The sequence below is a fragment of the Phoca vitulina genome, unplaced genomic scaffold (assembly GCF_004348235.1).
Source record: "Phoca vitulina isolate PV1807 unplaced genomic scaffold, GSC_HSeal_1.0 scaffold43, whole genome shotgun sequence".
NCBI classification, from domain to species: Eukaryota; Metazoa; Chordata; class Mammalia; order Carnivora; family Phocidae; genus Phoca; species Phoca vitulina.
In genome coordinates, this window is record NW_022589746.1 from 10,247,503 (window position 1) to 10,307,506 (window position 60,004).

The window sequence follows — 60,004 nt, forward strand, 5'->3', positions numbered from 1 at the left end:
TAAGTTTATTCCTAGGTATTTTATTCTTTTTGGTGCAATTATAGATGGTGTTTGTTTTTTTTGTTATTTCCCTTTCTGCTACTTTGTTCTTTGTGTATAGAAACGCCACCCATTTCTATATTAATTTGGTATCCTGCCACTTTACTGAATTTGTTTATTACTTCTAGTAGTTTTTTGGTGGAGTCTTTAGGATTTCCTACGTATAGTATCATGTCATCTGCAAATAGTGACAGTTTAACTTCTTCTTACCAACATGGATGCTTCTTATTTCTTTTACTTGTCTGATTGCTGTGGCTAGGACTTTCAGTATCATGTTGAGTAAAAGTGGTGAGAGTGGACATCCTTGTCTTGTTCCTGACCTTAGAGGAAAAGCTCTCAGTTCTTCACCATTAAGTATGATGTAAGCAAGCTGTGGGTTTTTCATATATGGCCTTTACTATGTTAAGGTATATTCCTTCTAAACACACTTTATTGAGAGTTTTTATCATGCATGGATGTTGAATCTTGCAAATGCTTTTTCTGCATCTGTTGAGATGGTCAGATGATTTCCATCCTTCATTTTATTGATGCGGTGTATAGTGTTAATTGATTTCTGAGTACTGAGCCATTCCTGCATCCCTGGAATAACTTCCACCAGATCGTGGTGAGTGATCTTTTTAATGTATTGTTGTAGGCAGTTTGCTAATATTTTGTTGAGGATTCTTGCTTCTATGTTCATAAGGGATATTGGCCTATAGTTTTCTGTTTTTGTGGTGTCTTTGGTTGTGGTGTCAGGGTAATGCTGGCCTCATAGAATATATTTGGAAGCATTGCTTCCTCTTCTATTTTTGGGAATAGCTTGAGGGGAATAAGTATTAACTCTTCGTTAAATGTCTGGTAGAATTCCCCTGTGAGTCCATCTGGTCCTAGACCTTTATTTTTTGGTAGTTTTCTGATTACCAATTCAATTTTGTTAGTTGTAATTGATCTGTTCAGATTTTCTATTTCTTCCTGGTTCAGTTTTGGAAGATTGTATGTTTCTAGGAATTTATCCATTTCTTCTCGGTTGTCCAGTTTGTTAGCATATAATTTTTCATAGTGTTCTCTTATATTACTTTGTATTTCTGTGGTGTCAGTTGTTACTTCTCTCTCATTTCTGATTTTATTTATTTGGGTCCTTTCTCTTTTTTTTCTTGATAGGTCTGGCTGAGGGTTTGTCAATTTTGTTACCTTCTCAAAGAACCAGCTCTTCATTTTATTGATTTTCTCTATTGTTTTAGTCTTTGTGTCATTTATTTCTGCTCTGATTTTTATTATTTCCTTTCTTCTACTCACTTTGGCCTTTCTTCTTTTTCTGGTTCCTTTAGGTGTAAGGTTAGATTCTTTATTTGAGTTTTTTCTTGTTTCTTGAGGTAGGCCTGTATCTCTATATACTTCCCTCTTAGAACCACTTTTACTGTCCCCCAAAGATTTTGGACCATTGTGTTTTCATTTTCATTTGTCTCCATGTACTTTTTAAATTTCTTCTCTGATTTCTTTGTTGACCCATTCGTTGTTTAGTGTCATATTGTTTAGTCTCCATGTGTTTGTGGTTTTTCCAGTTTTTTTCTTGTGATTGATTTCTAGTCTCATACCACTGTGGTTGGAAAAGATGCGTGGTATGATTTCAGTCTTCTTAAATTGATTGAGGCTTGTTTAATGGCCTTATATGTGATTTATTCTGGAGAATGTTCCGTGTACACTTGAAAAGAATGTGTGTTCTGTTGTTTTTGGATGGAATGTTCTGTATATACCTGTTATGCCCATGTGATCCAATGTGTCATTCAAAGACATTGTTTCCTTATTGATTTTCTGTCTGGATGATCTATACTTTGATGTAAGCGGGTGTATCACCATCAATTTCTCTCTTTATGTCCATTCATATTTGTTTTATGTATTTAGGTGCTCCAGTGTTGGGTGTGTAGATATTTACAATTGTTATATCCTTCTGTTGAATTGATCCTTTTATCATTATGTAATGCCCTTCTTTGTCTTGTTACAATCTGTGTTTTTTTTGTTGTTGTTGTTGTTTGTTTCTTTGGGGTTTTTTTTTTAGTCTTTATTTTAAAGTTTGTTTTGTCTGATATAAGTATTGCTACCTTGGCTTTTTCCTCCTTCCATTTTCATGGTGAATGTTTTTCCATCCCTTCCTTTTCAGTCTGTATGTGTTTTTAGGTCTGAGGTGAGTCTCTTATAGGTAGCATAGGTGAGTCTTGTTTTTTATCTATTCTACCATCCTATGTCTTTTGATTGGCGCATTTACTTTTAAGTAATTTCTACACCCAACATAGGGCTTAAACTGATGACCCTGAGGTTAAGAGTCACATGCTGTACTGACTGAGCCAGCCAGGTGCCCCTAAGCTATTTACATTTAAGTAATTATTGACAGGTCTGTACTTATTGCCATTTTAAAATTTGTTTTCTGGGTGTTTTGTAGATTTTCTTTGTTCCTTCTTCTCTTGCTCTTTCTTTGTGGATGATGAGTTTCTATAGTGTTATGTTTGGCTGTCTTTCCTTTATTTTTTGTGTATCTATCACAGTTTTTGGGTTTGTGGTTACCATGAAGTTCATATATAACCCATCCTAAGTAAATAGCAGTCTATATTAATTTGATGGTCATTTAAGTTCAAACACATTCTAAAAAAAAAACAAAAAACAAAAGAAAAAAGAAAAAAACACTTTTTTTCTTTTTCTTTATCACCTTTTCTTCCCCTTTTCTTCCCTTTTCTACATTTTATGTATATGTTGTCATGTTTTACATCTTTTAATCATAATTTTCTTATGTCTAATCATGGCCATTTCTTTTCCACTCAAAGAAGTCTCTTTAACATTTCCTGTTATGCTGGTTTAGTGGTGATAAATTCCTTTATCTTTTTGTCTGGGAAACTCTTTATCTCACTTTCAAATCTGTATGATAACCTTGCCGGGTAGAGTATTCTTGGTTGTAGGTTTTTCCTTTGAGCACTTTGAATATATCATGCCACTCCTTTCTGGCCTGCAAAACTTCTGCTGAAAAATCAGCTGATAGCCTTATAGGTTATCCCTTGTAGGTAACTTTTTGTTTCTGTCCAGCTGCTTTTAAGATTCTCTTTTTATCTTTAACTTTTGACATTTTAATTATTATATAAGGTGGTGTGGACCTTCTTGGGTTCATCTTGTTTGGAACTCTCTGTGCTTCTTGGACTTGGATGTCTATTTCCTTCTCTAGGTTAGGGAAGTTTTCTGTTATTATTTCTTCAAGTAAGTTTTCACACCTTTCTCTCTCAATTCTTCTGGGACTGCTATAATGTGAAAATTTGTTTACTTGATATTGTCCAAGAGATCTCTTCATTTATCCTCATTTTTCAAAATTTGTTTTGCTGTGCAGCTTGTGTGTTCTCCATTACTCTGTGTTCCAGATGGCTGATACACTCTTCTGCATACACTCTCATCTACTGCTGATTCTCTCTGGTGTGTTTTATATTTCAGTTCTTGTATTCTTCAGCTCTGACTGGTTCTTTTTAATATTTTCTATCTTTTTATTGAAGATCTCACTGAGTTCTTCCACTCCTTTCTCCAGCCCAGTGAGCGTCTACACAATAATTACTTTAAATTCTTTATCAGGTGGGATACTAGCTGGCTCAGTCAGTAGAGCATGTGACCCTCAATATCAGGGTCATGAGTTCAAGCCCCATGTTGGAGCTACTTAAAAGAATTAAAAAAAATTCTTTATCAGGTGTGTTTCTTATCCCTGTTTCACCTAGTTCTTTTTCTGAGATTTTTTTCCCTTGTTCTTTTTTTTTTTTTTTTTTTTCTTTTTTGGAGCATATCCCTCAGTCTCCCCATTTTGCTTGACCTTCTGTGTTTATTTCTGTGGATTAGGTGGAATGGCTACTTCTCCTAAACTTGAAGGAGTGGTCCTGTGAATGGTGTCCCCTCTGTAGATAGTGTTCTTGGTGTCTTTGGCTGGCTGGCTGGAGCTGTGGCTGTATATGCTAGTCATTGTTTTAAACAGTGCCTTTTTAGAAATGTCAGTCAGAGAAAGGCAAATACCGTATGATTTCAGTCATATGTGGAATTTAAGATGAATATAGGGGAAGGGAAAGAAAAATAAAATAAGATAAAAACAGAGAGGGAGGCAAACCATAAGAGACTCCTAACTATGGAGAACAAACAGGGTTGCTGGAGGGGAGGAGGATGGGGGAATGCGCTAAAAGGGTGTTGGGCATTAAGTAGGGCATGTGTTGGGATGAGCACTGGGTGTTGTATGTAAGTGATGAATCACTAAATTCCACTCCTGAAGCCAATACTACACTGTATGTCAATGAATTTAACATTGAATTTAAATAAAATCTTGGAAGGAAAAAAATAAACAGTGGTTTTCTACAGAGAGAAGAAAATAATGATACTACTACTAATAATAATGATAGAAAAAGAAAAGAAGAAAAGGAGAAAAAAGCAGAAAAGAAAAAAATGAATGAGAATAAAATAAAACCAAAAAGAACACAAATTAAAACAAGACAAGACAAATTTAAAAAAATTAAAAAGTAAGATAAAATAAAAATTAAGAAAAAAGTTGTAATTAAAACCAAAACAAAACAAAAAAAGAAAAAATACCCATGGCTTATTTTCTGTCTCCCAGCACCACAGAGGTTATTGTGGGCTTGTGGACACCAGGCTTGCTGAGTTGAAAGCTCTCTGTGGTTCCTGAACCCACCACTTATGGCATCCAGACCCTGTTCCAGTCCGGGCTTTTAAGGTGGAGGGGGACAGTTCTTTGGCTTTTAAAACTCTGGCTTTTTTTCTGTGTCTCAGTGAGACCAGGGCTGGTGTGGGCTTGTGGACCCAGGGCTTGTTGAGGTTGCAAACTCCGTGACAGCTGGACCTGCCTATGATGGTGTCCAGTCTCTGCTCCGATCTAGGCTTCAAGGTAGAGTGGGAACGTAACAGTCCCTCTGTCCCAGAGAGGGTTCCCATAGCTCCTCTGCTCCTGGGCTGAGTTCTCCCCTTGTCTCTTTCATATGTTAGTTGCTCTTTTAAACCGCATCGTTTTTTCTGTGCGCCAGGACAGAGGGATGCATTCTCCATTCTCCGTCCCTCAGTGTCTCCCTCCCCACTGCCATTGACAGCGTGGGTGCCCTCCCCTGCAGTGTCTCTTGCTGTTCTCTTGCCATTCTCCCTGCCTTTGGTTATTCAGTAGCTCTTCAATCAGCCCTCAGTACTTCAGGGAAATTGTTCTATCAATAGGCGTAATTTGTGTTCTGGTGGAGGAATGGAGTTCAGGGTCTTCCTACATTGCCATCTTGGACCCGACTCCTGAGAACTCCTGGAAACTGCATTTTTTTTTTTTTTAAAGATTTATTTATTTATTTATTTATTTATTTATTTATTTGAGAGAGAGAGAATGAGAGAGAGCATATGAGAGGGGGGAGGGTCAGAGGGAGAAGCAGACTCCCTGCCGAGCAGGGAGCCCGATGTGGGACTCGATCCAGGGACTCCAGGACCATGACCTGAGCCGAAGGCAGCCGCTTAACCAACTGAGCCACCCAGGCGCCCTGGAAACTGCATTTTTAATACAGCCTGCAGGAGATTCTGATACAGGGGTTTCTGGGACCACACAATGTGAAAGACTATCCAGAAATATTTTGTAAAAAGTAGTTTCTTGCAGTAAATTTACTTGTGGGGGACAATTTGCAACAGGAGACCTGGATGAATTTTGCGTGGTCAGTTTACTAGCTGTGGGATGATCCATGAGTCAAATCACTGAGTCTGAATTTCCTTTTTTTGCCCCACACCGAATACAGGACGCCAAGCACCAGAGTGCAGTTTAGATCTGTGAGGCCTAAGGCCATCCTTTAGTTTTCCCAGCTGTAAAATGGGAATAGTAACCCATGTAATATTGTTTAATGGCTATCTCATAAATTCATGTATTTATGCTTCAAGCTCTGAAGGACTGATAGTATCCTGAGATTTTTTTTAATTTTTATAAAACTTCTAGCCATGATGTATATAATCATAAAAACCTAGGGAGTATGGTTTTCATGGTTGATTTGATGAAAGAGTGGTCAGGTAGATAGGGGAAAGGCTCCCTCCATTCTTGAAACTACAGAAAGCAGAGACTCTTGTGTAACAAAACTGACATATGGTTTTCCCAACAACAGGAGTATCATGAGCTATTTTGAGTCCTGAGATGATTGTTGTATCTAGTGAGAGGAACCTGCAACTTGGAAAAGTCTGTAATTCTGATTGGTTCTCTTACTTCACAATTTGTTATCCTGGTCGTCATAAAGTGACATACCTTTATAAATGGTACAAATACTTGTGGTACTATAAGTGGTATAAATACTACTCTTAGACTGAGGTAAGAGGGGCCCCTGGCTTTGGCCCTGTGCTTTAGAGGGTCCCGCATTTCATAGACACACACAAAAATGTAAATTTTTAAAAGAAGACGTGGTGTCTCCGCTGCTCAGAATCTGGTGCTTAACCCTAGAGCAGAGCAGGACTTGCACAACCTAAACATCCAGCCCAGGGGAAATGTGTCTCTGTGTCTTACCTTCTTTGCTCAATGAGGAAGGAAGTTGTATTGTGCAAATGTCTCGTGTTGGGAGGGTGCTGATTTGAGAGACACACACAGGTTTGGATTGCAGGGAGGAGCTGAGCAACAGAAGTGGTTAGATTAGGGAAAAGGCAAATTTATCCACCTGGTCAAAGCCTTCCTTTCAGCCCAAATGAAGAATTATTTTCCAGTATACTAGTACAGGTCGCCCCTCTTCGTGCTTCTCTTCTTATTCTAATTCCTGGCTCAAGAAGCACTCATGAATCAGTACAGTATTTGCAACAATTGCATATGGTGGTCAAATAATATTCTGCAAATTAAGAAATTCACAGTCCTCTTAAACCTGTAAGCATGTAGATTTAGATTTCTACATGGAGTCAAATTTCCTTCTGCATTTGGACTCTTCTTTGGAGCCAGTTTGCCCATGAATGGTTGTTCGGTACCAGTGTTTAAAGATAAAATGATATAGGACCTGATTTTCATACCCATACTCTACTCAGACAATAGGATACGGGAGGTCTCCAACCTATCTGCTGAGTACAAAAGCAGTAACAATATTTTAAATGCTAGTAATAAGAAGGGTACAATACAATGAAAACAAACCTAGAGGTTAAAAATAGAAGGCAACAGAAGAGCTGGCTTTCTTTATATTCATTTGGAACAAGAGTCAATTCATCAGTTGATTAATCTACTTTTTGGCTATTATGAGTTTTTTAATAGTTACATCGACATGTAATCTATATACCGTGCAGTTTACACACTTAAAGGGTCCAATTCAATAGCTTTCAGCATTTCACAGAGCTGTGCAACCATCACCACAGTTAATTTTAGAAGATTCTCATTACTCCCAAAAGAAAATTCCATGCCCCTTTGTTGTCACCTATGGTTCTGCCACTCACCCCAGCCCTAGGCAACCACTATCTACTGTCTATCTCTATAGATTTGCCTTTTCTGAGCATTTCATATTAATAGAACTTTTGTGATTGGCTCCTATCATTTAGCATAATGTTTTCAAGGTTTATGTATATTGTAGTGTGTATCAGTGCTACATTTCTTTGGAATAAATATAATAAGTACTACACTTGTTTATACTGCTGAGTAATATTCCACTGTGTGACTATCCCTTATTTAATAGGTCAATTCATCAGTTGAAGAATCTACTTTTTTTTCTTTTTTTAATATTTTATTTTTTTATTTGAGAGAGAGAGAGTGAGAGCGAGCACAAGCAGGGGGAGGGGCAGAGAGAGAGGGAGAAGCAGACTCGAGCCTGGTGCGGGGCTCAATCCCAGGACCCTGAGATCACAACCTGAGTGGAAGTCAGATACTTAACCAACTGAGCCACCCAGGCGCCCCTTAGTGAGTCTACTTTTTGCCTATTATAAATAATGCTGCTATGAACGTTCACATATAAGTTGATAGGAACATGTTTTCCTTTCTCTTGGGTATATACCTAGGAGTGGCATTGCCGGGCCATACAGTAACACTATGTTTAACCATTTGAGGTGCTTCCGAACTGTTTGTGAGTCCCTGCGCCGTGTTATACGAAGAATTTTAGTTGGTTTCCCTCTTGCAGCCTCCCAGGAAGGTACAGATCACCAGCAAGAAGCAGTTGTACTGTAAACCAGAAGGAAAGTTTCTTACTTATTAGTCAAACCAAATGACTCCCTTCCCAAAACTAGGTGCTGGGGGAAATGGTGGAGGAAGGGTGGGGAGACAGGAACACATGGTCTCTGGAGAACCCACATTTCCCAGGTTGGCATCCGAGGTTGATTGTGCACATGTTGCACTGGGTGCAGATTGTGAAAGTCAGTTGACAGGAAGTAGGAAGAAAGATAAACATGGACCATCACTCGAGGTCTGCTGCCCCTGGGGACTGTGTCTAAGCTCTGTGGTAAAAGGGGCTACGGGCAGAAACTGATGAATCTTTCACTGAGGACTCTGAGGCTGGTACTCAGTACTACTTGGCACCCAGCCAGATGAGAGAAATTCTCCTTACTCCTTCACAGTCACTAATGTATTTGAGAACATCTTTGCCAGGGTATCAGGACTCTCAAGGTGGCAATCGGATGTAGAGAATGATGAGACATATTGAAGCAGTTTTGTGGGCAGAGGACATTAGTGCGTATGGGTGCCTGAGGAAACACGTAACAGATGCGATCGGGTCATTCTGACAGACTTGTTCATCAACACCCAGGACATGCCTACCAGGGGCTTGTTATTTTCCTGGGTGGGTATCTGAGGGGAGTCAAATGTCATGCACTGAGAAATGATGCTAAGAGCCAGGGAATGACAAGTCATCCCAGGTAACGTGGCTCCATTCATTGTCCCTGGATAGTGAGATTTCAGGAAACGAGCTATAAACATAGTTTTGTTTATTGTTTTCTAATCATTTCCATGGGCTTTACATCCTCAAATAAAAATTGAGTGTACTATGTCATCTGTCTCCTCCCTATTCTTTCCACCTTTTTCCTTTCAGGAACCTGTTCTAGCAAGGGTTTTGCTGCATGGGCAAGATTGTGTACACCTGGTGGGCCTTCTTCAGCACTCTGCAGGGGCTAGTGGTCCTCTCACAAGGTCAGTGTTCCTGCCTCTCTACCTTCCATTCAGAACACCCCTGGTTTTCCTCCCCAGGCACCAGATCCAATAAAAAGGAAGCTAAACCTTTCCCTAAGATGTACGCTAGTCCAATTCAGTCCGATGGAATGAGTTTACCTTTTCAGCTGGTGTAAATCTTATTTTCCGTCGAGACCTCTCAGAAAACAAGAGAGACTTCGGGGCTGTTTGTCTCTTTCTATTCTTTAATTAATAGGAAAAAACTCTCCAACATGCGTTTGGATCGCCTCCAGAGTGGGACATATAACAGAATGGGCGACACTTCCTCATTCTCATAATGGAGGTCAGAAGAGGAGATAGAATGCAGATGGAAACACATGGTGTTAACAAGATGTAACAGAGAGGAGAAACAGTCCACCCACTGTCCGAGTGTGGGGGCGGGGGGTTTGTGTGCACAGCGGTGCACCGTGGTGGGTGTCGGGGTGTAAGCTAGAGTCCTGGATTCTTAAGGCTTAGAGAAAAAAAAAAGTCTGTTCCATTCAGTGGTTATAATGTTAGACCAGTCTGGGTTATATGGAGCCAGTTTGCTACCAATAAAACATTTCATTAATCAGTAGCCGGATCTAGAAGACTTATGGTGCAGCAAAATTTCAAAAAAAACCCCAGAACACTCCTTTGTGTTCCATCACCTCTAAGTTATTTATTTATTAAATCTGTGGCTTTTTTCAGGAATCCATACTATGCATACTGCTGATCTCAAGTGCACACAACACAATTTTTAATACAGAAAATAACGTGAAAACCATTATAGTAGCTGGAATTTTTAACTTAAAAAAAATCTTGAAGTTTATATAATGTTTTCATTGCTTAATAAAAATGTTAATATATACTTAAAGTTATTGAAATACATTTCACATATAATACTGTACAAATTTAAGGTTGATTTGATACATTTATATATTGTAATATGATTGTAGCAAAAGTTACTGTAGTGATAGTTATCACCTTTATCATGTCATATAATTATCATTTCTTTTCTGTGGTGTGAATAATCAAGATCTAGCCTTTTAGCAAGTTTGATGATTACAATACAATGTTGTTGTCTATATTCAAGATACTATACTATACCTTAGATCTCCAGGACTTATTTACTAGTTACCTTCAAACAACATCTCTCCCACTTCCCCAACCCCCAGCCCCTGGTAACCACTATTTAAATTTAAATTAATCCGAACAGGCAAATATTTTGCAACCCAGAGGATGACTGAGGGTCTGTTTCATGCTGGGTCACCTGAGTCTGTTTTGGTTCACACTAATCCTGATATCATGGGCCATTCAGTATTTACCTAGAAAACCCCAATCACCCCAAGCAAACCATGAATTTTATGGTTCCCTTGAGGGTTTTCAGGGTGAGAAGTTTTATTTCACCTAACGTACAACATGTTTAATTGGGGAAAAAAACTCGCTGTTATTGATGTCATTTCACAAGACCTTTCGCTAGGTCCTTGGTGTCCAAATGAGCCTTCTGTTCTGCTGTTTTTCTATTACCTTGGGCCTGGGCTCATCCAAGCATTTCTGAACAAAGCAAGTCTTCATTGTACAAGGAAATTTTCCTAACAGTGGCCAAGAAAATGAGATTTTTCTCCATATGATTACAGTCTACAATGACAACATTCTTCTCTCTTTCTCTTTTGTCTACTCAATCCCTGTCCCTACTGGCGTGACATTTATTTTTCCAGACACTTTAAAGAAATGAATTATTTTGCTTTCTAGCGTATTCTACAGAATCTCCCTTTTTATTCTTCATACGCTGTAATACAGGGAGGGCAGAATGGAGGTGAAATCTCCCCATGTGCCTCCTGAAACTCTTGGACCCTGATGGCCTGACCCCATTGCTTGTCTTGGATGTGTTCCTTCTAAACTCAACCTGTTCTCTGTTCTCTTTTTTTCAAACTATGTTCCCACCTCAGTCAATGGGACAACTGAACTCAGGTTGTATAGGACAGTCTAGATTGAGGACTGTCTGGGGAGGAGGCGGAAGTGAGGGAGAGGAGATACCCAGTCCTATGGAGGCTTTGGTCCCCTGGCCTTTGAATGGACACAGCACATTAGCGTCTATGCAGGGCCAAACTGTGTAAGATCTAAAATGACTCCAAGGGTGGAAAAACATTGTAAAAACGGACCACACTGTTACAGATGTGAGGGATCCGGCTGCTTTATATAAACCTAGAGACAAACCCAAGGCATCACTGCACGGAGGATGACTAAGGGAATGTCACAATGCAAACTGCTCCCAAGAGGTCAATTGGGAAGTAGCCCCCTAACCAAGCCCTGGGACCCTCTCGGCTCCAGTCTAGTCCCTGTCTCAGAATTCCATGAGCAATTCATGTTTTAACACTCAGCCCAGCAGGTTCTTCCACAAACCTGGTCCAGACCCATGGCCAGCAGCCCAGTCCATGCCTATGCCACCGTACCAGTTGTCCAATATCGTGAATACCCACTTGGTGGAGGGTTTTCTGCTCCCTTCCCTCCATCGTCCCACTCACACCATATCCTGATTCCTCATTCCTCAGCAAAAGATGCTGAACAGAGGAAACTTCCAGAGTCCAAACGCCTCTCAGGGTTTTCCTCTGCTGGCCTCATGTCTCCACTCAGCTCCTGAAGAAACGCCAAGAGGTGCAAAGCTATGGAATCGGCTTCATTTTTAGAAAGCCTGATACAGGCAATTTTTTGCAGCTTATTTTTCATCTTTTCTTTCTCCTTTGATTCCAGGTCGATTTTCACACCCTGTATGAAATGATGGATGGCCTTGTCTTCACTCTTCATTTGATACAGCTGGAAGTTGCCATAGCGCAGATGGAGCACCTGTCTGGCCCCAGGAGAAAGCGCTTTGCTGAATTCTTTTTGGAAGTAATGCTCCGCGTGGTCATACTGGCTTGCCTGTGCATAGAGGCAGGCCAGGTAGGAGCAGACACAGGGGAAGTCTGCATTGGCCTCATCCACTCTCTTTAAATGATGCACAGCTTGTCCTATGGCTTCCTGTAACTTCTCCCTGTTCCCGCACATCTCATTCTTTCCTGTGCCCTGGAGCATCTCGAGGACTTTTGTCCTGCAGAGGCAGCCGATACGCCAGTGCAGGGAGGCATTGTTCGGCATGCCTTCTAGAGCCTTTCTCAGCAGCTCTATAGCTTTGTCCAGCGCCCCTTTTCTCTGATACAGTTTTGCTGCTCCGCAGAGCACATCTGTTGCGCGCGGGGCTCCCTTCAGCGCCTCCTCCACGAGCCTGTCTCCTTCCCCCTCTTCGTTCATCTTCTGAAGTTTCAGAGCCAAGAGGACTTTGGCATACTGGTTGTTGGGATTCAGCCGAATGGCCCGCCGCAGAAGGTCAATGGGATTCTGAGGCTGCGGCCAGGTATCCAGACGGTAGCTCGTGATGGCCAGTCCGGAGGCGAACTCCGGGTTCTTGGGCTCCTTTTCCAGAGCTTTCTCAAAGCACACCTTGGCCCTCTCGTGGTGCCTCCCTCCACACTGTAAGCGGGCCCACCCCTCCTCGAAGTCCAGCGCAGGACTCTCCATTCTGTAGGGGCTGCGAGACTTCTCACAGACCCGTCTCACCTTGTCGACGTACATCTGAGCATCTGCGTGTCTGCCCAGGTGATAGTAGACCCAGGCGTAGTTACCCCAGGTGACCAGACTTCGGGTTTCCGCTTGATCCGGGTGCTCCCGCTGGATCAGCTCCTCCGCCTGGCGCAGGCGCTCCAGCGCCGCCTCGCTGTGGCCGCGCTGCTGCTCTATGTAGGCCAGTAGGTTGAACACCGTGGTTCTGAATTCATTGTCCTGAAACTCCGGGGCGTTACACACCTCGTCTTCGAAATCATCCAGGGACTTTCCTGGCTCCACCAAGTTCCAGGTGAAATGGCATTTCAGTTGCCGTAGGCAATTCTCCAAGGCGGTCCTGGTGCTCTCACTGGAGGGCAAAACAGAAAGAGGCACGCTTTCAGACACAGCGCAGATTCTCCAGGCAAGAAGCGGGGAGCATGGCAAGTATGAATCTCTTACTCCTCCTCCTCCTCCTCCTCCTCCCCGACGGTGTTCACCCCAACCAGAAAAGAACACTATTTCCTTTTCGTTTCTTTCTATATTTTGGCGTATGCGTGAAGTGCACGGGACACAGGGTTGGTGACTGTGGGCGTCAGAAGCATTAGGGAGAGGGCTGGAGTGGGGCTGGGGTTCCCTGAATAGGGCGGTTTATGTCAGGTTGGGCTGGCCCTCTGCTGTCTGCCCTGAGGGCCTGTGCAGGGGCAGACACATCTGGGGGAACGGATTTCAAAGGATTGACTTCATACAGCTTTTTGTTTTTAAAGATTTTATGAAAGAGACAGAGAGAGCATGAGCAGGGGAGGGGCAGAGGGAGAGAGAGAGGGAGAAGCAGACTCCCTGCTGAGTGTGGAGCCCAAGGAATGGGAGGGGGGGCCCTCCACGTGGGGCTCGATCCCAGGACCCTGAGATCATGACCTGAGCCTGAGCCACAGTCATACGCTGAACCGACTGGGCCATCCAGGTGCCCCTGACTTGATGCAGTTTTTTTTTTTTTTTTTTTTTAAGATTTTATTTGTTTATTTGACAGAGAGAGAGATAGCGACAGCAGGAACACAAGCAGGGGGAGTGGGAGAGGGAGAAGCAGGCTTCCCTCTGAGCAGGGAGCCGGATGCAGGGCTCGATCCCAAGACCCCGGGATCATGACCTGAGCCGAAGGCAGACGCTTAACGACTGAGCCACCCAGGCACCCCAACTTGATGCAGTTTTTAAGAAGAAAGGCCATTTGATTGCTTTGTGTTCCTGTTCTTCATCTTACCTAGCAAATGCTTTCCTAGTTTGAAAATTTTAGCTTTAGAATTGTCTATTCTGTTCATGTCTTGCCAGCTTGATTTTAATCTCATTATCCCTCTGAAATTCAACTGTATTTTGTCTCCTATATTTTTAGTTTCTTAGTTCTCCTTAATTTGTCCTTTTTGCCCTTATTACTTTAAATTTCCTGTCTTGGGCGCCTGGGTGGCTCAGTTGGTTAAGCAACTGCCTTCGGCTCAGGTCATGATCCTGGAGTCCCGGGATCGAGTCCCGCATCGGGCTCCCTGCTCAGCGGGGAGCCTGCTTCTCCCTCTGACCCTCCCCCCTCTCATGTACTCTCTCTCATTCTCGCTCTCTCAAATAAATAAATAAATCTTTAAAAAAAAAAAATTTCCTGTCTTATTAGTTGAGCTTTCCATATATCCTTAATTGATTTTCTTTGGTTATCCAAACTTTTTTTTTTAAATCAAATTAGTTTTGTCTTGTCTTTTTATTAATTTGGCATTCTCTGTTCTCCTTTTATCTGAACTTTTCCATTTTAACCATTTAAATCATATTTCAACAATTCTAAATGCTTACTTATTTCCTCTGCTTTTGTGTTATTCTACCATTTAACTTCAGTATCATCGTATATGTTAGCAATGTTTTAAACTTTTATTCTGGAATAAAATATAATCATTTTTTTCTCCCCTCCACCCCACTGCTATTTCTTAGACTGGTGATTTCTGTCCTTAACATTTCTCATTTGTGTTGGTCTATTAAAACTTCTGCATTTGTTGCTATAATTATCTTTTTTTTTTTTTTAAAGATTTTATTTATTTATTTGACAGAGAGAGACACAGTGAGAGAGGGAACAGAAGCAGGGGGAGTGGGAGAGGGAGAAGCGGACTTCCCGCTGAGCAGGGAGCCCGATGCAGGGCTCGATCCCAGGACCCCGGGACCATGACCCGAGCCGAAGGCAGACGCTTAACAACTGAGCCACCCAGGTGCCCTTATAATTATCTTTTGAAATTTTATTTTTCCTCTCCTGTGGTTTGCTTTCACACAGGGTGTTGCAAGTGAAACTATAGGAGGAGGCTCACAAGACAGCTAGCATCTTTTCTCATGGGAAATGCTCTTTTTCCCTTAAGGTACTCTTGCAATTCTTCTGGGAAGATTTCCCATTCCCTTCAGTGTTGGTTCTTAAAAATCAAATCAAATGAAATAAATTACAAATAAGGGAAACTCACCACACAGAAACCTTATCTTGAATAACTTCAGAGATGAGGTTAAAAATCATTAACTGCCCAAAAATCATTTCTCTGCATTGCCTATGTATTGGAGTCCCTGAAGTGTTGCTTTTTCTCACTTAAAAAATTTTTTTTCATGGTATATATTAATTAGCCCTTTTATGAGGAGCTGATATTGTAAATATTATGGATTTTGACATAGACAAGCAGTAGATATGTGGGAAGTTATGTTATGTGGCAAAGACCATCTTTGAAATGCTTGTCCAAATGGAAGATTATATTCCCCATTTTCTTCCTGCTCCCTATCTTTCACTTTTTAGACCCTGCCCCCCAATTTGATGATTAGATCAGGGCTGGGCACCCAAACTCAAGTGGAAGCTGGAAATGGTGCTGGTTGGGGGGTGGGGAGCCAGGTGTCTGGAGTTAGGGAGAGCACCGTGCATGCTGGAGGGCTCTCGGGGGCCATGATCTGACTCATGCCCTGCAGAGAGTGTGACCTGGACGTACCTGGAGCAGACAGGGTCTGGGTCCCCCACGCTCTCTGTTGTCCTGTTCTGGCCCTCCCGGGGTTGCTCTAGTCCTATGTGTGGGTCCTGTGAGCCATTCCAGGAACTTTAAATCAGTTCCTGTTCATTTCTGTTACTTGAATCAGATGGAGACTTAACAACCCCAAGTAGAATAAACAGAAGAGAGGAAGGAAAATGGGTAGGAGTTTCTGCTTGGGGTAGGACCCTCTGTCCATTCAAAGTCCCGGACAGGTCTTCGTGAGGAGCCAGGTTGTCTGAGCCTCTTGATGTAATATGGGGAACGGGATGGGTGGTGTGTGTATGTGCGTGCACATGCACGTGTGTGTGTGTGTGTGTGTGTGTGTGAGCCCAGGAGAGTGCCTGGCGTGGTATCTGGCATTGTAATGACAGCAGCCTCCCCTTGAAAAGTTCATGTCCAACCTGATCTATTTTCCTTCTCGGTAAGGTTACATAAGCTTAGCAATAAGCTTTTTAGCGACTTTCTCATTTAATTTTTTTTTTAAAGATTTATTGATTTATTTTAGAGAGATAGTGAGAGCAGGGGGAGGGGTAGAGGGAGAGGGAGAGAGCGAATCTCAAGCAGACTCCCTGTAGGGTGTGGAGCCCCACATGGGGCTTGATCTCACAACCCTGAGATCATGACCTGAGCCGAAATCAAGAGTTGGACACTTAACTGACTGAGCCACCCAGGCGCCCCGCAACTTTCTCATTTTATAAAAGAAGCAGAGAGAGTGAATACAGTTGAAATTATCTCCAACATATAAAGCACATAGTCAATTGTGCATTTGCAAGATAGAGGCATTTACTATACACACTTCGGTAAAATCCCTTTAAGCAGCCATTCAAAAGTACCCCATTTCACTGGGTGATTATGGGCTTTTATTTCCACCAGGAAATCAGAAGCTGGTTCCAGATGCTTGCTTCCTGGACTCAGACTTCTGAGACCTATGCTTCTGATGGCTCTAGAAGTTCCAGCTGTTTACACACAGCAATGTCTTGCCTTGCTTCTTGTCTTCATGACACCGCGTACCAGGCTCAGAGCTAATGCTGCTGCCAGTGTCTTAGGGCATTACTCGCACCACTGAGGAGCCTGTTAGAAATGCACGTCCTTGGACCTCAATTTAGGACTACCAAATCAGAATCTGAAGGGGGGGGTTGAGCCCAGGAATTGTCTTTAGCAAGCCTTCCAGACAGATCTTATGCATGCTCAGATTTGAAAACCACTGTCTTAGAGCACAGGGCCAATGCCTGGTGACAGTGCCTATAGCTAAGGGATCAAAGAAAATTAAAAAAGAGACTGGTGGGTCTGTGTTATTAAGGGAGAGATTCTAAGAGAAGACCATGCTAAAGTTCTAAGCAATAGGAACAAGGTTTCTAAATATTCTGAGTTACTCTAGAAATAGACATCTGGAGAGATATCAGATCTTTTTCTTTCTTATCAGGAAGACATGCAGAGTAGCAGAAAATATATTGCTTCAAGAAGAGACATCAGGAAGCTTATAGAAGGAGGGCAATGTGTCCTCTAGGAAATGAGAGCTGGGACTGGCGTCCCTGCATGCTGGAGCTCCCCGGACTGAGGCTGAGTCATCTAGTCTGGCCACACCCTCACACTGGACAAAACAGAAAGCTCCCTTCCTACCCTGCTTCCTCGCAGGGCAATCTTAAGTTTCTGGGGTGTAATAGCATTTTAGAGGTAGGGGCTATTTTCTCCAAGCACCCCACCTCCAATTCATACTTCAGAGAGAAGGACTCTAGCCAATCAGTAGCATTTTGGGGTAAAATATATTTCTGTTGAATGAATGGATACATTTTACCAGCCCTAATGCAAATATGAGATGAATGAACACATTAAAAGTAAAATCTACCTTAGCATGAGCTGGGGTTGCTACCCGGAGTACATTTTAACCCTATCTGCTAAAAACAGATCCTTTGTTAAATAAGAATCTTACTAAAAGCCCCTCGCTTCATCCTTTCAAATAAGAAACAAGAGAGAGACAGTCTACAGGACCCCCCCCCCCCCCCGCCAGACCCATCTCTAAATGAAGCACCTGCCGGTAAACATCTCTCCCTCTGCCATCCCTCCTTCCCTCCCTCCTCTGGCCCTCAGCTGTCAGCTTCCTCGTGAGAGATGCCCTGAGGAAGCTTGACAGTGTGGGTCTGAAAATCACAGAAATAAACAAGCCAGCAATGGTGAGACAAATACACCACCTACAGAGAGATCACGGCAAGGCTACCGACAGACAGTAAGGCAAAACAACCAGGCGCTTGTGTTTACGGAGCACGGCTGTGTGGGATTTGCATTCCACAGCAAGATTGATTGGACATTTTCAACACGATCAGGGCGGGAGAATATTTACCTCATGACTGCGGAGCGCTTCTCGGCTGTTCTGAAAGGCTGCAGTTCAGGCTACAGTGCTCTTCAGAAATCTTCCTTCTCTGCCTCCGAGAGATGCTCAGGAGACCTATATATGGAAGCATTTCCTGGTTCCTTTGCCTTGTTTTCCTGCACTTCGCTTTAGGAAGGAGAAACTGAAACTGGAAAGTACAACTAACAGGGCTCTAAGAGGAAATGAATCTTGAGTAAGAGCCGCGCCTATAGCACCCCCAAACCCCCACCCTGTAGTGAGTCAGAACTTCCTCTTTCTCACTGTGGTGATGTCCTAGATCAGCTGACATGGAGGGGGCCCAGCTTGGAGAAGGACGCAGGTACCAAGCACCAAGCACCCTGCCTCATTACTACAATGTTAACCCATCCTCGCTCTGCCCGCCCTTACCACCAGCATGGCATGCAGACCCCAGTAAGGGGCATATATGGGGTTTTTGTCTGGCACATAATAAGTGCATGCAATTTTTTTAAATAATAATTTATAGCTACAGTCATTAACCAAAGAGACCAGAAGGGAAACTTTTGATGTTGCCTTTTGGAGAGCTTTAGCTCCCCTGACAGTCCACCATCCATCTGTCATGAGCGCTAACGTAAGCCAAACAGCTCCTAACACCTGTACACATTCTGGGCTTCCCAAGCACCACAACATTTAAAATCCCTCGGCTCACCCTGGTGTCCAGCACTCCCACATCGTAGTTTGCAACCAGGGCAGTTTGCTTGATGGAGGAAATGCACTTTCTTTGCTTTTTTCCTTATTCATACCCTTGATCGTAAAGGGATTACTGTATGTGTGGACCCAAGAGGAAAAGAGGTAACAGCACTAGGAGTCTGATGTCAGGAAATTACACAGAGCACGAGTGAAGCCTACTCTCCAGGACCACTGAGTACAGCTGAGGCACGTAGTTCAGTCTTGGAGAAAGCCTTATGGATGGCGGGTTGTGTCTATGAGCAGTGGGGAGGAAGCAGAAGCTATGCTTCTTGATGGTTCTCTACCCTTTGATTGGGACACCCAGCCCAGCCTATCCCAACTGGAAACCCTTACTTTCAGGTGTCATTCAGGAGTTACAAGTTATAGTATGTATTTATAGAAATGTATGTTAGGGGCACCTGGGTGGCTCAGTCGGTTAAGCATTTGCATTCAGCTTGGGTCATGATCTCAGGGTCCTGGGATCCAGCCCTGTATTGGGCTCCCCGTTCAGTGGGGAATCTGTTTGTCCCTCTGCCCCTTCCCTTGCTCATGCTCTCTCTCTTTCTCTCTCTCAAATAAATAAAATCTTTAAAAAAAATGTATGTTAGGTGTACAAGAAATGCTGCAGAAGGAAACTAGGAACAGCATGGGGATTTTTTGGTGGTGTTTTGAATTTGCATTCAAGAAAACGATTGGCTAGAAATGTTTAAATCTTATCATAAAGGTACCAGGTGGGGAGAAGCACGGGGAAAGCACGTGCTAGCTGTGTTTTGAAATGCCTGGAGCTACTGTGTTGCCCTTCAGAAATCCGTATGGCCAGAGCCTGTGTATGGTGTGTTCACATTCACTAGAGGGTTGCACCGGTGGCTCTGGCAGCTGGGTTAGTGTTAGAAGATGCAACGGGAATGCAAAATAGAAACTGGAAAAGAAAACCAGCTCTCTTCTGGTAATATGTCTATGATAAGAAAAATGAAACTTACTCAGCGAGAGTTCTGATTAGTCAGGCTGTTACAACTCTTTATGTGTCTTTGTCCCAGAATGTAGGCCTGAGGCTGTCCCTGTCTCAGCCTAGACTAAGGGAGAATCCTTGTTTGCTGTTCTCAGAATGAGGAAAGGCATTTCCTCATTGCGTGGCTACATCCACTACAAAGTGGTATAATGCACTAGTCCCATGTTGCCATCAACCCCAGGAAATTTTAGTTTCACCTGGGAACCTGTCACAAATGCAAATTCTCAGGCTCCATCCTCAATAAAATGCATCAGAAATTCTAGGAGTGGGGTCAAGGAATCTCTTTGTTAGTAAACTTTCCAAACAATCCTAATGCATGCTATAAAGTGTGAGAACCACATTATATTTTGACCGTAAGTAAAAATTCTTTTAATTCCATAAAATAAAACTGTACAGGTTTTTCTTGAGATTCACAGAAAAAAATGGCCTTCTTTTTTGTTCTCTGTCTCTGTAGAGAATGTTTGATGTAAGCTTTATCTACCTAGCTGAGTTGGTGGCTAGTTCAATACTATTCACACCCTAAATACCCACTATGTGCCCTTCTTCTTAAACACAGAACATACTCAGGCCTTTCCCAAGAGAGTCAACCCAGAGTCAAGGCAACCATTGTGCCCAGCTATGCTCAGGGAACTCTTGGTGATGCACGGTTCCCCTCAATGGACAGGGTGTGGCTTCCTGTGGTCTGGTGAGAAAAACACCTAAAAGACTAGATAAGATTAGGTGACTCCTATGTGTTCTGTTGGGGCGCAAGAACCATAGGAAACATCCCAGTTGAAGAAAGGGAACATGGAGGAAGCTCAGAGGTCACAAGTCAGTAGCAATGGTGAATGTCTGCTGGATAGGCATTTGGAAGATTCTTTCTTAGACCTAGATTCTGCTCTCTGATGAGAACTTTGCCATCATTCTCCATATCCCCAGCTCCACCCCCTGGGACGCTCTTTGTGACATTAACTCTCGTGTTCCCACGTCCTCTGCCACGGGCTGGGGTTCTGTGTTCACCTGCTGGGCCCCAGAGACTCCTGTGCGCACATGGAACCTTTGTTGATGGTATCCCTCGATGGAGAGCATTTATTCAATGAAGCCGTGCCTTCAAAGTATGCCTCAAATATTTGTCAGTGTCTGATTCTGAGAATAAAGAGTTTTAAAAGTTGATTATCACAGAAGCATTCATAGATAAAAGAGAGATGAAAAAGACCACATAAAGGTACGAGGGACAGCAGAGGAAATGTGTGGAAATGCGTCTCTGCACGTGTACTGACTTCTGGTTTTCTTTGAACTTAGCAGCAGGAGCTTTTCCACCTCTCTCACCGGCTGCTCCACCAGCTCTCTGGAAGCAAAGCCGTGGCTACTTGAGTTTCCAACCAGGCTTGGCATGTTCCTTTGGGTTCCTCTTGCAGTTACTAAAGGGCTACAGGCAGAGATCCCCATAACATGCAAGGCCAAGCAACACTGGTTAAGATTGCCCCTCGGTGTCAGGTAAGGGAAGTGTCACTGTGAACTTTCTGGAGTTTGTGATCTGAGGGCAAGGTTAAACTTTCATCCATCTAATGACGGAGAGCAGGGGGCAGCGCGGGGAGCCCTGCAACCCTGGCAGCACACGGGGTGGATGAAGATCTTCCCTTTTTCTCGGGAAATGAGACAGCTACAGGGTGTGTGCTGTCGACAGAAGCACAATATTGCAGCACGAACTTAAAGAGTTGTGACCTTCATCTTGGTACATTCTCATTCATCACATTCCTTGACAGCTTTCAGGAGCTCGAGAAAAGTTTGTTGCACAAAAAGTAAATTCCTGAACACGGATGGCGAAAGAGACAGCAGAGTGGGATAGTTGGAGGAGAGCAGTCAGAGCAAAGGTCCAGGACATGGTTACAGTTTCAAGGATCAGTTGCGATGGACACCATTATGGATCAGCGAAGAGAGTAGAGGACACGTTGTACATGTTAGTGGTGGGGTGAGTGGGTGGGTGGTGGGAGTAAAGATGAAGGCATGGAGGAAGACCAGGAATCCAGAGACGCGTCGATTAGGTACAGAGATCTTCAGACATTGATGAGTGTGGCTTGGACCCAGCAGGAACCAGTTGCCGAATAGACACCAGTGGGGTGGTCACAGCACTCTGGCGTGACCATCTTTTGTTTTGAATTTGTTTTGTTGCATACTTTTTTTGACAATGTGATATATGCTCTGGGTATCAAATTCAAAATTTAAAAATCTATGCAGTTGAAATATATGTGTTCCTCCCATACAGACTCCCAGACAGCCCATTCCCTCTCTGGAGGCTACCCTAGAGGAAATATATCCTTTTCCAAATAGTCTATGCATAATGTGATATGCTTTTTTTCCCTCCTCCTACCCTTCCTTCCTTTGAACAATGTTAGCACGCTGTATACACTCTTCTGCACTTTTATTCTTTATTTTTTAATATATCTCAGAGATAGTGTTCTGTATTTTTACATTTAGAACTGCCTTACTAGTTTTTACAATAGCTGCATGCTGTTCTGTGTATGAAATATGAAAATTGAATTAATGAGTCCTCTAGTGATGGACCTTTGAGTTGTTGTCACTCCTTTGTTGTTATAAACAAAGCTTCATGAGTATCATTATACAGGTCTTTGCATGCATATGCAAATACAGGATAGATTAATGAGTGGAATTGCTGGGGCGAAGATTCACGAATGCTCAACTGCCATCAACAAATGCCGTCCATCTACATGATTTATAATCTCAATGGCGATGCATGATGGAGGTTGTTTACCCACATCCTTGTTAGTACCCTTTTCTGAAAGGTGTTTCTTTGGTTGACCTGAGATGACCTCTCTTAATAGTGTTGGTTTGCTTTGCTCTTAATAAGAGCAACATTAACAATCATTTCATGTGTTTAAGCCATTTTAATTTCCTGACCTTTGCCCATTTGTCCAAAGGAACTGTTTCATCATTAAGGAAGTTAATCCTTTACCCGGTAACGTATTGAAACAGTATTTTTAAGTCTGTCATTGATCTTTCAAGTTTCCGGAGGTCCCTCCTCTATGAAGCGTGTTTTAATGTGGTTGAATTTCTTAATACTTTTGCCCTTTCGTGTTTTGTTTCATACTTACAACTTCCAGACCCTGTGATTTAAAAAAGTCCTCTCAAGAATTCCTGTAGAAATTTTGTGATTTCTATTTTTTAAACATTTAAATCTTTGGTTTGTATGGAATTCATTTGGGAGCAGAAGGAGCACGGAAAGAGGACCAGGCCTCAGTGATGTTGTGTTCTCTTGTTCTGTCAGCGGTGTTGAGTGCCTACTGTATGCCAGGCTGAGTGCAAGGCGCTGGGCGAGAGCTGGGGGGTGCAAACTGAGACTAAAGCAGAGTCCCATGGTCCCAAAGCAAGTGCTTGCCCTCAAAGGAGCTTTTGCTCAAAATATTTATAGGACAGAGGAAAAGTCATTCTGCATTTCCAGGTCTGGCTGAGAGAATTTTGGGAACCCGGAAAAAGAGACAGCAAAATGAAAAGCCCAGCCATCTGGCCCAGCTCCTGCAAGTTGCGGCTTCTCTGTCTCTCTGTGTCCCCATTTCCCTCCCCTTTGTGACCACCTCGCCAGGCCTCCTACCCCTCTCTCTCATTCTCGCTCTGGCTCTTCTCTCTTGGAAGCCCTGAGGACTGGTTACAGGCTCTCTCTAGGGCCTTCCGCCCCACCCGCACCCTCCGTCATTTCCTCACTGCCCTTCTCTGCCTGCAGGGTGGCCTCTGGGGGTGGACTGTCCCACGGGTGCCCCTTTCTATTCAGCTCGCGAATGAACCTGGAGAGTTGCCAACCCACAGCATCGAAGGCGTTTTCAGAGAGTCGCTTGTGGGCAATTTTTCTTAGGTTGACGATCAGCTTTTCCTTCTCGGTCACTGTCCCATTGATGTTCAAGCCCTGCAGGCAGTGACAGATGGCGGTGTCGTCACGCAGCTGCTGGTACTGCTGGAAGTTTCCATAGCGCAGGTGGAGGACTTGTCTCTCTGCTGGAGGCAGATCCTTACTGAATTCTTTCTGGAAGTAATACCCCGCCTTATCATACTGGCCCATGATGGCATAGAGGCAGGCAAGGTCTGAGCAGGCGCAGGGAAGGTTAATTTTCAACTCGACAACTCTCTTAAAGTGATCCACCGCGTGTCTCGTCATCTCCTGCAGCTCTTCTTCATTCTCCTTCGTGGCGTACCTCCTTGACCTCTGTATTTGCCGGATTTTTGCTCTGTAGCAGCATCCGATCTGCAGATGTTGATAGACGTTGTTCGGTACCGATTCTAAAGCCTTTTTAAGTAATTCGATAGCCGTGTCCAGAGTACCTTTATTTCGGTAATATTTGGCCACGCTGCAGAGGACGTCTGTTGGGCACGGCGTTTTCTTCAAGGCCTCTTTGACTAGCTTATCTCCTTCAGCTTGTTTCTGGGTCTTTTGGAGAGTCAGAGCCAGGAGAACGTGAATATACTGGTTGTCAGGATTCAGTCGGATGGCCTGCCTCAGCAGGCAAATGGTGTTCTCTGTTGGTGCTTTGTCTACCCAGACGGTAGAGTGTGATGGCCAGTCCCAGGGATAATTCTGGATTGGTGGGTTTCTTTTGCAAAGCCTTCTCAAAACACTCCTTAGCCCGTTCATAATACTTTTCTCCCCATTTTAAAAGTGCCCATCCCTTTTCACAGTCAATCTCGAGGCATTCAATTCTGTAGGAGCTTGCAAACTTCTTGCAAAGATGTCCTACCTTGTCAACGTAAGCCTGTGCTTCTGGAAGCCTGCCCATGTGATAATAGACCCAGGCGTAGTTTCCCCAGGTGACCAGACTTCGGATTTTGCCTTGGCGGGCCTGTCCATGCAGGATAAACTCTTCTGCTTGCTGTAAATATTCCAGAGCCACCTTGTTCTGGCCTCGGAGGTATTTAACATAGGCAAACAGATTGTACATGATTGCTTTGAATTCTTTGTTTAGCAACCGTGCCTGGTCATGCACTCTGTTCTCCAGATCATCTAAGGAACTTTCTTCATCATATAAGTTCCAGGTGAAATGGCATTTCAGTTGCAGTAAGATATTTTCCAGGGAATGTTTGGTGATTTCACTGTAGGGGAAGAAGAGAAGACATTTGGGGATGTGAGTGAGCAGATGGACAAAGCAACAGGTTTAGGGCATGGCCACCTGACCATTTCTGAGAAGAAGGCCCAAACAGTGCTGGCACTCTGATCTGGAATTGTGAGAAAGGAATTTCTGTTGTTTATTATAAGCTACCAGTCTGTGGTATTTTGTAAAAGCCCCCCAAATGGATGGAAGTCGATGGGATGGCCCAGAAGGAAGGGGGAGTGGAGGAAATTTATTACCCAGGGACACCCCAGTTCCACCTGTCTTAGAGAAGGATGGGCACAGAGGTCCTGGAGCTCCAACTGCAAAGCAAGGAAATTTTTCTGTAGAAATTATCGGAGAATGGTGCAGTAGTTGAGTAATAATATTTAGTGAGGTTGGTTTTTTGTTTCCTCTCTCAAGCATGGAAACCAGGGTGTGAGCCTGGACTTCTGATCCACCAAAATAGTCAGGGAAACTAAGAGGAAATGCTGGGCTGAGGACACCAAGAGATGAGAGGGGGATCGTTTGGGGCTGGGGGTGAATAGATATCCCTCGGGGGTCCTTTCCAAGGGATGGAGTGTGCACAGAGTGTTAGTTTCTTCAGGTTGGCTCGGGGCAGGCTTTTGGTCCATCTGACATTGGGCCAACGAGTATAGCCCCACCTGTGTCACTATCTCTGCCTTTGCAAGCTGGCTCTTCGGGCAGATTCACGAACTAGAACAACTCAAATACTCTCCACTCTCTCCCCGGGTGGGTGCCACCCGATGCTGCGGTCCACCACCCGTTTGATTTGCTCAGTGGTCACAAAGACAGTAGTCAGGTTCCTTACAGAGACAGAGAAACATCTGGAGCAGATGAGAAACAGGACACAAAGAGCCCACATGCAAATGCCATTCACAAAAATCAAAGGACAAACTAGAAAACAGATTATAAGCATGACAAGAGGTATTCTGTTTAATACCTAAAACGTGCTTTTAGTATTCGTATTTCAGTAGATACTAATATGAGCAGGTAGTTCAAAATTTACCAACACACATATAAAAAAATGGTCACTAATCAAAGAAATGCAAATTAAATCAATGGTATTTCAATGGCATTTAAAGCTTCAGTTACACAAAAAGATTTTTAAGAATCACAGCTGGGCACTTTTACTTATATATGAGGGTTCAGAACATACTTTGACATAAAACGTGCAGGGAATTGTGGCAAAACATACAAGGAGCTCTTGACATAAAATTTTGAATATTAAGAATGTATAGAAAACCAGACATTCAGTCAAAGGCTGTGATGGCCTATGCATGTGTCACGTTGGCTAGGCTATCGTGCCCAGTTACTAGATCAAACATGAACCTAAATGTTGCTGTGAAGGTATTCTGTAGACGTGATTAAAGTCCACAAGCGGGGCGCCTGGGTGGCTCAGTCGGTTGGGCGTCTGCCTTCGGCTCAGGTCATGATCCCAGGGTCCTGGGATCGAGCCCCACATCGGGCTCCCTGCTCGGCAGGAAACCTGCTTCTCCCTCTCCCGCTCCCCTTGCTTGTGTTCCCTCTCTCGCTGTCTCTCTCTCTGTCAAATAAATAAATAAAATCTTAAAAAAAAATAAAGTCCACAAGCATTTAATTTTAAGTAAGAAAGATTATTTTATTTATTTTATTTTACCTGGGTGGGCCTGGTTTAATCAGTCGAAAGGCTCGAGGATAGTGCTGAGGCTCCCTGATGAAGAAATTCTGCCAGTGGACAGCTACTGACACCCATGCCCTGGAGTCCTGGTCTGCCTTCCTTGTGATGGTTTGCCCTGTGGAGTTGGACTTGACCAGCCAGCCCTCATCATCACATAGGCTGATTCCTTGCATCATGTCTCTTCTTGTATATCTCCTGCTGCCTCAGCTTCTCTGGCTGCACCCTGACTGCCACACAAGTTTGTGAACAAGGGATGTTCATCGCAGGATCAGTTACAACTGCTTAAAACTTTAGGTGATGGTGGAAAATAAATATTTAAAGGTATCATGAGACTATCCATCGATCACATGAGACTGTTTTAGCTCCCTCCTCAAATCCTACCAAGATGACATGGTCTGTGAAGGCTTCTAACCATAAAGGAAAGAGAACACAAAGACGGCAGAATCTCAGAAACCCTGACACAGCTAGACAAGTGGGGATTGGTTTTACCAAACATGGAAACATGGGAAAGCTAACTCTGCCACCAGTGGGGGAACCTAAGAAACAACCCATTGATACTGCAGAATTCCCCAAAGGCTCAGGAGTTAGCAGCACAAAGTGCTGCAGAAGTGCATGTGCGTGTGTGTGTGTGTGTGTGTATGTGTGTGTAGGGATGAACTGGGGTCCCTGGGCTCTCCAGCAATAGAAAACGACCAGAGGCCAAACAGGAAGCTCCAGGCAAGACTTTTATTGGGGCTTATGCCCAAGCATAAGGCAAACAGCACAAAGGAAAGGATCCTCCATGCTGGCTCCCAGAACAAAGGCCAGGGAAAGATTTTAAAGAGACTGAGGCAGGAAAGGAGTGATATCTAAGCATATAGGTGGGGAAGGGAGACAGGAAGTTGGGCATGCAGGTGCAGTGGACAGAACCTACACCGAAATGTCTCATTAGCATGTTAAATCCCCACCCATGGACATGATTTTTAGTATAAAGAGGGAGAAAGTTTGTCAAGGCTCAGCACTGGGGTCCACCTCGGAGCAGACTGGTTTGGTTCTGTCTTTACCAGTCTTCCTGGTGGAGCCCCCCCTTTGGTAAGCTTCCTGCCCCCTGCGTTCCTGCAAGGTGTGCTACTCGGGGGCATGGTTTCAGCTGTCCGGGAACACTGGGGTTCCGATCAGGATTGAGGGGACCCGAGTCTAGTCCGGCTCTGTTTCAACAGGAAGATTGATCCCATAAACTCTGCCTCTGGTCCTTGCAACACCCATCCCCTAAAGTAGCAGAAGGTTGTAGTGTATTCTGTACAGAGGATAAAATAGACGGTCCTGGACTACAGTTATAGGCACAGCTGGATGCCTCGGGTACTATATGGCAAATGAGAGAGTTAAATAAGTGTTTGCATGTGGAGTTTTGAGACCACATCTTCCCGAGTCAGCTCTAAAAATGCGGCAGCCAGGCTTATTTCTTCCAGGCAAGGGATGAGTAGCCTGTTACAGAGGAAGTCGAGGAAGTCCAGGACACAGACATCAGGGGTCCCTCGTCAAATGGGGCAGTGAGGTCACCTCGCAGGTGCTCCAGGCTTCCTGTTGGCTTTTTAGTGTTTCTCTCTCAATCATGAACGGGCGTCAGAGGATCCCCAGATGTTTTAGGAAAGGCCTCTCACCTGGAGGACAGTGGCCCAAACAAGCACATGGTAAAATTGTCCTGAAGGGAGCAGAAGACTTAAAACAACAAGAATAAGAACAAATAAAGGGTCATCGATAAATTGAGATACGAGAGAAGATGCTGCATCCATGGAATAAAAGCAAATGCTTTTTTTTTTTTTTAAAAAAAGCCCCAAACATTTAAAGAACATGGAAGAAGTCTTGGAAATTAAAACAATTAAATTAAGTGAAAAACTCAGAAGATTAAGATTGAAAGGAAAAATGGTAGAAAAAAAAATTTTTTTTTAAATAGTACAGCAACTAGATAAAAAGAAGACAAATATGATATATAACACAGGAAAATTAGAGGGACAGCCTTGGAGGAGCAACATCTGAAAAATTTGAGTTCTAGATGGAACAAGGGAAATGAAAGGAAGAAAGAACATTCTAGAAGAATGCAATAAAGTTTCCCTGAATGGAAGACTGTAAATTTCCACATGGTAAAAATAAACTTTAGCCTCTTTTGTCGGACATCTTAGCGAGGCTGCAGGGGGAGCATTAACTCCCTGAGCTTTTCGATGCCGCCCAAGGACAAGAAGAAGAGAGATGCCGGGAAGTTGGCTAAGAAAGACAGAGATCCAGGGCACAGATCTGGGGGCAAGGCCAGAAACAAGTGGTCCAAAGGCGAAGCTCAGAACAAGCTCAATAACCCAGTGTCATTTGACAAAGTGACATATGACAAATCTGTGCAAAGTTCCCAACTATAAGCTTAGACCCCCAATGGTTGTTTCTGAGAGACTCAGGACTCCCTGGCCAGGGCAGCCCTCCAGGAGCTACTATATTAAACTGGTCTCAAAGCACAGAGCTGAAGTCATTTACACCAGAAACACCGAGGGTGGGGGTGTCCCAGGTACTGGTGAAGATGCTCGAACACATCCTACCAAAGGCACATTTTGAAGAATAAGACCTTATTAAATAATAATAATAAAAAACTAACCCTTTACCAAGTACTTGATGGTAAGCTTTTAGAATAGTGGTGACAGAGAGAATTCTACAGTTCCAGGGGGAAAAGGGTGTATATAACACAACAAGAATCCAAATGTTGAACATCTTGACAACGACGTGAAAAGCTAGAAGACAATGGAGAAATGCCTTCCAAAAGCTGTGGGAAAATAATTTTAAATTTCACCACATAATCATTTAAATGTGAGGAAAGCGCGGAGACCTTTTCATACACGTAAGCAAAAAATTTACGTTACAGACACTTGTTCAGGAAGCTGAGAGGAGATGCCCCCCTCAAAATTAGGAGTAAACCCAGGTAGTAAATGAAGAAATGGGATTTGGGAAACACAGGATGCAGCGCAAAAGAAGGTCTTACATAAGATGGGAGGGAGAAGGAAATAACTCCGTACTTTCCCCACCGACCTGGAGTGCAGCCAGTGTAGACAGGAGTAGGTCAAAGGTCCTGTGAGTGATTGCCACCAAAATGTGACAAGGGCAGCTCGCCTCAGGTTTGAAAATATGGAAAGGAGTTTTGTTCAACTAGAATAGAGCTCGGGGCTGAGATGGTGATAAGTACTTAGAAACCTAAAAAAAAAGAAACAAAAAACAAAACCACTTTTGTTTGTTTGTTTCCTTTAACTTCAGAAAAAATGAAACAAAATATGGGAAAAGAAAGGTCATGGGAGAACAAGACAGGACTCAGCTGTGAGTAGGGTTTGTGTGGTTGTAATAATCCAAATACTGAATATTGATCCAACCAAAGTCACAAAGAGATATTGGGAGGGGACGATGTAGGAGAGGAGGGGTGTGTGTGTGTGTGTGTGTGGTGTGTTGGGGAGGGGGTTCAATGGTGGAAAACAAATAGATATTGGCTAAAATTTAAAAATCAAGAACTACCAATATAATCATGTTATTTAAGTATATGGCTATAAATAGCACAATAGTCACTAAAAGAATTACTGGTTGCCTCTGGGGAATGGGAAATATGGTGGGGGTTGGGGGATGCTGTTTTTCTAACCCTGTAGATCATGTTGACTATTTAAATGGTGTGAATGCATAAATTTGATTATAAAGTAAGGAATCGGGAAGGAAGGAAGGAGGAATGGAAGGGGGAAGGAGGGAGGGAAGAAAGAACAAAGGGAAAGAAGGAAGGAAGAAATCATAATACATCCATATTTTCCAGCATTATCGAAGCCCTTGATACTCATGATGTTGAAAAATTTTACTGATAACACTCACAATATAATGTTAAGTGAAAAGATAAGATGAAACTGTATGGAATCTATACCCTCAACTTTGAAAAGATTTCCCCCCAAATCTACTTAATAAAGGATATATATATATATATATATATATATATATATATATATATACACACACACATACATATATCTCTCTCAAATGTTGAAATAGTTTATTCCTGGTGGGTTATATAAGAGATGATTGAATTTTTCCCCTTAGACTAGCTGGCATTTTCCCCAAGTTCTTTAGCGTGCTCATAGTATCTTTTTACTGAAAAAAGTCCTTCATGATTCTAGTTGGATTTTGTTTGTTTTTAAAAGATCACTGAAGATTAAAAACAGAACAGAAAAGGAAAGCGTGGGTACCGGGACTGATGGAGCCCAATTTCTCTGGAGGCTCTGGGCAACCTCAGAGATGTGAATTCTGGTTTAATGTCCCATTGCGGTTCTTTGGAAAATAATTGGTTAAATCCAGCCCATCCTTTATTAGGGCATCCAATGCTGAGCTTATAAAGAGTACGCTTCCCTTAAAAATTATAATTAAATAACCCCAAGCTCCTGACTTTTCCTTTCATATGAAAAACAGGAAAACAAAAGCTTGTAAGAATATTTCTGCCGGGTTGGCATCCTTAACTGATGAAAATTTTCCTGCAACAGAATGAAATAAACTTGCCCCTCCCTCTTCTCCCAATGCCTCCTATGCCTTTTCTTCCCTGCTCCAGCCTCTGGCCACTTCCTGGCTAGGATTTCTAAAAGATTCCACTGGGGAGAGCCTGTGTGCATCTGAAAAGTGCTGCAAAATTTAAAATGCCTGCAACAATTATGATCTAGATTTAAGGTACATTAAATATTTAAGCCGGCACCGAAATCTAGCACTTAAGAAAAATTTGTCTTGAGATTTTTCTAGACACAATTTCAAGAGACCAATGCAAGAAAAAACCTTTTACCTCATGGTCGTAGGCTGAGTGCTGCCCAGCTGTCCTACAGTGTCCTGGAAGGCTGATTTGCTGCTCAGAAGTCTGCCTGAGCCGGAAGCCGCCTCGGCCCCCTGGCCAACCTAGTCGTCTTTAAGCCCACGTGATTGATTAACTAAATCTTTCTTCCCATATCCATAGATCATGCATTCTTGATAGAAGGAGCGGAGCACTTCTGCACCTCACCAAACTCTCCTGCACCACCTGCTGGGCACCAAGGAACCAGATCTCTTGCACAACTTCTGAGCACCGCAATAACATCCGTAGCCTGCACTAGCGAGTCTGCACGGAATCAAGAAATATTACAGACCACCGCACTCCCTTAATGAATTCACTGCCCTAAACCCCTTTAAAAAAATCTCTGGGCCACGCAGAAACCTTGGAGTTGGCCTTTGGACAAGAGTCTACCTACCAGCTTCTCCCCAGGTGGCCAGCCAACAGAATAAAGCTCATATTCCTTTCCATTGAAAACTCCCATCTTAAGTAGTGGCTTTTGGAGCAAGGGGCAGCGAAGCTTGCTGACTGCAGATTCCTGAGGACGTGAAGCACAGCGCTGCTGACAAGGGGTACCTTTGTCCGTACTTGCACATCTGAATGGAAATAGATCCTGGCAAGTGCAAGTGACTTTCAGCTATGCTGGTTTCCTGTTGGGGGGAAAGGAGACGTGGCCAAGGAGAGCTTTGATCTTTCTGATTGGGAACTCACTGGGACAAAATGTTTTGGAGGAAGCATATGTGAGGACGTTCAAGGTGGAGGAAAATTTACTGGAGGGAGGACCCAACATGTAGCAGTCAGCGAACTAGAAATCGAAGTGACCACTGCACCCCTGTGGCTTTAGGAAACTATGGCCGCAGTCAGACCATTAGCTAATAGTGATGGCGAAGCTCTGCTCAGGGCTTTATAGGACTTTACTGATTTACTCCATTTGACCCCCATGTGAGAGATGGCCATTTGCAGGTGAGTAAGAGAAGTAAGAGTAAGAGAAGACCCAACATGCCCAGGGAGGCAAGTCCAGATCTGTCTGCCTCAAAGACCTCACTTGTTTAATTGTGGGGCTTATGAGCAAAGAGTCTCTTGATCTAAAGATCTGAACTACATGGTTCATTTATACACTGCTAGCAGGAACGTAAGCTGGTATAGCCATTATGAAAAACAGTATGAAGCTTCCTCAAAAAATTAAAAATCAGGGGTGCCTGGGTGGCTCTGCTATCTAATTATCTATCATCCATCTATATAAATATCTATCTGATTATCTATCTGATTATCTATCTGTCTATCATCTGTCTCCCTCTCTGTCAGTCTGTCTGAGAATCTTTTGCTCAGACTCAAGATATTCTTTCAATAGGTTACTGGCCATCTTCATCTGGGATAATCATAAGTTAGGAGATAGCAAACTACAGCCTGAGGGCCAAATCCATTCCTCTGCCTATTTTTGTATAGCCCTCAAGTTAAGAATGCCTTAAAAAAAATTTTTTTTACAATTTTAGAGTTGTAAACACACACACACACACACACACACACACACACACAGAAAAACATGTGACAGAGACCATATGTGGCCTGCAAAGGCTAGAATTATCTACTATCTGGCCCTCTGCAGAAAAAAGTTGCTGACCCCTATCATAAGTGAATTCAGTAAGTCTAAAATGGAATTTATCTTTCTCCCCAAAACTCCTCCTTTTCTAGTCCCTATATTCATGGAAGGCCCCATCATTTACCCAATTATGCCGCCTTATGGATTAGTAAAGATCTGGGGGACTGTTTTTTTTTTTTTTTTAAAGATTTTATTTATTTATTTGAAGAGAGAGACACAGCCAGAGAGGGAACACAAGCAGGGGGAGTGGCAGAGGGAGAAGCAGGCTTCCCGCCAAGCAGGGAGCCTGATGCGGGGCTCGATCCCAGGACCCTGGGATCATGACCTGAGCCGAAGGCAGACGCTTAACGACTGAGCCACCCAGGTGCCCCTGGGGGACTGTTTTATATTTACTGCCTGCCGTGTCCAGATTTGCTTAGGGGGAAGTGGCTACCATCAGAACATGCTTTTCTCAATGGGATGCCTTCTTCAGTCCTCATCAGTGAGCCCCATGGCAGCTGGTACTCCTGGTGTGTAGGACATGGCCTTGTCTTCAGAGTTTACTTCATGTGGCTGGAAGCTGCTGTATTGCAGAGGTACCAACTGTTTCCTCATAGGAGTTCACTCATTTCGTAATTCTCTCTGTACATAGCCTCTTGCTTTTCCACACTCTACTGTCTCCATTTATGTATGAGCCAGATGTCAGCAGGCAGCAGATATTCTCATTGGACTCAGTAGCTGCCTTTAAAGAATTTAAACCACTATGGAAAACAAGATGGAGTTTCCTTAAAAAAAATAAAATAAAACTACCAGGTGATCCATCAATTCCACTTCTAGGAATATATCTGAAGGAAAGGAAGCCACTATATTGAAAAGAGATCTACACCCATTGTTCACCGAAACATTATTTACAATAGCCTAGATATGGAAGCAACCTAAGCGTCCATTGATGGATGAATGAGAAAAAAAAAAGTGATCTATATCACATTCTTAAATATATATGATATAATAGACTATTATTCAGCCACGAAAAAGGGAAATGTTGCCGTTTGTGACAACAACATAGATGGGCCTTGAGGGCATTATGCTAAGTGAACTAAGAGAAAGACACATACTATATGACCTCACTTTCATGTGAAATCTAAAAAAAAAACCTCAAACTCCTAGAATAAGAGATCAAATTCGTGGTTGCCAGAGAGGCAGGGGTGCCGGGGTGTTGGGTGAAGGTGGTCGTACATACAAGCTTCCGGTTATAAGATAAATGAGTACTGGGGATGTGATGGACCGCATGGCCACACTTAACAAGGCAGCGTGGTACATTTGAAAGTTGCTAAGAGAGTAGATCTTAAAAGTTCTCATCACAAGGGCAAAAATTTTTTTGTAACAAAAATTTTTGTGAGGTGATGGATGTTAACTAAACATTGTGATAACCATTTCACAATATGTAGGAATATCAAGTCATTGTGCTATACACCTTAAACTTAAACAGTGTTATTTGTCAAATTATATCTCAATAAAAATGGAAGAAAAAAATAACAATAAAGGTACCTTATTGAAAAAAATTGATAGCACACCTTAGAGCCCATACAATTTATTCATCCCCATATGCTTTTGCATTTTGAATTTATTTGGCTTTTTCCCCAGAGGAATTTCAGATCTGGAGAACCAGGTAGGCTGTTTTTGGTTAGAATTCATAAACCTTTTATAAGTAATTCAGAGCTTTTTCCAGATTTCCTGTTCTGCATCAAACTTTACCCTCACTGTAAAATACAGAGTTTGCATCAAGGCCTCTATTAATGACCTCTCTACTCTTTCTTCATGTTTCTTCTGAAGTTTCAAGGCCAAAATAATTTCAGGTATTATTGGTTAAGATTCAGCTCAAAGACCTTTCTCAGGAAATGGAGGGATTTCTCTCTTGGTTGTCTCTATCATTCTTTGTGGTTTGGCTAGAATTTCTGGTCTCCAACCCAGGGTCACGGCAGGACCTTGGTTTATGTCAATGCATTTGGAAATCTGAAATCCTTCCTGAAGATGGGAGCCTCCTTCATTCTCATTTTGCCCTGGATTCCCCCACCTGCCACTCAGAGAGAAAGTTAATCCCCGGTTGCTTTTCCAGAGCTGTCCCCCAACCTCATGGCTGCCCAGGGCCTCCGCATACCCTATATCCATCCTCTTCTAAGGAATAGTCCCTTTAGACTATTCACTGGAGATTAAACTCTCACTAAGCTAAGCAGAAGGGAGAAGGTGGGGTAGGTCATAGAAAGGAGAAGGTGGGACAACCAGGTTTCTGTTCATCCCTAAAGCCTGGAGTCTCAGATGAACACATCACACCAAACAGAACCTCATGAACGGTGAGCTTTGAACAATTCTCATCTCCCTTTTTTTAAAAACTGCTCTACTTCCTGTAATGCAGCCAAAAATTGCAGCTATTTTTCTGGGGCATATCATCTTGATACCAACTGATCTTTCACACAAGCCATGTTCTTAAGTGCATTTTATATGAGCTGCAGTAAAGCAGTTGTCAACAAAAACCTCTCCCATTCTGTTTCCATTATATATTCTTTTAGAATATATTTTATTTATTATAATATAATTTATTTAGAGCATATTTGTATATTCTTTTAAATGATATTATATATGAAACTTAAAATTAGTATTATTTTATGTTATATAGTGTAAGTATACTATTATTATAGCAATATTTAAATATAGCCTAAATATAATGCAATAAAAATATATCAATGTATTATACAGTATTTATATTATTATCATAATATATTTTCTATATAATATGTAAAAGTAATATATTCTATCACATATTATATCATATTATATTATATATCTATATAATTTGTGTATTTGTATCAGTAATATATAGTCTATGCGCTTCTATTATTACTTTTTTTAACCTAAACTTAAGACTTTATATTTTTCACAATTCAATTATATTTTGTGTGATTTCTTGCTTTTTCAAAGCATAAAGGACTATTTGGAACCTGTCTTTATAATTTTATTTTTTGGCTAATATTCCAAACTAACGTAATTGTCTAGTCCTCTAGCTCTGAAGTAAAATAGGGCGACACTCTAGCTGTGTGCCCTTGGGAAAGTTACTCAACCTCTCTCTGCCTCTGATTCTTATCATATTTGTTTGTATCAGGATTAAATGAAATAAACCAAAAAAAGCCACTGATAAATGAAAAAGCCACTGATAAAAGAAAACCCAAATTGTAAGCCACTGATAAATGTGAATTACATTTTATTATTGCGTGGCCATTCCGTGGGTCCTCCTCCACACCTCCTTGATACACCGAAGCAGAGAGAAACTGTTCCCTTAAGTCTTGTTTGTAGACCTTCTGGACAGTGACGAATCCCAGCTATTCTTGTTTTAGACTTTAGTTTTGGAGTCCGTCCAGTGTGGCCTCTCTTGCTTGTCAGAAGTTTTATATAAGGAGAGCACAAGTCTTGTTCCATCTTCTTTCTCTTCCAGCCTAGATAGGACATCGTTGGAACTGAGAAAATAAAACCACCCTTGTTATACTGCCCGAGAAAGAAACTCCGTAAATTAGTTCGGTAAGAATCACTCTTTTTCCTGCTGTCACCCTCTTGCTGGTCTCCCTGAGACTCTCGGCCCTGAACCAAGAGATTCACACAAAGACTTACTCCGACCAAGGAGAGGGGGACTAAAGGAAAGAGGCAGGACTGGATAACAGGTCCTCAAAACGTCAGTTTGCTGTGTCTTGTCCCCACATGTATGCAGCACTCTGTGTGTTCAGCTGAGACTGGAACCCTTAAAAACAAAACAAAACCACAAGGTGGGGGGCATGCTCCCATAAGGAGAGTGGGAAGGGGCTGTTAGTTGTGTAAAAACAACCATAGAGTAAAAGACTTGGGGGAGGTTCAAACTTTCCCTGGATGAAAGAAGGCACCACTGCTCCCAGCCCAATCCCAGCCCTAAACCTGACTGTGGGCAGCAGAGTGAGTTCTAAATGATTTCCGCCACTTACAAATGATCACCAGTAATTGATCAACAACTGTTCCCTCTGTTGTGTGTGTGTTACTTTTTTCAACAGCTGAGGGGAAATTCAGGAAAACTGAACTCGGAATACGTATTTTGTCTGTCCGTCCATCTATCCATCTATCCATCCATCCATCCATCCATTTCTATTCATTCATAAACTCAGTCAGTCAATATTTATTGAATTTCAACACTGTTCTGTACCTCTAATATTTGAATATAATACAAATAAATGCAAAGATAACTAACATTTATTGATCCTTAGCCATGTGCTAGGAATTATTTTAGTTGTTCTGCGTATACCATTGTGTTTTCTCTCTGAAACAGCTTTATCATATATATTGTGATTATCCCCTTTGTAGAAATCAGGAAGCCAACTAAAAGAGATTAAATACTTTGCATAAGACCGAATACTCGAGAGCATGGTGGAGCTTTGCTTCAGCCCTGGTGACTTGGCTCCAGAACCAGAACTGGGGGAGAGGAGGTGAGTGAGGACTTATGGAATAAAATTTAAGGAGGCACTTGGTCTCAGGGGGTATAAACGCTGCCCCTACAGTTGCATGACCTTGAGTGTGAGTGTTTCCTTAAATGATGTGCCCTAGGAGCGCCACTCCTCTCACCCTACCTTGTCTGAGCCCCACCTAGCACCTCCATTCTCAAAAACTGCCCTTTACAGATTAACATTCTCTACACAAGTATGCTCTGGGATAGAAAGGTCACACTCTGACCTGAGCTGGCAGTGAGTGCCGTCACACAAACTCTGTAGTCTGGGGTTGAAGGGAACGTAGAAATGAAAGAAATCATAACAGAACCTTTGTTGCAGTTAGAGGTTCTTTTTTTAAAAAATTTTTTATTTAATTGCAATTTAATTAACATATACTGTATTATTAGTTAGTGATTCATCAGTTGCATGCAATACCCAGTGCTCATTATATCACGTGCCCTCCTTAATGCCCATCACCCAGTTACCCCATCCCCCCACCTACCTCCCCTGCAGCAACCCTCAGTTTGTTTCCTAGAGTTAAGAGTCTCTTATGGTTTGTCTCCTCTCTGTTTTCATCTTATATTATTTTTCCTTCCCTTCCCCTATGTTCACCTGGGGAACCACATGAGTGAAATCATAAGGTATCTGTCTTTCTCTGACTGACTTATTTGACTTAGCATAATACCCTCTAGTTCCATTTGTCTTTTTAACAGAGAGAAAGCAGAATACCAGTGTACTTTAAAAAATCCATTCATTTCGGGGCACCTGGGTGGCTCAGTGGTCATAATCTCAGGGGGATTGAGCCCCGCATCGGGCTCCCTGCTCAGCGGGGAGTCTGCTTCTCCCTCTCCCTCTGCCTGCCCCTCCCCACCGCTTGTGCTCTCTCTCTCAAATAAATAAAAATAAAATCTAAAAAAAAAAAAATCCATCCATTGCAACTGTACTCCGTTCTGACCACACATAAAATTCCCTTCCAAAGATTTCCCTTCACAAACCTTCTACAACTTCCTGTTGCATTCAGATTTTGTCCCAAGCTATTTCTTTCCAAACAGTCAGTCTCATTTGGGACAAAATTACTTTCTTTTACCTTCAACAAAAATGTATTCCCATTCCTTATACCTTTCTTACACATACAGAGTTGCTTCCCTTACTCGCATCAGTCTTAATTACATTTAGCAGAATTTAACTCTCAGAAACCCTAGTCTCCAGTGAAAACTAAGTAGTAACCAATTGTGAATTGTCACATCAGAATTCTTTAGATGGCAAATTTACGAATCATCTAAGCACAAAGCATGTTTTCCAACAGACCGAGATATCCTAGTCTCTTTGCAATAAGTCAAAAGCACCAATCTACATCTAATAATCAATGCTTTAGCACTTCATCATATTTGGATGAATTCAGTCCAATCTATCATCCAAGCAAAACTTTAGAGTTTCAGGTTACCAAAGACTTTGAGAGCTATCTTAACAATTACCCATGAAAACTTTGGGACAGACAAAATTAACCATCATCTTAAATCATCTTTTTTGCTGACAAATTGCAACAGAGATCACATGAGCTTATTTGACCTTTAGCAAACCTTGATAGAATCAAAGTTTCATGTTCAGTGCTGATAACTCTAAAGACACATCCATTTTAATTAAACCACCAAACTTAAATTAGTTTAAATACGGTGAGTCAGAGTCCCCTTAGGGATGGCCTGTGTTTTCTCCAGCAACCTGGATTCTATTAGGAGGAGGCCTCTTCAGAAAATTATCATCCTATATGTCAGGAGGGAGTTTACTAGCCTGGTTACTGACCAGACATGTTTGGCAAGAGGCCCTTAGGTCCGAGTCCTGGTTTAGAGCCCCAAAGGCCTGGACTTCGGGTACCTTTGTCTATTTGCCCTGTTTCCTGCAGGAGGGATCTAACGGATAGATCCTACTAAGGCCATGCAGTGTTACAGGAACTCAGTCCTTTCCTAAGTTTTGCAATCTGAATTGTCTCCAGTGGGTTAAAAGGCATTCCAAGGGCATATCCTTGGGAACTGAAGAGAGAGAAAGTCCATTACCCAAATCCCCCCCAACTCCCGAGTGGCGTCCCACGCAGAATATGTCAGAGGTTCCAGGTGTCAAAAGCCACCAGAGGTGTGTTCCCTCAAACGAAAAATCACTATTGATCACTATCCTGCCTCACCGTAAAAGCCCCATGGGAGGGATGCTAGCACCCCCCTGCTTCCCCACTGCATCCTAGGCTACAGATGGGTGCCTGGCATATGGACTGATATCCCATGCCATGCTGTCCCATGCCCTGAAGGCTGGGTTATCGCCCTGCTGTGAAGGTTGTGCTGTGAAGAACCCGCTGTTTTAACCCATGGAAAACACTAGAAAAGTTTTACAAGGGGGAAATTACCCAATTTTGTAGCTTAAGTAGTTAGTAGAGGACATTGACAGAAAACAGTAAAGTTGGAAAGCCATCGTGATCTAAGCGACATTCCAACACATGTGGTCTTACAGCCAACTTCCCTGGGAAACCGTCCCCAGGGGGGGGTTTAATTCAGTCGGGTACTGGTTTCGGCCGGCTCCCACTGGAGGGCTCCTGGCCAGAAGCAGCTAGACCAGAGATGTGGAGGGGCTCACATGAGACCAACGAGGAAGAAACCTCACACCAGCAGTCTTAAGATTGGCAGCCATGCTAGTCACTTAGGTGACTGTCCCATGCCCAAGACAGACAACTTTGTATGAGGACAGGAATAAAGAGAAGGCATCAGGTTTCCGGGTCTTATTACCATTCCAGCCAGGGTACTAACTTCCAGCCAAATATATACATAATGTAATATATAATATCATATCATGGGCGCCTGGGTGGCTCAGTTGGTTAAGCGACTGCCTTCGGCTCAGGTCATGATCCTGGAGTCCCTGGATCGAGTCCCGCATCGGGCTCCCTGCTCGGCGGGGAGTCTGCTTCTCCCTCTGACCCTCCCCCCTCTCGTGCTCTCTCTCTATCTCATTCTCTCTCTCAAATAAATAAATAAAATCTTAAAAAAATATATGTAATATCATATATATATATATATATATGGCAAAGGCAAAAGAAAAAAATTAACTGTCCTTACTGCCTACAGCCCGCTGACAAGTCCTTGAAACAGGCAGAGTGACCTTCCTCTAGGGACGCAGCTGCCTCGATGTTGACACTCTGCTAAGGGTCATAACATCCCATGACGGAAACTGAAACCACCCCTCAAGCAATAAGGGTTGCCCAGAAGAAGAGCTCCCATGGCCCAGAGCACCTGGACCACTGTGAACTTAAACCCGACTCACGCCTGCGCAGATGGACCATGGAGTGACCCAGTTACCTCTACCTCATTATAACACTAAAATCTCCACCCCAGGAGGAACACAAGCCGATTTACATAACATGCAAAGTGCGTACAGGCATGGTCCCTTAAGGTGCATGCTCAACCTCATGCCTGCCTCTACATCCAATGACAAGTCTCCCCTATCTAAATACTCATCCTAACCCTGAATAAAAGGAACCCACCCACCCTTTTTCTTTTTTAAATAAGAAACACAAAAGAAAAATAGTTTTTTTTCTAAAGCACTCCCTTCCGAAGAGGAGGCAGGTAGACCCATCCCTGCAGACGGCTTAGGAGATGCTGGTCCCTAGGCCAAGCAAGCCCCCTAGTGAGGAAGCCTGTTAGCTCTCTCCACTCCTCTAGTTTCTGTTAAAATTGCCTTTGTAGAGGAAGTTCCTTGACATGGGTCTTGGCAATGACATTTTGGGTTTGAGACCCAAAGCACGAGTAATAAAAGCAAGAATCAACAAGTGGGAGCGCATCAAACTAAGAAGCAAAAGAAACAATCAACAAGAGGTAACCTAAGGAAGGGGAGAAAATATCTGCAAACCGTATGTCTGATCAGGCTTAATATCCAAGATATATAAAGAACTCATACAACTTAAGCGCAACAAATTTTAAAAATTGCTAAAAAAATAGGCAGGGGACTCGAATAGACATTTTTCCAAAGAAGATGTATAAACGGGTCAACTGCGGCGGAGCTTTTGCAGCGAAGAAAGCTAGGCAATTTACTGGTGTGGTGCCTCCCGGGAGAATGGAGGGCTAATGTGCAAAGTCGCAAACTCTCTGTTGGCTGACAAGGGAGGGTTTTTAAAGGCAACAGTTAGAGTTAGGGCCTCACGCAGGCCTGACATTCAGCAATGAGTTAATATGTATTGCGGTAATTCATCCTGTGATTCCTATCCATAGTAATTTATTACGTGTAAGCATTTTAAGTAATTTCAGTATTACATTAAGGATTGTCTATTTTTTTAAAAATATCTTTTAAATATCTTATTTATTTGAGAGACAGTGTGGGGGCAGGGGTGGCAGAGGGAGAGGGAGAAGCCAACGCCCCGCTGAGCAGGGAGCCCGATGCGGGACTCGATCCCAGGACCCTGGGATCACACACTTCACCAACTGAGCCCCCCAGGTGCCCCTCTCTATTTTTAACTACACTTACGTTAAACGACAGATACCTAAAATTCTACCACAGGGATCACTGTTGCTCTCATCACAACTGCTGACTTGCTTGACCCCCGCAGCTGGCCGATTTGTAGCTGCAGATTAGAAGGTCTTGTTTCAGGTCGTGCTTCCTGAATTTTAGTTTGTGGCCTTAATTCCTTTCAGGACGCGCTAGCACAGCCGCACCCCTGTTTGCTGGCTTGGCGGCCAGGGAGCCACGCCTTATTTGGGGAGAGGTGTGCGCACCCCAGAGGGGCTGGGGGAACCGCACACAGTCTTCTAAGAGTGCTCTCTGCAGTGTTACTGTTTGCACCAATCCGCTGCTGCAACTGGGACAGCACCCCGGTTTCCCCTCTGCTCCCTGAACACCCCCTGAGCTTTCTGCCTCTGGGACTTGGCTCCCCCTCCCAGGCTCTGCCCACTCCCCCCGGCAGCCAGCTGGCCACTGAAAAGCCTCTGCTCTCCCTGGTCTGTGGCACTCAGGCCACTCTTCTTTAACAGAGATTGCTTCCCGTGGTTCCACGGCTGGCCACTTGGTGATGTCCTGATGGCCCTTCCAAGGCCATCCCACAGCTCCTCTGTCTGATGGCACCTTCTCCCAGCCGCCCAGCCCCCAGCCAGTGGCCTTTATTCCTGTCCTCATACAAAGTTGTCTGGTTTCCTGAAGCTCCTCTGATAAATTCCTACAGGACTTACTGCCTTATTGCCGTTGGTAATAATAATAGCTACTAGGTTTGAGAGACTGTGATGTGCTAGTAGCCATGCTAATGGTCTGGATGCTTGCCATAAATGATGCTTTGCCATTTTCATGAAACCCAGGAGCGGATAAGAGCAGGTACAGGCCGGTGAAGGGCCCGCATGCTGTCCCACATCTCAGGGGACCCGTGCTTTTCTGAAGCAGCTTACGCACACTTTTCTAGGCCCCTCGCCAGCATGTGGGACCAGTCTGCGGGCAGTTCCTTTACATAAGGGGTAGGGTCCACCAGCCAAGGAGCTCTGAAACTTGCATCTGTGGGGTCGTCCCAGGGTCCCAGAAAGGGGGCCTAGTGAGCAAGTCCTTCTCAAAGGGCTACCCAAAGCAGCATTTCTTTGGAGGGACAGTGTGAGATTGGGCTGCCAGAATGGTGCCAGCCCACTTGTTTGAGAAGACCCAGAATGTATAGACAGGAGACCCACACAAATGTTTGCCTAGGGCCTGCACAGCCCAAGGTGGCCCTGCCTTGAAGGCAAGTATGGTTATGATTGCCATTTTATAGATGAGAAAATTGAGGCTTAAGGAAGCCAAGAAATCTTCAGCAAAATCCCCCAGGAGAGCTGAAACTCGCATGTTATCTTTGACTTCAGAGCACAAGCTCTTAGCTATTCCATGACACTGTCCTTTTCTTCCTTTCCTGATGTCGGTGTATGCTAGCTCTCCCCAAATGCTCCTACAGGTGGAGGCAGGGTGTTGGAGCCCTGTGATTTCCTGGCTCTGCCTGTCACGGCGCATCACCACCCATGACCGCTCAGGAACTGTAGTCCTCGATTGAAAAGCTGGAACATTCCCCCACAACTAAAGTCAACCCGGTGAGATTCCTGATCGCCAGGATTCCTAGCTGCCCCAGGAAGGGAGCTGCTCCTGGGTCCATAAAGGCCTGAGTGGAGATGCTGCAATGTTCCCAGATATCAAAAACCTCCCAACTCACAGATCTGAGATGCATGAGAGAGACCAAGGGGGAAGAGGAGGACCAAATGACCACAGGGTTATGCTAGAAATCCAGGAAAAGAATAGGAAACCCTTAATGGGCTCTAATTCTGGAGATGTGTTTTGTAATTCAAGGGTATTATCCACATTTTATGTAAATTATTTTTATTGATCAAATTCACTAAATTATAACAAGTCTTACAAATTCTGTCCATTGGCCTCTTTTTTTTTTTTTTTAAAGATTTATTTATTTATTTGAGAGAGAGAGAGAGAGAGAGCACATAGGGAGAGGGAGAAGCAGACTCTCTGCTGATCAGGAGCCCAGTGCAGGGCTTGATCCCAGGACCTGAGATCATGACCCAAGCAGAAGGCAGACGCTTAACCCAGGCGCTGCTCCACTGGCCTTTTAAAACAAGCTCGCTTCCAATGTGCTCCAGCAATGACAGGCTTTCGGTAATGCAGCCCTGGCTTTGGAGCCCTACTGTCGCCAGGCTTCCCTGGGCCATTCTAGCCTAGAGCCACATCCAGGGTTTCCATGGGAGCAACTGGTAAGAGAAACCAAACTCTTTCTCCAGCTCCATTTCCATCCCCAACAGCAGAATCCGGTCCTGCCCTGGCCCACCTCCCACTCCCAAATATTTCTGGGAGCTCCAAGGATTGTCCGCAGAGTTTCTCCTCCCTGCTCCACATGCCACAGAGACACTTCTGCCAGTGCTTTCTCTAGAGCCCAAGCCACGCCTGGTGTTAGCTGTTCCGGTGCTTCGCCAGGCCACCTGCTCCCCAGTGAGCTGGGACGTAGGTTGGCGCTGCCCCGCTGCGTGTAGCTGAGTTATCACCTGGGGACACTGCAGTGACAGTCTCCACTCCTCCAGGCTCTAGCACAGGTGCCTAGGACGGGGAGGGAAGGCAGATCTAGAACACAAAATATGCCCAAATTCTCCCCTCCCTTTTCACACTGAGCCGTGTTCCCTGCGCCAAACTTCTATTCTTTCTCTCTTCCCTTCCCTTAAATTCTTAGCCGAGAGCCTCCTAGTCACTTCCACAAGAGCCCCCCAGAAGGGCACCACCCCAAAGAGCGGCATGGGCACGCCAGTAACAATGGGTCCCTGAATGTCCCGATGGCACGGTGGAGTCAGAGAGACTCCGCTTAGCATAGCTTATGTTTTGAAGCTGAAATCCTGCTTCTCTTCCGTAGGCGCACGCACGGTCGCGCGCGCGCCCACACACACAATACACATATACACACATCAGTGTTCACACTTACACACATTCACACATGCACACACATGGATTTGCTTCCTGTTTGAGATATTCCCGTCGTCCATCACCGTTGGCCTTCTACAGATCACCTACCCATCCTTGCATCCTCCTGACCTTTCACAGGAGGATGGGCAATCTACTCATGCAGCCTCGAATCAGACAAGTACAGTCCCTCCAGTTGACTTTTGTCCCCCTGATACAACCCTCTGGATGAGCCAGCAAGAAGTCATCAGATCTTTCAGTGCCTCTGACTCCGTCATAAAAGTAGGACAGTGGGGTGGGAGTGGGGGGAGATGTATTGAGAAGAGTTAGAGATAGAGGTGGGGAAAGGGAGTTTGAGAACCAGTTTGGGCTGCACTTTGGCTGAACTGAAAATAAAAAGGGGCTCCAGCACGTCCAGCCATCAGTCACCGGAGCCGTGGGACCGGCTGAGTGCTGGCCCGGCGCTCTAGGCTGGAGGCCTTTGTAGCTGCTGCAACAAATCATCCCAAACTTGGTCGCTCAAAGCAACGGAAATGTATTCACTTAGTTCTAGAGGCGACGGTCTGAATCAAGGTGTTGGCAACGCCCTGCTCCCTCTGAAGGCTCTCGGGGAGAATCCTTCCTGCCTCCAGTAGCTTCTGGTGGCTCCTGGTGTTATTTATTTATTTATTTATTTATTAAGATTTTATTTATTTATTTGAGAGAGAGAATGAGAGAGAGAGAGAACACGAGAGGGGGGAGGGTCAGAGGGAGAAGCAGACTCCCCGCTGAGCAGGGACCCCGATATGGGACTTGCTCCCAGGACTCCAGAACCATGACCTGAGCCGAAGGCAGTTGCCCAACCAACTGAGCCCCACCCAGGCGCCCCTGCTCCCGGTGTTATTTAGCCTGTGGCTGCCTTATCCAGTCTCTGCCTCCACTCCCCCATGGTCTTCTTTCTGTGTCCCCGTGTTTTCTCCTTTTCTGTCCTAAGGACACTGTCACTGGGTTTAAGGCTTAGCCTAAACCCACGATGATGTCAAGGTCTTTAACTTAGTCAATAAAAGTAGTAGCTCCACTGAGAATGTACTACACGCCAGAGACTGCCCACATACTTCATCCAGTTCTCACAACCACTGTGCAAAGTTGGGCATTATTAGTCCCATTTTAAAGATGGGAAAAGTGAGGCTCAGAAAAGTTGCCCAAAGTTTTAGAGGTAGAAACTAACAAATCTGACCATGTTTACATAACATACTCCTTACATCCTTGTTGCCCCCCCTTGCTCCCTCCTTTCCTTTCTTCCTCCCTCCCTTCCTTCCTCCCTCCCTCCCTCCCTCCCTTCCTTCCTTCCTTCCCTAAACATTGAATGTCTACTGCATGTGAGGAACCACTCTAGGTTTTGAAGATACAAAAAACAAAACAAAAATCTCTGCACGAAGCTGATATTCTAATGGGAGAGACAGACATTAAGCAAATACGCAAAACGTATAATATTTTGAATAGTGATATTGCTACGGAAAAGCTATAAAACAATGTGTGTACCTTATTTAGACTTTTATTCAAACATATCAACTGTAACAAGACATCTTTGAGACAGAGGGGAAATTTGAATGTGGACTGGTGTATGATACTGTTAATTTATTACACCCAATCATGACATGGTGGCTCTGTTTCTGTAATTATTTTGGGACGCCTGGGTGGCTCAGTTGGTTGAGCGTCTGCCTTTGGCTCAGGTCATGATCCCGGCATCCTGGGATCGAGTCCCACATCGGGTTCCTTGCTCAGCGGAGAACCTGCTTCTCCCTCTGCCTGCTGCTCTCTCTCTCTCTGGCAAATAAATAAATAAAATCTTTAAAAAATAAAATAAAATAAAATGTAATTATTTCAAGATGAAGACTGAAATATTTATGGATAGACTAAGGTTGCAAAAATATTGATTATTGATGTTGGATGATAGACTCCTGTGGAAGGGCCTTTATGCTTTTTACTTTTGTGTGTATTTGAAAATTTCCGTAATACAAAGTTTTGGATAGGAGTGGCAGATAAGACATGCAAAGGATGTTGTAAGACCCAATAGGAGATGAGGGAGAGCCTCGCTAAGAAGGTGGTGTTTTAGCAAAGGCTTAAATGGGGCATGGAAGGAGCTATATGAAGAATGTTCTCTGAATGTTCCAGAAATAGGAGCTCATGCAGAGCTCTGAGATGGGAGTATGAGAAGGGAGAGATTTACCCCAAAGAAACTGGGCAAAACTATAAATATGAAAATATGACAGCCAGCTTCCCATCAGCTTTATAGATATTAATAATGTACTTTATTGTGCATTATGCAACAGAACATTTTCACATAGTATCACAATGCTAATTAAGTTGTGGCATCATTTTGAGACCAATCCTTCTTTAAAGAAAAAGGAGTTGAAATTTTAAGTGTAGACATTATGACTCTTCAAAAGTCAAAAATTATGGCCGATTTTCAAACTAGAAAAGGCCACCGAAGTATCTTATGGGTTTAACTTCTAATAAGGTAAACATCATTTGCTATAACCCACATAAACAAAAAGCGTTTTGGGGTCCTTTATGTTTGTAAAAGACTAAGGGATTTTTGAGACCAAAAAGTCAGAAAATCACTGTGGATTATCCCCCAGCCTTGGTAGGTCTGTTTCTTCCTATGATCTCACACTGAATTATTGTTCTGGAATTCCAAGGACCAAAGAAATTTCCTGGCTGGGCCTAAGTTATTGACCCTTATAGCTCAGGTAGCTGCTTTTCAATGACCGGAGGCACTTTGACCAAAATTAACTGTTTCCTCCCTGGTGTTTTTGTCTGTTGTTATTAATTTCTTTTTTCTTTTTCTCATTTTTTAATTTTTTCGTTTTAAAATTTTCTTTCCCTTTTCCTTCTTTTTATTCATTTCTCTCTAGTTTGTTAGTATTTATTTATTTTTGTCTGGCACTGTGTTTTGATTCTGTCATAAATTTCATGAGGTGAACTTTGAACTGATTTGGACTGCCAAACTTCTCACTGGCTTTTCCCAAATGTAAGCTGACCTCAGGACCCCTTGAACTCAAGCACAGTGGCACATCCAACATGCCATGGGGCCTCCGGCCATCTCTGCTGAGGAGAGACGCATATCCACAAAGGTCTCCTCAAGACCACTGGCAAGGGTGACTTGTCTGTGGTGAAGTTGGTCCAGCACATCCTGACTGGCAAGGGGACAACCATGAAGATCATTGATGAGACTCAACATAAGTCCTCCAGCCTCCAGAGTCCATCCCGCCAAGCAGGAATCATGGAGGCATGGATCATGCCAACAGAGTGAAATATTTGAAGTGGCAGAGGCTGAGAAAAATCTCTGTCTTGCTGGGAAGGGCGCTAGTGGAAGGGAGGTGTTTGAGCCCCTCGTGGCTCCTGGCAGGGAAGAGAAGAGGCTGAAGGCTGATGCCATCAGATAGCGTCTGCTATGTCAACTGTCACCAGAAGTGTAGTGTCCGTAGAGACTTAAAGGTAGAAAACCCGCTCTTGGATGCTAGCATGAGGATCAAGATGGCATACTGGGGCTTCAGTGGCCCATTCACCCTTTACAACAAGCCGCATACCTTCTGTGGCAGCCCCCCTTCTGCTGCCCCCAGGACTCTTCCAGGGTCAAGAGTACAACCTGGTGGGCGTCTGGCATCTGGAAGTCATCCCGTTATATGGTTGACAGATTCCTGCCTTTCGAGGGACAGAAACTCAAAGAGCTCTGAGAGTGGGTACTGAGCAGAATCTATCACATTCCATTCTGGTCAGTGGTATGTGAAAACCTGCTTGAGAAATTCCTCATTCTCAAAATCAGCAAGAGAGGACCTTTGGGGCAAACTATGAGGGCTCTGTGGATTCCTGTGGGTCACGAATATGAGGAACTAACACTCTGTGTGGAGCTGATCTCTGACTACAAGGACCCGCGGCAGCCTGAATTCGGGGTGCCCGTGGGTTACACACAGAAGGAGGGACCCAGGACTCACTCACGGGCCAGAGATGCAATGAGGTAATGGCCACATATCTGCTCCTGGGTTATAAGGGATCTGAGCCAGAGGGTGACCCCACCGCCCTGAAGCCTGAGCCTTCAGCTGATCTAACTAATAGCAGCTCTCCGCCCCCCGACCCCCCCTCCACACGGTACAGCAAGGGGCTCTGCCACCCTCAGCCCTGCCCTTCCCACCACGACTGCCACTCAGTGAGTATTCAGAGGAGCCACGCAGATCCTGAGGAGGCTCAGGGGACAGGGCGGGGGACCACAGCACAACCAGGCTGCCAGGCCCCTACCCAGCCTGCAGCCTGCAGGGCAAGAAGAAACCCCCACCCCCCTCCCCTGTCCCCTGCCGCCACCAGGGACCTCGCCACCAGCACAAATCAGAGCAGGAATTCCTCACTTTGGGAGCAAGCCAGCCTTGGCCAGGCTTCCATGCAGAATGGCAAAGGCAGCCTAACCATGCCAGGTCCCTGGCCCCATGGCTTCTGCTTCTGCCACAGTCTCCCAGCGCCCCTGCCCCACAAACCCAAGTGCCTGTGGGCTGCAGCCCATGGAGAGTACCTGTGAGGAGCCACCACCCAGGAAGACCCCCCAGTGTGTCCCTGTGGCCTCCCGTCTACACACAAGGTCAGCAGGGGTGGTGGAGACCCAGGGGTGTCCACAGGGAACCCTGGCAGCCGAGATAGGGGCTTGACCCAGAGATTTTGCCCTAAGGTGAGACCCTCGCCTCTCCCCACGGCAAGGTCCACTGCTGGCAGGGGACTCCTGGAAGCTTCTTCAGGAAGTTCAAGTTCAAATCTACAGGAAGAAATCTTTGTCCAAGTTTTGCCAGAAAAAACTCGAATGAACCTGAAAGCCGAGAAAGAAGGAAAGCACTTTGAGAAACACAACTTTGAGTGTGACACACAGAGTTTCCAGTGGCCAAGCCACACTGACTACACTTTAGGTGGAGGGTGAAGGTCACAAAGGCTCTGGGGCCCAGCGAGCTGATGTGGGAGATAGGCTGGTGATCCACGCCGACAGCTATGGACGCGGCCTGCCCAGCACCCTCCAAGGCAGTCTCCCAACCTCGGGGCAATGTAAACACGGATCCCATACCTCCTTGGCCTTCAGACCTCTGCCTCCAAAACCACCAGTGCTCAGGGGCAAGAGGAAAGGCGGCTCCCAGCTGCAGGCCACACTCTGCCCAGCTGGGCCAAACCACAGCCGGGCCCTGGGCGTTTCCCTGGAGCGTGGGCCCTCTCCTGCCCTTCTCCATCTTCTCTCCTGCCTAGTGGGGAGGGGAGATGGCTCTGTGAGATAAACAAATACAATTCCAGTCAGGACCAAGGGAGGCTGATTGCCTGGAGCTTGCAGAAGGGAGTGGCCACCATTCCTTGCTTTTGGGGGAGACTCTAGGCAGCCAGGGCAGCGGGAAAACTTGCTGGTGAAAAGGAAAGAGTCCACCGTGCTGATGGGAGGCCGCTGGCACAGGGAAGCTGGAGGAGGGCTAAGTAGAGCAGGACACCTTAGTGATTGGTCTGGGGAGCAAATGTAGCTTTCTCTCGGTGGTCCTGAGTTGGAAAGGGAGTGTGAGTATAGGGAGAGAAAAAAAACAAAAAAAATGGGCTCCTGGGTGGCTCAGTAGGTTAAGTGTCTGACACTTGATTTCAGCTCAGGTCATGATCTCAGGGTTGTGGGATTGAGCTCCGCATCGGGCTTCTTGATCAGTGGGGAGTCTGCTGGAGATTCTCTCTCTCTCTCTCTCTCTCTCTCTTCCTCTGCCCCTCCCCACCCGCTCTCTCTAAAATAAATACATAAATCTTAAAAAGAAACAGAAGGGGGCAGTCGCTGATCCAAGTTGTGGTGCCTGTGGCTTTACTGGAATAAGGAGCTCCAAGTGGCCACGTAGCCATTTCAGGTTGCGAGTCAACAGAGCCACAAATCAATGTAGATCCATAAGCCTGGACAAGTCTCCCTCCAAGGAAGATTAACAGCCAGGTGAACTTTTCAAAGCTTTTCCACTGGAGGAACTTCCCATAACTATCGTCCTTCAGAACCATCCCGAAATGGGGCTGGAGTGCTGCAGTTGTCTACTTTGGGGGGTACTGGTGTATTGTGCAGAGCCATGTATAAATTGGCCCAGATAGTCTCTTCCTTGGTTACCTCACCACACGGAACTGCCCAGGAGGACGTAAGTAATGATTGAGAAAGAAGAGAATGAATTAGGAATATGGGTTGTGGGGTGTGGGAATCTTGCTCGTGTGACTTATTTGTGCTTTTAAGTGCTACAAAGGCTCAATTTCATCTATATCCTTCCACTTCCACTTGATGATGGAGGGCTCTTGTGCACATCCAACTTTGTAGTTTGATGGGTCAGACTACATCCAATTGATCCTGAGTAGTCAAGCTGTACATAACTTGGTGGTCCCTGGTCAAACATGCAGTCTCTGCTAGAGCCCTGGACAAGCTAGACACTGTTTCTCAAAGGAGAACAGTAATTTGCAGAGGATGGTATAGATGTGTTCTAAGATCCTAAAGTTGCATTCTGGGATTCACCTGACAAAAGCCCCGTAGAGCACCCGGATGTGCCACAGGCACTTTGGACACCAGCCAATCTGATGAGTCATATGGCCCGAGTGCAGAGCTGCCCATCTACAGCTCAGACCTGTTGCAGATCCTTCTCTTGTTCTGGCCCACTCAAAACTGGCTGTCTTTAGGGTCATTCAGAAAATGGGTCCAAATAGCAGGCACAGATGTGGTGTGTGTTGTCTCTGAACTCCACGGAGACCCGCTAGGCTCGGTGCCTCTTTCTCAGTGGTGGGAGGGAACAGATGCAACACCTTGTCCTTCACACTGGAAACCACATGTCCACATGGCTCAGACACCGGACTCCTAGAAATGTCATTGAGGTGGCAGACCTCCGAAATTTCAAGGGGCTTATTTCCCACCTGCTGATACACATGTATCTAGAATGGTTGCAACTCCTGCCTGCCACATCCAAATCGGCCTAGTGCCACCACCATCATGCCAGGGCGGCATGATGTCTTGTCAAATGGAGAAACGATCAGTTCGCTGCAGGGGAAGTAGCAATAGAGGACTGGAGAATTATAGATCCCTGAGTGTGGGCAGGGAAAGGGGATTTCTGGTCCCACCAGCTGGAAGCAAACTGCTCTTGTCAGGTTTCACTAACACTCATAGAGAATACAGCATTGACCAGATACACAGCTACATAGCACCTGCCAGAGAATGTGTTGATTTGCTCCAGAAACAAAAAGACACCTGCGACCGCAGCTAAATTGGAGTGGCCACCTGATTAAGTTGAAAATAAGCCAATGTCACCCAAATCCACCTGCCCTTTGTATAGACACAATTGAGCAATTCTTTAAAAAGGAAGAAATCAAGGTTAAGATTGTGCAATAAATGTCTGACCAGAATTCAGACCCATCTGTCTGGTTTAAAGTTTAAGCCATGAGACCTCAGTGGCTCTGCAGTCGTCTCACGTTGTAACCTGTAAGACTAGACCTGCAGCAGATTCACGACTGGGAAGAGTTAGTCTCACCTTCTGGCAAAAAATAAGAAAAAAATTCACCCTTTCCCCAATCTTAAATGGATCACGAGGTAGTTATCCAAATAAGATCTAGTCCTTCCGCAATCATTGCACGGGTGCCGATGGAAGTCAAATGGTAACTGGCTGCCTTGGTGGCCGTTTGGCCACAAATCAGTAGCCTCAAGGCACAAGCTGGGCAGGAGCGTCTGGCTGAGTTGCGGGAGGCGTGCAAACGCCAGCAGAAATTTTGTAAAACGAAAAATGCATTCTCAAGCTGCCCACCAAGGGTAAAAAGACCTTAGACCCTGTGGCCGAACTGCAAACGGCCATCGCAGAACGTGAAGGGCTCGGAGGGAAAAAGCGCACGGTTCCATCGTGCAAGGGCGGGCCGTGCGCCCGGGCGAAAAGGCACTGCGCGCGCAGGTGTGGACACAGACGGGGCCCCGAGTTCTGACACTGACACTTAACATTCCAGGCCCCGTTCCTGGCTGTTCCTCTGTGGATACCAGCAGGCCCTCCAAAGCAACGTCGCGCAAGCAGGGACTGCGCACTCCTTTCATGAAGGGACAGAGGCTTCCCAGGTGGAGAGGGCAGCGTGCGGGCACACGGACATCCTGCGCCCCCGGGGCTCGTGGGCGCCTCCCTCCGCCCCCACTATGGAGTCCAGCAGAAATTCCTCCAACTCTGAGAGCCTGTGTACTGATCTGGTTAAAAGGATCACCGCTGCACACCATTGCCACTGAGGTGGGCACTGCCCGGAAGAAAACACAAGTACTAACCTGACAGCCTTCATCATGCAACTCAGAACTCGGAAAAAGCCTCGTGCGTGAGAGTGCAAGGAACTCAAGCCCCAAACCCGATGTTCCCACCATGCCAATGTAAAGCAAAGGGATTGCCTCCCCAACAAAATGATTCATCACCAGGGAAGAGGGGGTCGTGTTTCCCCAGGAGAAAGAGGGCGCAAGGGTTAGAAACACTTAGATGACCTCATCACAGCTGGGCTCCTGCCACTTCCCCGCATGCCCACGCAGCCTTTCAAAGAAAGAGCGCCTCGGTAAAGGCAGAAGCAGGCGCGAGGAGATGCAAACCAAGCGCACAGAACAAAAATGAGCTGAAAGACTCAATATTAAAACGCAGAGCTACCATCAGGAAAGGGGAAGGGTGGAGAAAGAGGATGTATTCTGAAGACAGGCATTGGGATCATCTAAGTCTCTTGCAATTGAGATGGGGTCATCTTATATCAGGCTTTTTAACAGTATCAAGGTCAGTGTCAGACACTGTTGAGGGCAAGAACTTCATAAAGTGACACTGAGGAAGCTATTACAAACGCCCAGTTCATCTGTCAGAAGATGATGTTCGTGTGCTTGAGAAGTTTAATGTTCGAATATTGCGTTTCATCACATTGTGTTAGACTTTTGCACCATGTCAGGCATTGCTCTGAGAGCTGCTTGGAGTAGAGCACTTTCTTTTTTCCTTTAAGCCAAATGAACAAAGGTGACGGCTTTTTTTGCCTTATTCTCACCTCTGTTAATTAATATTTATTATGTTTCTTTCAGTGAAATACTTAGTTGTGCCAGGCAGCACCTAAAATGAATTAGGAAAGAAGACATAGCTCTTTTTTTGAATAAAGAAGGGAACAGTTCTAGAGAATTTTAGGTATACTTACATAAGGTTAGTGAGATACGGGGTGTCTAGGGACGCCTGGGTGGCTCAGTCCATTGTGCGTCTGCCTTCAGCTCAGGTCGTGATCCCGGGGTCCTGGGATCGAGCCCCGCATCGGGCTCCTTGCGCAGCAGGGAGTCTGCTTCTCCCTCTGACCCTCCCCTGTCTCATGCTCTGTCTCTCTCACTATCTCTCAAATAAATAAATAAAATCTTAAAAAAAAAAGGTTTGTCTATAGTCAAGCACCATGCACTCCCTTGAGACACCTGTCTCCTTATTTTGTACCCAACGTGATTGACGATGATGATGTACAAAAGTAATCATTCCTTCCTTCCTTGCTTCCTCCTTCCCTCCCTCCCTCCCTCCCTTCCTCTCCCCCCGCCTTCTTCCATTTGGAACAGGGAGAGATGCCTCCCCTACCCTCTAGGGGTAGTATTACAGAGTAGCAAGGGTACAGAAATTATCCTGGCATTATGCACGACCAGAGACAATCCTTTGCTCTGTTCTATTATTGAGTTAATATTTACTTAAATTGGAGCTCACAGAATGGACACCCTCACAGATGAAGGAAGTGTTGGTCACATTCTAAATGGCAGAGGAAGTCCCTTATTGGCTCCTGTAGGATTGTGCAGGACCCAGCATAATGACTGTGGCAGCATCTCAGAGGGATGCCTGGAGGGGGCCACAAGAAGCCCCTGGGGTTTATACCACAGAGAAACTGAGGCTCTCCGGCCCTGCATTTTTCACACACATTAAGAGCATCTTGAGGGAATAAGCTGTTCTAGTCATGTGATCTGCTTTGTGCTATCAATCCAATGTTAATCCTGAAATGGTCTATCATTAAATATAATTTTATCTAAGGGCTAAATATATAAAGCTCTTTGCTATAAGGACCAGAAACTGCGTGGTTCAGCTAATTTTATCTGGCTCCTGCCTTCTCCTTAATGACATTCAGAGAAATAGCAATCAGTCCCTCTGATTTCACTGCATGCATAGCAAAGATTTATGCAAAATACAAATATGTTTAACAATTTGAGAAAAATCAGCCAACTGACAAAATATTGTTGGTTGTCTACTGGATGTTCTGTGGGACACTGAAGCCATATGCCACAATGAGTAAGAGTGCCCAATACAGTATCATTTGTTTGACTACTTAATGCTGAGTCCTATATTTTGGCCATATTAGGGACTAAGCAGCTGTCCATCTGAGGGGCAGGCCACATCTGCCAGGCTTCATTGGTGAATATTTTTTACTTTTATTTAAAAAAATTTTTAGCATTCTTTGCTTTTTACTTTCATTTTTTAAGTTTTTAAGTTTTTATTTTAATTCCAGCTAGTTAACGTACAATGTTATATTAGTTTACAACATAGTAATTCAACATTTCCATACGTCACCCGGTTCTCATCACAACAAGTGCCCTCCTTAATCCCCATTACCTCTTTCCCCCCATCCCCCTACCCACCTCCCCTCTGGTGACCATTAGTTTGTTCTCTGTAGTTAAGAGTCTGTATCTTGATTTCTCTCTCTCTCTCTCTTATTTTTTCCCTTTGCTGTTTTGTTTCTTAAATTCCACATATGAGTGAAATCATATGGTGTTTGTCTTTGATTCACTTATTTTGCTTAGCATTATACTCTCTAGCTCCATCTATGTCATTGCAAATGGCAAGATTTCATTCTTTTTTATGGCTGAATAATATTCATATATATGTATTTATATATTTATATACCACATCTTCTTTATCCATTCATCAGTCTATGGACACTTGGGCTGCCTTCATAATTTGGTTATTGTAAATAATGCTGCTATAAACATAGGGGTGCCTATATCCCTTCGAATTAGTGTTCTTGTGTTTGGGTAAATACCCAGGAGTGCAATTGCTGAATCATAAGGTAGCTCTATTTTTAACTTTTTGAGGACCCTCCATACTGTTTTCCAGAGTGGTTGCACCAGTTTGCATTCCCACCAACAAAGCAAGATGGTTCCCCTTTCTCCACATCCTCACCAACACCTGCTGTTTCTTGTGCTGTTAATTTTAGTCATTCTGACCGGTGTGAGGTGGTATCTCATTGCAGTTTTGATTTGCATTTCCCTGATGATGAGTGATGTGAGCATCTTTTCATATGTCTGGTGGCCATCTGCATGTTTTCATTGGAGAAATGTCTCTTCATGTCTTCTGCCCATTTTTTTAATTGGATTATTTGTTTTTTGGGTGTTGAGTTTGTTAAGTTCTTTATATATTTTGGATACTAAACCTTTACTGGATATGCCATTTGCAAATATCTTCTCCTATTCTGTAGGTTGCCATTTAGTTTTGTTGACTGTTTCCTTCGCTGTGTAGAAATTTTTATTTTGATTAAGTCCTAGTAGTTTATTTTTGCTTGCCTTGCCTCAGGAGACATATTGAGAAAAAACTTACTACAGCCAATGTCAAAGAGGTTGCTGCCTGTATTCTTTTCTAGGATTTTTATGGCTTCAGGTCTCACACTTAGGTCTTTCATCCATTTTGAGTTTACTTTTGTGTATGGTGTAAGAAAGTGGTCCAGTTTCATTCTTCTGCATATGGCTGTGCAGTTTTCCCAACACTGCACAGCAGCATGTTTGTTGAAGAGGCATTCTTTTTCCCATTAGATATTCTTGCCTGCTTTGTTGAAGATTATTTGACCGTTTCATTTCTGGGTTTTCTACTCTGTTCCACTGATCTGTGTGTCCATTTTTGTGCCAGTACCATACTGCCTTGATGACTACAGCTTTGTAATAGAACTTGAAGTCCAGAATTGTGATACCTCCAGTTTTGCTTTTTTTTTTTTTAAAGATTGCTTTTGCTATTTGGGGTCTTTTGTGGTTCCACACACATTTTTGGATTGTTTGTTCTAGCTCTGTGAAAAATGCTGTTTGTATTTTGATAGGGATTGCACTGAATGTGTAGATTGCTTTGGGTAGTATAGACATTTTACCAGTATTTGTCCTTCTAATCCATAGTGAACATTTTTTTTTTAAATTTTAACAGCTTTTTAGATTTACCTAGACCCATTGGAAACATGTTTGGAGTTGCCAAAGTTTCATAATATTTAACACTAGCCCTTGCATTTAATGAGTGCTCAATTCATGCTCATTGACTCAGTGAACACTTTTTAAAGTGCAAGAGAAGTTAAAATAATTCTAGTTCCAATCCTCAAGAACCAAAATTTTCTTTCTGGAGCTCTTGGTTCATAAAGATGAAGGTTACTTATACCTTATTAAAAATGCTTTTCCACAAAAGGATGTGTTTACTGATTTTATAAGCTGTTAGCACTTTAAATCTATGCTCATCAAGTGACTTGTGGTAAATCATAACTCTCTGTGCATGTTTGTTTATTTCCTTTGTGTGACATGTTTGGCAGGGTTGGAAGACAGAAATAACTTCTACCATGGTGAACAGAAGGAATCTCAGAGATTAGGTTGTTTTCCCCAACATAAAACCAACCAAAGATCCAAGAATATTAAACTTAATATCTCTCGTTATTTGGTAGCAATCCATTAAAAGATCTCTGACACAGTTTCTCACAAAATGGAACATTGCATAGGTAAAGTCCAACACCAAGAACACAACCTCCTGTTCCTTTTATGGTCTTTCTTTATAAAGTTGGAAGAGTATTTTGACACATCTCAAATTGAAACAATGATTCCTGCATGTACAAAACCGAACAGGTTTTTTTGCAGTTTGAGAGTTCAGGAAAAAAAGTGGCCCCACCCATGAAAAGTATGGAGGGGTGGGAGAAATTGAGGAAAGCAGATTGGGAAATTGGGGGCTCAGACAGAAGAATTACTCCTGACTCAATGCCGCCGAATGAACTTGTAGGAGGAAGGTGACCGTGCCCATGAATTTAAAGAAGAAATGCCACAGTTGGGCTCAGTTTCCGTCCCCACACTATTGCTAGCAGACAGGACTCAGATTCGGAGCTTCAAGCTTTAGACCAGCTTCCACTGACCCATCAGCGACTTTTCCAACCTTTGGTTCTGATAGAAAACAAGCTGAATTGAACCTCCCTCTTATGGTATGAATTGATTCCCTGACGACCTAAGAGGGAAAACTTCTTTGGGGCTTGCCCAAACAATAACATTATGGGCCAGAATAAGGCATCTTAGTTGTCACTTCCTTAAATTGTATGAGGAAGGACTCCTGAAACAGTGGATTTTCAAACTGTGTGTTCACTGCTGGGTCAAGGCAGAAAGTTGGAACAAGATCACCATCCTCGTGGTGAGACTAAGCCTGTTGCCATTCAGCACTAGGGACCAGGCTACACCATCATAAATTCATAAATTCCTGCTGGACCTAATAGGCTTGCTCTACACTCAGGACACTGGAGCTGAGGGATTCTTAGGGGTGGTGGAGGGTAATTAGGAGGAAGAGAAGGGAAAATAACAGCTAAATGGGTCCCCATACCCTGATGTTTATCTTGTATGGAAAGAAAAGTTCCAGCAAGAAACCGGATAAGACTTCATGAAGAGTTGATGGAATCTCTTGCTGGCTCTTCCCTTTGCCATACTTCAGCTGCCAATGGTGACATGTCAGTCTACTTCAGTAAGTTCAGACGTTTTGGGGCTTGTCACTTTCAACTGTCCCCTAGACTGTCATTTGTCAATGACTGTGATGGTCATTGAGAAGAGAAGAGACACTTGGCAAGTACCCACTAGGATTTCTGATGAAGTGTGAGCAAAGAATTTGGAATTGTTTTAATGAAACTTAGCAGAAAAATACAGAAAATATTTTCAATATATAAATGATTTCCTGAGTTGGAATCTTGTAAAGTATGCTTCTCAAACACCCCTCATATGAGTCACCTGAGGATCTTGTGGGTATATAGATTATGACTCAGTAGGTCTGGGGTGGGGTCCCAGATGCTGCATTTTTTTATATACTGATGTCAGTGTTCTGACCTATGGACTGCACTTTACATAGCAAAGCTGGGAAGGTTGGGACAGGCTGACAACGCCAGCAAAATGGAGATATGAAAACAGCAAAGTGTGCTTGGAAAAGCTGGGACTCAGAAAAAAAGATCGTGAGATTCTACCACCCTCCACCCCCATGGCACCAGATGGGGACTTTAGGCTCCTGGCAGACAGACACCAGGAGAGAGACTGCAGGAAATGCTGAATAGAGAATGAAGGGACCATGAGAATAGCTTGGTAATAGAGTCCAGGCCTGGACTGAGGCCACTGAGGAAAAGGTCACCAGAGATCCAGTCCCCCACCATTTTTTTTAGAGAGAAAGAGGGTGGTGGGAAGGAGGGGCAAAGGGAGAGGGAGAGAGAGAATTTTAAGCTGGCTCCACTCCCAGCCTGGAGCCCAACACAGGGCTCGATCTCACGACCCTGAGATCATGACTAGAGCCGAAATCAAGAGTCGGATGCTCAACTGACTGAGCCACTCAGGCGCCCCTGAGAGACCCAGTCCCATTTAATTAACACCTCATTGTCTGCATGAAGGTGTGCCTGGATTTTTGTTTTGGAAAGCTCAGTCCAATGGTGTGTGCTAAACGAGAGCTAACAAATGTATGCCTGCCCGTAGAGGATACCAAGGGCATGCAAGTCCTCAGCCCAGTTGTGTGAAAAAAAAAAAAAAAACAACTCCTTTTTCTACCATCTCATTTGATTCTAGCTTGGAGAAGCCAACAGCAGGGATTGGGGGTAGGTGAAAAGCAAGGGAAGGGGACTCCCAAGACCTGAGGCTGAGCTCCATCTCAAGGCAGGTCTGAGGTGAAGGAAGGGGGAGTTCAGGTTGGAATTGGGCTGGTCACGGCAGGGATCAGCCCAAGGGACTTTTGAGGGACAGAGAGGTGATTTCAAAAACAGCTCCTTGGAGCACAGTAATATTCTTTCTCCGCGTACCCCGAAAAGCTCAGCCCACCAAACATAAACCATCAATGCACAGGTTTGAACAAGGAAGAATAAGAATAGATTGGAGAAG

At 44.1% G+C, this 60,004-nt stretch overlaps 2 protein-coding genes and 2 pseudogenes across 2 annotated transcripts; 2 read left to right on the plus strand and 2 right to left on the minus strand.

Annotated features, from left to right (window-relative positions):
• Positions 1-9,678: 9,678 nt before the first annotated feature.
• Positions 9,679-18,371, minus strand: LOC116648369 (interferon-induced protein with tetratricopeptide repeats 2-like). The gene is made up of 2 exons (XM_032430316.1): positions 18,068-18,371; positions 9,679-13,073 (listed from the first exon to the last, which is right to left on the minus strand). The coding sequence occupies exons 1-2, from the start codon at positions 18,070-18,072 to the stop codon at positions 11,669-11,671; spliced, it is 1,410 nt and encodes a 469-aa protein (XP_032286207.1). The 5' UTR covers positions 18,073-18,371; the 3' UTR covers positions 9,679-11,668.
• Positions 18,372-22,458: 4,087 nt separating this feature from the next.
• On the minus strand, positions 22,459-31,432 carry LOC116648396 (interferon-induced protein with tetratricopeptide repeats 2-like). The gene is given in 3 exon segments (XM_032430356.1): positions 22,459-24,315; positions 24,317-24,869; positions 31,357-31,432. Coding segments are annotated over 3 exon segments (1,437 nt in total). The 5' UTR covers positions 31,362-31,432; the 3' UTR covers positions 22,459-23,436.
• LOC116648344 lies at positions 28,745-29,123 on the plus strand (annotated as a pseudogene).
• A 5,961-nt stretch (positions 31,433-37,393) lies between the features above and the next one.
• Positions 37,394-49,822, plus strand: LOC116648351 (annotated as a pseudogene).
• Positions 49,823-60,004: the final 10,182 nt, after the last annotated feature.